The following is a 72089-nucleotide window of genomic DNA, read 5'->3' on the forward strand; positions in this document are numbered from 1 at the left end:
AAAAATTGCTGCACAAATACCGTTCGAAATAAAAAGTTGCAATGACCGCCATTTTATTCTCTAGGGCAGTGATGGCGAACCTTGGCACCCCAGATGTTTTGGAATTACATTTCCCATGATGCTCATGCACTGTGCAGTGTAGTTGAGCAATGAGCATCATGGGAAATGTAGTTCCAAAACATCTGGGGTGCCGAGGTTCACCATCACTGCTCTAGGGTCTCTGCTAAATAAACATATATAATGTATGGAGGTTCTGTGTAATTTTCTAGCAAAAAAATGATGATTTTTTACATGTAGGAGAAAAGTGTCAGAACTGGCCTGGTAGGCAAGTACCTTTCTTCAGGAGTATTGACAGGGAGATCTATATTCATTCAGTAATTCAATCAAGGCAGTGTACAGTAAAAACATGGATGAGATCTGTTTGCCTTTGCCTGGGTGGAACGGACATAAGGGGCTCGGCCGGCCACCGGGCCCCAAAAGCAACCACGGAGGTCCCCCCAATATAGAATGGGACACCAAAGACATGAAAATTCTGTATATTCCAGAGAGTGTGGAGAAATTGTCCCGGTGTCCTATAAAGGTAAGATGGTCATATAGATCAGTGTTTCTCAACTCCAGTCCTCAAGTACCCCCAACAGGTCATGTTTTCAGGACTTCCATTATTTTGCACAGGTGATTTGATCAGTTCCACTGCTTTAGTAATTACCACAGCCGTTTCACCTGAGGGAAATCCTGAAAACATGACCTGTTGGGGATACTTGAGGAACTCTAGTTGAGAAACATTAAGGCTAGGTTCACACTATTGCGATGCGGGAACGCCGCGAATCCGCGGCGTTTTCCCGCATCGCTCACCTCCCGCCGGCAGTTCACACTGCCCTATGCGGACGGCTGGGAGTGTCAATGTTATGTTAATGACACCCCCAGATCCGTCGGCATATCGCAGTGCGATCTGCCGACTCGCACAGGAATCGGATCGCATGGTGTGAACCCCCATGCGATCCGATTCCGTTGCGGACCCAAAAAAGGGTCCTGTGCGAGTTTGCTGCGGGACAGCTGCGAGTTCAGCCATACTATCTGTATGGCTGAACTCGCAGTGCTACGGAGATCGGATGTGATTTGCTGTGCGAATCACATCCGGATCTCCCCCCGCAGCAGTGTGAACCCAGCCTAAAATAGATTGGCAAAAATCCCCCAAAGGACAAATCAGTCCCAAGACAGGGGAGAAGTCGCGATTGCCTGGCTGGGACGAGGGGAAATGTTCGTCCGTGTGCTCTCCTCCCGGCTGCAGCACTTCTTTAGATCAAGAACAGGAGGACATGACCTCAAACTAGCAGGAGGAACATTCAAAGCTAACCTTAGTAAGTTCTATTTTACCGAAAGGGTAGTTGATACTTGGAACTGACTTCCAGCAGGGGTAGTGAGCCAGTCGGCAGTAAGTAGATTCAAACAGGCTTGGGACAAACATAGATCAATACTCAGACAAAAAAAGTAAATAAAAAAAGTAACAAAAAAAAAGTAACAAAAAAAAGAAAAAAAAGTCAAACTCGAAGGTCCACTTGGTCTTTCTTCTGATGCCACTTTTCTTTGCTTCTACTATACATTGGGGCCATGGCGAGGCCCTGTGGTTGCCATATACTATTTTTCTGCAGATGTCGTGCAACTAAAATCAAAATAGTTAAAATTGAACTAAACGGTATCTGAGTACCATAAACGCTTTTAATTAATTTTTTACCATTGAAAGCAAACTCACCCACCCAGCCATGTCCCCATGTTTTACTTTGCTAATCACTTTAACCTCCCCTGCATTTCTAGCATCAGCCATCTTGAGTAAGGGCAGATGATTCATGTAGTATTTTGTTCCTGGAGTCCATCTGTCCTTAGCTCAGGCATGCAGAAAGGAGGGTGTGTGCATAGCTGAGAAAACTCCCTCCTCCAGATAAAAGGAAAAAAAAAATGCTCAATAAGGACTCATGGGATGTATGGCATCATTTTGGCCTAATCCAGAAACCGGGAGGTAATGGAAGAAATGTAAAAAGAAGTTTTAAACCAGTATATAACTATAATATACCTTCCTATCTATTTACTAATGATAGCAGCATAGAGGATTAAAAATAGTTCATGTTGATTGAGAGAGTTTAGTTAGACTTTAAAAAAGGATTTTGGGGTGATTCTGGGAATAATTCATTCACTCGAATAAATTCAGCTATGCTTTGCTTGGATGGAGGTCTGAAGAAGGGGAAAATAATACTGGGAGTATTCTATAGGCCCCCTAACCTGAGGGAGGAGGGGGAGACGGATCTCCTATCACAATTTGGATTAGCAGCAAGGATGTGAAGTGTTATCATAATGGGGGATTTTAATTATCCAGACATAGACTGGGTGGAGGGAACCACACATTCATCTAAGGCTCGCCAGTTCCTAAATGTCCTGCAGGACAATTTCATGGGTCAGATGGTAAACGCAGCAACTAGAAATAAAGCATTACTAGATCTACTGATTACCAACAAAACAGACCTGATCATGGATGTGGAAATACGGAGCAGTTTAGGAAACAGCGATCACAGGCCAATTGGCTTCAGTATAAATCACACAAATAGGAAACATAAGGGGAATACAAAGACACCGAATTTCAAAAGAGCCAACTTCCCTAAACTACGAACCTTGTTAGAAGGCATAAATTGGGATAAAATCTTAGCAACAAAGAACACGGAAGGAGAGATGGGTTTGCTTTAAGTGCATATTAAATAAGGGCATTAGCCAGTGTATCCCATTGGGTAATACATTTAAAAGGGCGAACAAAAGTCCTGGATGGCTTAACTCCAATGTACAAATGTATATAAAAGCAAAGGAAAAGGCCTTCAAAAAATACAAGGTTGAGGGATCATCATCAGCATTCTGACTTTATAAAGAATGCAACAATAAATTAAAGGGTACAATAAAGACGGCTAAGATAGAACATGAAAGACACATAGCGGAGGAGAGCAAAAAAAAATCCCAATAAATTCTTTAAGTATATAAACAGTAGGGGTGCAACGGATCAAAAAACTCACGGATCAGATTGTTCCCCGGATCAGAGTAACGGGTCAGATCATTTTTTGGATCAGCAAATAATAATTGAATTTTCAAAAACCTGTGAAAATTCCACCACCATACAGTCCCTACTGTAATATCCACAATCCCCCTCACTGTAATATACATCTCCCCCACTGTAATATCCATGTCATCTCCCCCACTGTAATATTGGCTGAGTATGGCTGGGTATCGCCGAGTATGGCTGGGTATTACTGGGTATGGCAGAATATGGCTGGGTATGGCAGAGTATGGCTGAGTATAGCAGAGTATGGCTGGGTATTGGCAGGATATTGGCAGAGTATTGGCAGGGTATTAGCAGTGTATTGCAGAGTATTGGCAGGGTATGGCCGAGTATTGGCAGGGTATTGCAGAGTATTTCAGAGTATTGGCAGGGTATTGGCAGGGTATTGGCAGAGTATTGTAGTGTATTGCAGGGTATTGTAGAGTATTGGCAGGGTATTGCAGTGTATTGCAGAGTATTGGCAGAGTATTGGCAGGGTATGGCCGAGTGTTGGCAGAGTATTGGTAGGGTATGGCCGAGTATTGGCAGGGTATTGCAGAGTATTGGCAGAGTATTGGCAGGGTATTGCAGAGTATTGCAGAATATTGGCAGAGTATTGGCAGGGTATGGCCGAGTATTGGCAGGGTATTGCAGAGTATTTCAGAGTATTGGCAGGGTATTGGCAGGGTATTGGCAGAGTATTGCAGTGTATTGCAGGGTATTGTAGAGTATTGGCAGGGTATTGCAGTGTATTGCAGAGTATTGGCAGAGTATTGGCAGGGTATGGCCGAGTATTGGCAGAGTATTGGCAGGGTATTGGCAGAGTATTGCAGTGTATTGCAGGGTATTGCAGAGTATTGGCAGGGTATTGCAGAGTATTGGCAGGGTATTGGCAGGGTATTGGCAGAGTATTGCAGTGTATTGCAGGGTATTGCAGAGTATTGACAGGGTATGGCAGAGTATTGACAGGGTATGGCAGAGTATTGGCAGGGTATGGCAGAGTATTGGCAGGGTATGGCAGAGTATTGGCAGGGTAATGCAGATTATTGGCAGGGTATGGCAGAGTATTGGAAGGGTATTGCAGTGTATTGGCAGGGTATTGAGTGGTGGCTGTGACTGCACAGAGCAGCGCTGTGGGCACTACAGATGCAGCCCACAGCGCTGCTGCCATCCGATCTCTCCCCTCCACTGTACAGATCTGTACACAGAGGGTAGAGAGGAACCGGCGTCATCATGACGCCGGCTTGTTTACAAATGATCGCTCCGTCATTTGACAGAGTGATTACATTGTAAACAGTCGAAGGGTACACCAAGATGGCCGCCGCTCTGGAGCTAGGCCGAAGCCGCAGAGCGCTCTGCGGATCACGGCGTGAGCCGATCCGAATGGGGTGACCCGTTCGGATCACGGATCGGTGACGATCCATTGCACCCTTAATAAACAGTAAAAAAGGGAGGACAGACCATATTGGCCCCATAAAGATTGAGGAAGGACATCTGGTTACAAAGGATGGAGAGATGGCGAAGGTATTGAATTTATTCCTCTCAGTCTTCACAAGGGAATCAATGGAGCAATTCAGACATTTAATAATTTAAAATCATAATGGAAACGCTCACAAACTAAAGGTATTAAACCCGGGGGACTCAATGAAGGCATTGCAATCAATATTTTACTATGACCGTATCCATCTCTAGTGAGTCGTGTTGTATGTGTGTGTGTGTGTGTGTGTGTGCATACGTACGTATGGACATATGTATGTCATGTCTGTATGTATACAGTATCTCACAAAAGTGAGTGGACCCCTCACATTTTTGTATATTTTTTATTATATATTTTCATGTGACAACACTGAAGAAATTACACTTTGCTACAATGTAAAGTAGTGAGTGTACAGCTTGTATAACTCTTGTGTAAATTTGCGCTAAACCGCTGGTAACACCCCTAAGCAAATTGGGCCCAAAGTATCAATATTTTGTGTGGTCGCCATTATTTTCCAGCACTGCCTTAACCCTCTTGGGCATGGAGTTCACCAGAGCTTCACAGGTTGCCACTGGGAGTTCTCTTCCCCTCCTCCATGATGACATCACAGAGCTGGTGGATGTTGGAGACCTTGCGCTCCTCCACTTTCCATTTGAAAATGCCCCACAGAAGCTCAATAGGGTTTAGGTCTGGAGACATACTTGGCCAGTCCATCCCCTTTACCCTCAGCTTCTTTAGCAAGGCAGTGGTCATCTTGGAGGTGTGTTTGGGGTGGTTATCATGTTGGAATACTGCCCTGTGGCCCAGTCTCTGAAGGGAGGGGATGATGCTCTGCTTCAGTATGTCACAGTACATGTTGGCATTCATGGTTCCCCCAATGAACTGTAGCTCCCCAGTGCCGGAAGCCCCAGACCATGACACTCCCACCACCATGCATGACTGTGGGCAAGACACACTTGTCTTTGTACTCCTCACCTGGTTGCCGCCACACACGCTTGTCACCATCTGAACCAAATAAGTTTATCTTGGTCTCATCAGACCACAGGATATAGTTCCAGTAATCCATGTCCTTAGTCTTTTTATATTCAGCAAACTGTTTGCAGGCTTTCTTGTACATCATCTTTAGAAGAGGCTTCCTTCTGGGACGACAGCCATGCAAACCAATTTAATGCAGTGTGCGGCGTATGGTCTGAGCACTGACAGGCTTACTCCCCCACCCCTTCAACTTCTGCAGAAATGCTGGCAGCACTCATACGTCTATTTCCCAAAGACAACCTCTGGATATGACGTTGAGCACGTGACCTCAACTTCTTTGGTCGACCATGGCGAGGCCTTTTCTGAGTGGAACCTGTCCTGGTAAACCGCTGTATAGTCTCGGCCACCGTGCTGCAGCTCAGTTTCAGGGTCTTGACAATCTTCTTATAGCCTAGGTCAGTGATGGCGAACCTTGGCACCCCAGATGTTTTGGAACTACATTTCCCATGATGCTCAACTACACTGCAAAGTGCATGAGCATCATGGGAAATGTAGTTCCAAAACATCTGGGGTGCCAAGGTTCGCCATCACTGACCTAGGTCATCTTTATATAGAGCAGGGGTGTCCAAACTTTTTTCAAAGAGGGCCAGATTTGATGAAGTGAACATGCACGAGGGCCGACCATTGAACCATTAAAATTCTGTCTGCGTGTTCGTTCAAGCACTAATACACTGCCCAGCAAGAATTCTCTTGCCTCTGCTCTTTAGGGGTACCATTAATTCTTAACCACTTTCAGACCGGACCATTTTGCTGGTAAATGACCAGAGGTCTTTTTACAATTTGGCACTGCGCTGCTTTAACTGGTAATTGCGCGGTCATGCAATGTTGTACCCAAACAAAATTTGCGTCCTTTTCTTCCCACAAATAGAGCTTTCTTTTGATGGTATTTCATTGCCTCTGCGATTTTTATTTTTTGCGATATAAATGGAAAAAGACCGCAAATTTTGAAAAAAAATGATATTTTCTACTTTTTGTTATTAGAAAAATCCAATAAATTCAATTTTATTCATACATTTAGGCCAAAATTTATTCAGCCACATGTCTTTGGTTAAAAAAAAGTCAATAACAGTATATTTATTGGGTTGCGCAAAAGTTGTTACATCTACAAACTAAGGTACGTTTTCTGGAATTTACGCAGCTTTTAGTTTATGATTGCCTATCTCATTTCTTGAGGTGCTAAAATGGCAGGGCAGTACAAAACCCCCCCCAAATGACCCTATTTTGGAAAGTAGACCCCCTAAGGAAATTGATAAGTGGCATGTTGAGCCGATCGAATATTTAATTTTTTTGCCTCAAGCGATTGAATAATGACAAAAAAATATATATTTTTTTTTTTTACACAAAGTTGTCACTAAATGATATATTGCTCACACATGCTATGGGCATATGTGAAATGACACCCCAAAATAAATTCTGCTGCTTCTCCTGAGTACGGGGATACCACATGTGTGGGATTTTTTGGGAGCCTAGCCGCGTACGGGGCCCCGAAAGCCAAGAACCGCCTTCAGGTTTTCTAAGGGCGTAAATATTTGACTTCACTCCTCACTACCTATTACAGTTTTGAAGGCCATAAAATGCCAAGATGGCACAAAACCCCCACAAATGACCCCATTTTAGAAAGTAGACACCCCAAGCTATTTGCTGAGAGGCATGTTGAGTCCATGGAATATTTTATATTTTGCCACAAGTTGCGTGAAAATTACAAACTTTTTTTTTTTTTTTTTTTCACAAAGTTGTCACTAAATGATATATTGCTCACACATGCTATGGGCATATGTGAAATGACACCCCAATAAATTCTGCTGCTTCTCCTGAGTACGGGGATACCACATGTGTGGGACTTTTTGGGAGCCTAGCCGCGTACGGGGCCCCGAAAACCAAGCACCGCCTTCAGGCTTTCTAAGGGCGTTACAGTTTTGAAGGCCATAAAATGCCAAGATGGCACAAACCCCCCCCAAATGACCCCATTTTGGAAAGTAGACACCCCTAAATTTAGGGGTACACTAGTGAGACTAGGTAATAAATGGCGGGTGCCCTGAAACTATAAAAAAATAACTAACCAACCAGCGTCACCTGTAACAGTTATATGGTGATCACTGGTGAAAGGGTTAACTAGGAGGCAATCAGGGGGCTTTATGCGGTAGTATATGGGGGTCCCTGGTGCTATAAAAAGTTGCGGCGAACCTAAATACCTACCTGCCTAACTAGCGTCACCTGTGACACTAATACAGCGATCAGAAAAATGATCGCTTATTAGGCTGGGTTCACACTGGAGCGATGCGGGAACGCCACGAATCCGCGGCGGGTTCCCGCATCGCATGCCTCCCGGCGGCAGTTCACACTGCCCTATGCGAACTGCTGGGAGTGTCAGTGAAATGTTAATGACACCCCCAGATCAGTTCGCATATCGCAGTGCGATCTGCAAACTCGGATCGCATGGTGTGAACACCCATGCGATCCGATTCTGCTGCGGACCAAAAAAAGGGTCCCGTGCGAGTTTGCGGCGGGTGCGGCGGGAATTCAGCCATACTATCTGTATGGCTGAACTCGAATCGCACAGAGATCGGATGTGATTTGCACTGCAGTGCGGTGCGAATCACATCCGTTCTCAAACCGCTGCAATGTGAACCCAGCCTTAGTGACACTGGCGACGGGGGGTGATCACGGGGTTAAACCTTTATTGGGGGGGTTAGGGGGGTACCTTAGAACTAAAGGGGGCTAACCCTAACTGCCCTAACAGTTATTACAGTCACAAATGACACCAATGCAAAAAAAAAAAAAAAGCAATTGGTGTCACTGTGACTGGGGGGGCAGGGGTAAGTGGGGGGGTGATCGGGGGGTAAAGGGGGGGTGTGAGTGTGCCTGGCATGTTCTACTGTATGTGTGGTGTGTTGGTGCAACTCACCGAACCTCTCTCCTCGGTGCCGGAACGAAAAATACCGACACGGAGGAGAGAATACATCACTTCTTCTGCCTGTGTTTACATTACAGGAGAGGAAGTGATGTCACGAAGGATTTCCATTCGTCGAGAGCGATCGCGAGGGGGTGGCCATGAATGAATGGCCGCCCCTTCATCCCGGATCGCTCTCGAAGGAATGCTGACCGCCGCAGGCACCGGGGAGGGGCCCGATCGGGCCCCCCACCCGCGGGCAGGCAGGGACTTATATATACGCCCATATGCCTGCCCGTGCCATTCTGCCGACGTATATCGTCGTGCGGCGGTCGGCAAGTGGTTAATGGTACCCCACACATTGGAAAACGTGGGGTGCTTTTGGTGCAGTTCAATAAAAAATAAAAAAAGATGGGGACTTCTTTCCCTGCATTTTTGTGGGTAGGGAAGCCCATTGAAATGAATGGGCTTCCCTACAGGCAGCACGCAGCCACACAGATGTGAACTAAGGGCTTGTTCACATGTCAGGTTAGAGGGGCAGTAAAACATGGTTAAGCTGTTTTTACCACCCCCAACTTCTCCCCTTTAGCTGCAGAGGGAACAGCTGGGGGTGTACACATGATATGGCTGCAGCTGGAGGTATACGCAGGGTGAATGGGCCTGCACTGCAACTACCCTGTGTGCATTGCACAGTTGGGGTATAGTGATTCTGCACTTTTACGGGCTGGTGAGGAGGCAACATAATGCCTCTTTACCGCCTTTCAAATGCCTCTGAAAGGCAAACTGTGCATGGATTGCTTTGCAGAGGAGCAGCAGTCCTGGCTGCTATCACACACAAGCCCTACAAAAGCAGTTCTGATAGTACAGGGATGGGGGGGGGGGTCTGGATTAAAAGTAACATACACACAGACACATGCAGACAAATGCACGCACACACATACAGACACACAGACATACAGACACACAGACATACAGACATACATACATAAAGACATACATACATACACACATACAGACACACAGACACACATACATACAGACATATACAGACATACATACAGACATATACAGACATACATACAGACATACATACATGAATAAAGCACTTTTAAAACGAATGTAGCTTCTAGCATAATACCGTACCTTTCCAGCTTCCTCATTCAGCCGGGTACTGCACTATAGGGGGAAGCAGAGAGCACAGCACACGTCCCTGCTTTTTACTTTCACTTTTGGGGCTGAGGAGCTTCTCACAGTGCTGATGTACAGCTCGGCAGGGGATCGCTCATCTGACAGCCCTGATAGCCAGGTGGGCCGTTCAAAACTGGACCGCGGGCCGGACTTTGGACATGCCTGATGTAGAGCAACAATTCTTTTTTTCAGATCCTCAGAGAGTTCTTTGCCATGAGGTGCCATGTTGAACTTCCAGTGACCAGTAGGGAGAGTGAGAGCGATAACACCAAATTTAACATACCTGCTCCCCAATGGGCTCAATTTGGACATTTTCACTTAGGGGTGTACTCACTTTTATACAAGCTGTACACTCACTACTTTACATTGTAGCAAAGTGTCATTTCTGCAGTGTGGTCACATGAAAAGATATAATAAAATATTTACATAAATGTGAGGGGTGTACTCACTTATGTGAGATACTGTGTATATATATATATATATATATATATATATATATATATATACCAATTGCATAATTGTTATTGGTTGCCATTGGATTTTTGAGGCTAGTATGGAACTGTTTTGAATGGTTTTATAAATTAGGATTTTTTTTTTAAACTGAAGGCCAATGCCGCGTACACACAATCGGAATTCCGGCCAGAAAAAGACAGATGAGAGCTTTTCATTGGAAAATGGGACCGTGTGTACGCTCCATTGGAATTTAGCTGTCCAAATTACCGCCAGCCAAAAATTGATAGCATGTTCTCAATTTTCCCGACGGAAAAACTTTCTATCGGTAATTCCGATCGTGTGTATGCAATTCCGACACGCCAAAAATCACGCATGCTCAGATTCAACTAGGAGACAGAAGCTATTGGCTACTGGCTATTGAACTTCCTTTTTCTAGTCACATCGTACGTGTTATACGTCACCGCGTTATAAATGATCAGAATTTGGTGTGACCGTGTGTAGGCAAGACAGCTTGAGCCGAATTCCGTCGGAATTCCGTCGGGAAAACCATCAGAGCTTTTTCCGACGAGAATTCTGATCATGTCTCGCCAAAGAGGGAACATGGAACCTTAGTACAGTTTCTGGTAATGCCTCCCCTCAGTTGGGCCTTGTGTAGTGCAAGTGGGACCCCCAATTGAGATTAGCCTTGGCCTCGGGTATAGTACTACTTACTGTGCTGTATTTCTTGTAGTATTGACAGTCTAGTCCATGGATGCCCTTTAAACACTTAAGGACCAGAAGATTTTTCCCCTTAATGACCAGGCCATTTTTTTAAATATGGCACTGCAACACTTTAACTGACAAATGCACGGTTGTGCATTGTTGTACCCAAACAAAATAGACAGTCAATTTTGAAAAACAAAACAAAAAACAATATTCTTTACTTTTTGCTATATAATAAATATCCAAAACGAGAAAGGTAAACAAAAATGTCTTCATCACTTTAGGCCAATATGTATTCTTCTACATATTTTTGGTAAAAAAAAAAAATGCAATAAGCCTATATTGATTTATTTGCTCAAAAGTTATAGCGTTTACAATACAGGGGATAGATTTATGGCATTTTTATTATTATCTTTTTTTTGTACTAGTAATGGCAGTGATCAGCGATTTTTAGCGGGACTGCGACATTGCGGTGGACAGATTGAACACTTTTGACACTTTTTTGGGACCAGTGACATTTATACAGCGATCGGTGCTATAAAAATGCACTGATTACTGTATAACAGGGACGAGTAGTCAGGGGAGGCAGGTGAGGCAGAGCCATGAACATTACAAAGTAAAAATAAATCAAGCTTTGAGGGTCGTAGCCTAAGTCACACCCCACCACTGGTAAAAATGTGGGGCTCCTACGACCTATGGTTCTGGAGATACGGGGCTCCTTGCACAGCCTGTCAGAAGCTATATACAGAGCGGCCAGTTTAAATACAAGATGGCACACTCTATTTGCAGCAGACTATGCCCTTGTACACACGGTCGGAGAATCCGTCGGAATGTGTCCTATCGGACCGTGTTGTCGGATAATCTGACTGTGTGTGGTATGCATCGGACTGATTCCGTCGGAATATCCGTTGGACCCAATTTTCCAACATGTTGGAAATATTTCCCGACCAACTGGTTCGATTGGACATACTCCGATCAAGTGCCACGCATGCTCAGATCAAATTCCTACATCAAAGCTATTGGCTACTAGCCTGAACGCAGTCCCGTCGTAACGAAATTACGTCATCACGTTCTGAATGATCGGATTTTTCGACAACTTAGTCCGACCGTGCGTATGCAACAGTTTCGGACAAGATCCGACGGACAAAATCTGACGGCAAAATCCGACGGATTTGGTTGTGGAAATCTCCGACCGTGTGTACAGGGGCTAAGAGGGTGAGCTCACAGAGCCTCTCCTCACTTCAGGAGCACTGAGCTCAATGGACAGCTTGGAGTCTTGGACCAATGGTAAAGTACCATTAGCCCCCTCTATCCAATAAAAATGCTGCAGTGGAGGCAGGCCTCTCGCTGCAGTGTCATAGAAGGGGCATGTGTCTAAAAGACAAATGCTCCCTTCCAGCCCATCCCTCTTAAATACAAGGAAATACATGGGTTTATGGGTATAAGATTTACCCTCACACAGTTAAGAGGGAGAATGAGAATCTGCTGCTGTTGAAAAGGTACTGTTATAATCAAGCTAAATCATATATTTATATGCCATATGTTATAACATAATAATTTATTATTTATCTATTTACTGTGAAATTAATGGTTTGAGTTATAACTTCAAACCTCAGTAATTTCTTCGTTCAGCCACCCTGTTTGAGTACAGGTTTTTGAAAATATAGTAAATTACCTTAAAAACAATATATAATAATTATTTGTATATTACGTATGGTAATTAACCCCTTGCCACCCAGGCCAATTCTGACACTTTCTCTCCTACATGTAATAAACCCTGCGATCAGGATCGGCCAAGCGACCAGGGGTCATGTCCCCCCGATAAGCCTTGACTTTTAAGCAGGGTATGGAGAGTATGAGCAGAGTAGTGCAGAAGACCTAGAAGCCTGGTCACTGACTGGCAAGCGTGCATGGGCCGTATTGCCTATCTGTCAGCAGGCGGCCATTATCTGCCACAAAAGTCCAGTGTGTGTGTGTGTGGGTGGTCCACTCGGCCCAGGCGATTACACAGTGGAGTGGTGAGCTAATACAACACTTTCCATGGCAACAGTGTTTGTTTTTATATTTGGTAATTTCTGTGCTCCTGTTTTACCTTTGTTTTTTCCCTGGTGTCGTTTTCTTTGAGCATGGCGACTGGTTCCTCCTGCTGCTCTCTCTCCCCCTTCCATGCCCTGGTATACGCTCTGTGCATGCACGGAAAACTGGAATGAAAATGAGGCCTAGTTTTGCGCATGCTCATGAGCATCTCATACCTGGTGCTGATGGTGACGTCATGTGGCGCCACTTTTACATCTCCAGGGAAGCCTGCAGAGCATCGGGAATGATTGGGGGTATATACGGCGACTTCCCCAGGTCTCTGGCACGGCTTTCCCAGGTAAGGGGTCTGTTCTGTGGGAACCTATGGTCCTCTGTCTCCAGCTGACCTGTTCTCTCCTTACAGTGTCCTGCATTAGACATTATGAAGCCTTTACTGCACCCCGCTGGCCAGCCCTCTCGCAGCAGGTATGCTTCTGGGGACCTCCCTGTGTTTGCCTGCTGGGGGGGAGGAGAGTGGGTTCAGGGCACCAGGCTTAATTAATTTTTTCTTTGTTTCTCTCTTCCGTCTTCTCTATTATTTCTCTCCACAGCCCTTCTAGGTCTAATGAACAGCACTGTTCCCGCATGAAGAAGTAGTTCTTCAAAATCACACCACCGGCACTCCTCCTCAAGGTCCAGGCACCAAGGATCTCCCTCTGGTTGCAGACATCGTAGTAAAGATTCTCACCCATCCTCATCCCGCCCCAGCAGGGAGATGGAGAAATCGTGTTGGGGGTGTAGGGCCCGGGTTCCTGCTGGCAAGTCTCTCTGTGACCACTGTTTTTCAAAAACAGCAGATGAGAAAGTGGGTGCAGACCAGCACCATTAATCCTTAGTTAAGCAGGTCGTGAGAGAATCCCTGCAGGAGAGGGAGACTGCTACGGGAAGTGGAGCCAATCTTGAGCTGGGCTCAGAAGAATTTGTCCAACATTTCAGTGGTCTGCATACCCAGGATCCAAAATGTTCAGGCAGACTTCCTTTCTCGTGTTCAGATGAACAACATCAAGTGGTCTCTCCACAAAGAAGTGTTTGAGTGGCTCTTGTCCCTGGGAGTGTCACCGGAAGACAACCTATTTGCATCCCCATGCAATAAAAAGTTGGCCAAGTACTACTCTAGGTTCCGAGACCCTCAGGCTTATGGAATAGATGCCCTCCCAGACCAGTGGAAGTTCCGCAAGGCTTATGTCTTTCATCCAGTTCCTGTGATACTCCAGTTTCTCTGGAGACTCAGAACAGAGAAGGTGGAGGTGATACCGATAATTCCTTTCTGGCACAACAGGCCATGGTTTCCTCTTCTGACACTCCTCAGTTATCAGGACTCAGTTCCTACGCCCCTCAGGCTGGACCTTTTGTCTCAGGGCACAACCCTGCATCCCTGTCCTTCTCACCTGCACCTCAGGGTTTGGTTCTTGAGAGGGGAGGGTTCGAAGCTTTAGGCTGCCAAGAAGAGGTCATCCCTACCCTCCTGAACGCTAGAAAAAATAATACCAACGGGGTCTATGAACGTATATGGACCAGGTTCACAGATCATATGTCCTCCAGGTCCAACCTATGTAGCGCTCCGGCAGTTCGGGACATTCTTAGTTTCCTGCAATCAGGTCTAGACCTATCCCTATCGGTAAGTTCACTTCGGGAACAGGTATCGGCCATCTCAGTATTCAGATGAGTCTCAAGGGTGAAACACTCCCTTGTTGGCCAGTTCTTCAATGGTGCTATCAGGCTTAGGCCTCAGATAAAGCCAAGGTTCCCCAAGTGGAACCTCCCTCTTGTTATGGATTTCCTTTCTCAGCTCAGATCAGATCCCGACAAGCCGCTCTCACTGAACGATCTTACTCTCAATACCACCTACCTGGTGGCTGTTACTTCAGCAAAAATAGTGTCTGAAATCAGAAACCTGGGTTTGAAGGAGCCTTTTCTAACTTTCGTTCCAGACAGAGCAGTGTCCCCATGCTGGGATCAAATCCTAAAGTGACCACAATTTTCCATGAAAATCAAGAAATTGTGCTTCCCACCCTTAGAGAATTGAAAATCAAGATGTCCATCCCCTTGATGTGGTCACACTCTGAAACAATACCTGGAAGTCATGGCTCTCTCGACAATCGGATTTTCTTTTCATCCTTCTCCATGGGAAAAACAAAGGAATGCGTGCTTCGGTTAGATCCATTGCTGCATGGATTGTACAGACCATTCAAAGGGCTTATAAAGCAAAGGGCTTGGCTCCTCCAGAGGCAGTGACGGTGCATTCAACCTGGAGTATCTCGACCTCTTGGGCAGCTTCATGCCATGTTGCTCCCGAAATAATCTGTAGAGCGGCTTCCTGGTCTTCTATCAACACATTTGTGTCTCACTATTGTGTTGAACCAGTTGCCTTATCATCTGTTAAATTTGGTTTGCAAGTACTGTCGGTTGACGGTGTTAAATACATTTGGTTTCTTTGCTCAGCATTTACCCACCCGGGTGTGTACGGCATGTTATTTCACACACGTTGCTGCCATGGAGTTTGTCAGGAAAACTGAAAATTTCCTATCAAATACTTACCGTAATTTTCCTTTCCTGATAGACTCCATGGCAGCAGGAGTTTCCTCCCAAATGTCTGGAGTAGGCTAGCTATGGAACACGGCCTATAGTCCGGAGCAAAGATTTATGGGAGAGGTGTCCTATAGGGTAGTTATGGAGGCGAGGCTAACCCACGCGTTGCTGCCATTGAGTCTATCAGGAAAGGAAAATTACGGTAAGTATTTGATAGGAAACTTTCCATTATATATTGTTTTAGCAGTCACCCTGGGAATAAAATGGTGTTCTTTGCAATTTTGTATGTTACATGGTATTTGTACAACAATTTTTGAATCGTGTTTTCAAAAAAAAAAAGATAACCCGATTTTTTTTGTATAATGTGAAAGATGATGTTACCCCAATTAAATAGATACCTAACATGTCATGCTTTAAACACGTCACACTCGTGGAATGGCGCCAAACTTCATTGCTTAAAAATCTCCATAGGTGATGCTTTAAATTTTTTTACAGATTACATGTTTAGAGTTACAGAGGAGGTCTAGTGCTAGAATAATTTCTCTCGCTCTAATGATCGCGACGTATGTAACCTGTGTGTATCTGGCTCTGATACTAGCCAGTGCATCACCAATCATTGACCTCACTGTACATCCCTGCTGTATAAATGACACTGGCAGGGAAGGGGTTAACACTAGTGGCGATCAAGGAGTTAAATGTGTTCCCTGGGAGGTGTTTCTAACTGTGATGGGAGGGGACTGGTTGGGAGTACAGAGAGATTGCTGTTCCTAATCAGTTTTAGTTGGATGAGGACATTTTAGAAACCACAGAAATAGATGTGCAGTGAGATAGAGATTGTACCTGTAGCACTGACCCCCGAAGGAACGTCTGGTTTGTTTGGGCTTACCGTTACCTTCTCCACCTCGTTCTCGACTAGGGGTTTCCTGAGGTTGATGGCCCAATAAACTGAACACTTGAATACACTTTAGGGATTTTTATTTTCAAAACTTGAACAGAACACAGTCTCTCAGTAGGGAGTAGAGGGTATGGGTAGTAAAGCTCAGGTACTCTTGGAAACTGCTGACACTTGAAATGTCTCTCTCTAGGTAATCCAGGGAATAGCCATTCGCAACTGGATATCACAGCTATCGGATAAATCCCCTTTTTTTGTGGATTTAGCAACCGACAGTTGATTCAAGTAAAGCAAAGTCTCTGCCACAGACTTGGTTGTAGAACTTTAGAATGAAAAAGTCTCTGCCACAAACTTGGTTGTAACTGAAGGATAAGATTATGGAACTCTCATACGGTACCAGTATCTTGCAGCCGGTCCTGCGATACCGCAAGATTGTGGATTCACTTGTTGTCCTTTCCAGCTTAGCTTCCAGGCTTCTACCGAGCAGCCAGCCTTGTGTGTGGCCCTCTTCTGAAGAGTCCTCCCATGGTTGCGTTTTCAGTTGCTGGGCCTCCCCAAACCCGAGACAGCAACGGACCACCTTGGAACCCTCCTTCCAGTTACTGTGCCTTGGGCTAGCCAGCTCCGAAACTCAGAAACGGATGGATCTGCACCCCAGGCCATGCGGGCATCTGGGGGCTGGTCAGGAGCACTAGAACCAGGGAGTCAGAACATACTTTTGGACCGGAACTTCGAATCACATGACCTCAGCGCCTTACGTACCCTCTCCTGGAATACACAGCGAGACAATGCATCCACTGATTGGCTCAGAGAGAGAGATTGGTACCCAATGCGTCCAACCAGACTGCGTTCCAATACCTGCCAAAGGTGACACCCACACCTATGGCCAGGTAGAACACAATACAGTCCAGCCAAACTGATACTGAGACCATAATTTACTGCAATTAACCCTAAAACCCAACTATGGTCTTAGGAACATTTGTATTGACAAAAACACTTCTCAGGAGCCCGGCGCTACATACCCATGACCTCCAATAGTATCCCCCCTCCAAATCTCCATTATAGCAGTTGTGCAGAGTGATTGTGCAGTCCAGTAGACACCAAAATGTCCATTAAAATCATATTTTAAAGGACATACAGTATATCCAAGTTAATCAATTGCTTCAATCGGTAAACACATGCATTCTATTCTGTGCTAAAGCTACTTTTGGTACAGATGAAGCCAGTTTTCTTCTGAAAAGCAGATTTAATATCTTTGTTTCTCATGCTGTAAATTATGGGATTCATTAGGGGAGTTAATACTGTATATAACATGGACACCAAGGAGTCCACATCAGATGAGTAGGAGGCTGTAGGACGAATGTACATGAACATAATGGGCAAGAAAAATATACTGACAACTGTAAAGTGAGAGGCACAGGTAGAAAAAGTTTTCTTGCGGCCAACATGAGAACTGATTTTGAGGATCGCTAAAATAATCTTAATATAAGATATAACAATTACAGCAAAGCTTACCAAAATGACAACGGCACCAATGGTAGACCCAATGGCTACATTGAAGGATGTGTTGGCACAAGCCAATTGGAGCAATGGAGGAGTGTCACAGTAGTAATGGTAGATTATATTGGGACCACAGAAAGGTAATTTTAAAGCAAGAAGGGTGGATGTGAGCGGAGCCGCAAAGCCTCCAGACCAGGCCACCATTGACAGTATTATGTAAAGTTGTCTTGTCATGATGGTTTGGTAGTGTAAGGGTGAGCATACGGCTATGTAGCGATCAAAGGCCATTATGGCCAGGAGAAAACACTCCGTTGCTCCTAAAGACAGTAAAATATACATTTGTGTGAAACAGGCATTGTAGGAAATAATATCCAGCTTCATCAGGAACTTGGCCAACATCTTCGGGATGGTTACTGAGATATAAGTCATGTCTATAAATGACAAGTTGCTGACAAAGAAATACATTGGGGTATGGAGATGCCGGTCAAAGATGACCAAGAAGAAGATAATGCCATTGCCAGAGAGAGTGAAGAGGTAGATACAAAGTAATACACAAGTAAGCAAAATGTGGTAATTCTGGAGGCTGGGGAATCCAAAAATTATGAATTCCGTCACATGGGTAAAAGTTGCATTGGAAGAAACTACTGTTCGCAAATAATCTTCATTGACCTAGGTAATAAAAAATAAAGAAAATGACTTCATTGAAATATTTGATTGCTCAGCTAAAGCTACAGTATCATAATTATGGTTGTTCAAAACTGGAGGCTACAATTGCTGACCTCTGCTTCTGGAAATTCTAGTTCCCTGGTGGTCAAATTACCGAGTTAAACTTGAATATAAGTTGACCCGAATATAAGCCGAGGCACCTAATTTTACCACAATAAACTGGGAAAACTTATTGACTCAAGTATAAGCCTAGGGCAGGGATTCCCAACCTTTTTAAGAGTGAGGACCACTTAAGCAACTTGGTAACCAGTCGCGGGCTACAATGAGCGGAGCGCGCAGATGACAGGTCACAGCTACTCTATAGGCCCTTCCGATCTGATCCACCCAGATGGAAGGGGGCGAACTCCCTTCTATTTTTTTATGAGATTTTTAGGACCGGATTGGAGGCAGGCGAGAGTAAACGGACAAAAGTCTGTTTACATCTGCCGCTCTGTAGAGGGGAATTGAGGGTCCGATTGGGTAGGGCCGATCGTGTGAAAAGGTCCTAAACTATGTTCACACTGATGATTTCCCACACTGCGGGTGCAGAGTAGTGCTGTGGGTTAACTGAACTTTGCCATAGACTCTGCCTGCGGCAAAAGCAGGCGCTGTACAGGAAGCATTGGCTTATGGGCTCTGCAGCCGTTTCCATCCTCTACCACCAGCTTCATTCACAACACCGATGCTGTGGTATGACGGGTCAGCAACCTGCGATCTGGACTTGCTAACCCGCCATTTCAGAGGTCGCGGGCAAATTCAAAGGGCTCCGCGGGCCACATGTGGCCCCTGGGCCACTAGTTGGCTACCCCTGGCCTAGGGCAAGAAATGCAGAAGCTACTGTGTCTAAACCGTTGGCAACAAAAGTGAGTACACCCCTAAGGGAAAATGTCCAAAATGGGCCCAATTAGCAATTTTCCCTCCCCGGTGTCATGTGACCCGTTAGTGTTACAAGGTCTTAGGTGTGAATGGGAGCAGTTATGTTAAATTTGGTGTTATCGCTCTCACTCTCTCATACTGGTCACTGGAAGTTCAACATGGCACCTCACGGCAAAGAACTCTCTGAAGATCTGGAAAAAAAGAATTGTTGCTCTACATAAGGATGGCCTAGACTAAAAGAAGATAAGAAGATTGCCAAGACCCTGAAACTGAGCTGCAGCACGGTGGCCAAGACCATAGACCAGTTTAACAGGACAGGTTCCACTCAGAACAGGCCTCGCCATGGTCAAATAAAGATGTTCAGTGCACATGCTCAGCGTCATATCCAGAGGTTGTCTTTGGGAAATAGACTTATGAGTGCTGCCAGCATTGCTGCAGAGGTTGAAGGGGTGGGGGGGTCAGCCTGTCAGTGCTCAGACCATATGCCGTACACTGCATCAAATTGGTCTGCATGGCTGTCATCCCAGAAGGAACCCTCTTCTGAAGATGATGCACTAGAAAGCCTGCAAACAGTTTGCTGAAGGCAGGCAGACTAAGGACATTACTGGAACTGTCCTGTGGTCTGAGGAGTCTAAGATAAAATTATTTGGTCCAGATGGTGTCAAGCATGTGTGGTGGAACCCAGGTGAGGAGTACAAAGACAAGTGTGTGTTGCCTGCAGTCAAGCATGGTGGTGGGAGCGTCATGGTCTGGAGCTGCATTAGTGCTGCCGGCACTGGAGAGCTACAGATCATTGAGGCAACCATGAATGCCAACATGTACCGTGACATACTGAAGCAGAGCATGATCCCCTCCCTTCAGAGACTGGGCCACAGGGCAGTATTTCAACATGATAATGGCCCCAAACACACCTCCAAGATGACCACTGCCTTGCTAAAGAAGCTGAGGGTAAAGGTGATGGACTGACCAAGCATGTCTCCAGACCTAAACCCTATTGAGCATCTTTGGGGCATCCTCAAACGGAAGGTGGAGGAGCGCAAGGTCTCTAACATCCACCAGCTCCGTGATGTCGTCATGGAGGAGTGGACGAGGACTCCAGTGCCAGTGTGTTGAGTTATTTTGAGGGGACAGCAAATTTACACTGTTATACAAGCTGTACACTCACTACTTTACATTGTAGACAAGTGTCATTTCTTCAGTGTTGTCACGTGAAAAGATATATTAAAATATCTACAAACGTGCAGTCCCCTCACCATCAGTACACACTTAGCTCCCCACACATGTACACACAGCCCCCCCACACCTTTATACACACAGGTCCCCCGTACCTAAACACACTCAGCACCCCAACACCTGTTTACATGTGTAGCACCCTGATGTTTAGGCAGGGTCGCTATTACATTATTTTACCAAGTGAAAGTTGCCTTGGCCAATTGTTAGGAGGTCAATTGATCTCTCCCTAATTCTGGTATTGCTGCACTTCTCTCTTCTGTCACTAGATGGCTGGGTATCTGGTGACATTAGGTAAGACAAGGGCATTGCAAAGACAGATTAGGAATGAATGGGGTGTCTCAGCCAATGGACAGCGATTTTCTTGCATCCCTTTGTCTGCTGAGAGGACCTATTTGTCATGGTTATGCAGTGATCTTCCTGTGTTTGCTTACCTCCCCTCAAGAGAAGCACGGATTAGGAATGCAATGATAAGGAGTGCTGGACATGACAGTGTGGATGAGGGACACAGAGGGTTAAGCTTTGTGGGTGGAGCTGATAGGAAAGGTTTGCAGGAAGAAAGTTTAGTGTAGGGGAGGGGTCATATAAAGGGGAGGGGTGTGGCTTAGAGGATCATTCGGATCCCAGCGTGACGCAGAGGAGGCAGTTTTTTCGCTGCTCCTCTGCGATGGCCGTCCTGGAGGGAATCTTCGCGCGACTGCGATGGGCGGCGGAGGTGCACGGCGCGGACTGGCTGCGGGACCGTGTGGGGGACCTGGCAGATGGCGCGGAGGATGTCGGCGGGACGGGTGAGCTGCAGCTGCGCGCGCGGAGGTCTCGGCCTCCGGCGCGTTTTTCTCCTGGGCCTACACCTCGGCCACCTCGTGACTCCCGGAGCCCGGGGGACGACCGTTCGGTCCCCCCGGCAAAACGTCCGGTACTCGGCTCTCCCCGGTCCGGGCGGTCGTTACGCTTCGCGGCAGCATGGCGCTGGCTCCGGGCCTGGTCGGGGCCCGGTGGAGGGGGGGGCGGGTGGGAGGCTTGGGGTCTGGCCTTCATGGGGGGGAGCACATGGCGGGCGATCCACGGCCTGGGGGCTCTGGGGCTGGGACCAGCGCGGTGGGGGGGGCGGGGGGTGTCTCGGGGGGGCCGCATTTTTGCTGGGGGGGCGGGCGGGTCGCAGGGGGCCGCCAAGGTGCCTGGCAGGGCCGGTTTCAGACGCCGGCATGCTGGGGGCGGTGGGGGGATGCGGAACTTGCCGGCCGTTCCGGATCGCTTGGACCGGGAGGACCGCGCTGAGCACAGGGGGATGGCAGCGTCCCCGGTGCGCGCTGAGGAGGTCGGGTCCGGGAGTGAGCTGTCCCAGGAGGAGGAGCTGTCCTTTGCTGCGCCTGGACCGGTGCAGGTCGGCGGGGCCCCGGTGGGGCCAGGTAAGTTGCATGATTCTGCGTTGCTGGCGGAAGCCTTGCGTGGTCTGATGGGGGTGACACAGGGGGGTTCTGGGCCCACGGGGTCCCGGGACGGCATGGGGGGGGGGTTTCGGCTGGTCCGTCGGGGGGACGGGGCCAGTAGCCTCGGGGGGGCCCTCGGGTCCGCTGCAGGAGCTGTTGGAGGGGTTGCAGGCCCTGGTAGGTAAGTTTGCTGGGGGCTCGGGGTCGCCACAGGTGGGCCCCTGGCTGAGTCATGGGGTGGGGGCCGGGGGGTCCGGGGCTGCGCCTGTGGTGGACGCCCCGACTGCGGTGGCGTCCGGGAGTGTGGACGCGGGGGCTGGGGGCTCGGGGGTCCCCCCGGTGGCCGCGGACCCGGGGGCGCGGTCAGATATGGTTAGGCTCGCGGATGCTGCCCGGTGCGAAGTTTATGTTTGCTTCGAGGGCCCGTTGGGGGCACATTTGAAGCAGGAGGTGCGGGACAAGATCGGCAAGGGTGAGTATGTGGAGATTTTCTCTTTACTCCCCCTCGAGAAGTTTAACTTGGATAGGGTCAAGCCGGACAGTTCCAAGAAGGACGACGAGGAGAAGCGTAGGTATCGGCTGATCCCGCGCACATTTGCGAATTGGCTTCAGGCGTTCGCCATCTTGGCTAGCGTGATAGGGGAAAAGAACCCCGAGCATTGCTCGGCGTTGTTTTGTTACCTGGACGCGATTGGTGAGGCTTATCGGGTGTATGGGGGGTTGGCGTGGCTGCGCTATGATGAGCAGTTTCGTCAGCGTAAGGCGGAACTGCGCTGGGATCACAAGGACATAAGCCTCTGGATGAGGCTTATGTCTGCGGCGCGGATGTCCACTCCGTTTCTTCAGGGGGGGGCCGGGAGTGCGTCGTCCTCGGGGCTGCCGGCCGGAAAGAAGTGGATGGTGTGCTGGCCCTTTAATGAAGGGGCTTGTAAATTCGGGGGCGCGTGCCGATTCAAACATGAGTGCTCCGGCTGCGGCGGCAACCACCCCCTGTCCCGCTGTTTCAAAAAGGGTAAGCGCGCCGGCGATGCCGGTCACAAAAGGGATGACGCCGGTGAACCTGGGAAGGATGCTTCCTTTCCTAAATAGGTATCCGGATGGTGAGGCGGCGCAAGGGTTGATTTCGGGTTTTCGGGACGGTTTTACGATTCCCTGTTCTTTAGCGGGGGTGCCGCCGTTGGCCAGGAACTTGCGCTCTGCTTTGGATCATCCGGGGGTGGTTGATGACAAATTGGGTAAGGAGGTGGCGCTGGGCCGGATGGGCGGGCCTTTCGAAGTACAGCCGTGGGGGGACCTGGTGGTTTCCCCGTTGGGTGTAGTTCCTAAGAAGGAGCCGGGGAAGTTTTGCTTGATTCATCATCTGTCTTTTCCGAAAGGGGGGGTCGGTCAACGATTTAATTGACCCGGAAGCGTGTACGGTTTCCTACACGTCTTTTGATGCGGCGGTTCGGTGGGTCAGGTGGTATGGTCGCGGGGCTCTGATGGCCAAGGCGGATGTGGAATCGGCGTTTCGGCTTCTACCGGTCCACCCAGACAGCTTCCGGCTGTTGGGGTGCCATTGGCGGGGCAAGTTCTATGTGGATTTGTGCCTGCCCATGGGTTGTTCCATTTCCTGCGCCTATTTTGAAGCTTTTAGCTCATTTTTGGAATGGGTGGTGAGGGATGTTTCGGGCCTGGAGTCGGTCATCCACTATTTGGACGACTTTCTGTGCGTGGGCCCGCCTGCCTCCAATGTGTGTGCGATTCTTCTGTCCACGTTGCAGCACATTGCGGGCAGGTTCGGGGTGCCGTTGGCCGGGGACAAGACGGAAGGCCCGGTTACGGAATTGAGTTTTTTGGGGATAGTGATTGATTCGCTGGCAATGGAGTGTCGATTGCCAGAGAATAAATTACGGGATCTGCAGGCAGAGTTGGCGGGGATGCAGGGCCGGCAGAAGGTTCAGCTTAGGGCCCTGCAGTCACTATTAGGCAAGCTGAATTTCGCTTGCCGGATCATCCCTATGGGCCGTGTGTTCTGCCGACGGCTGTCGGGGGCCACCGCCGGGGTGACCGGACCTAACCATTTTGTGCGTTTACGGAAGGAACACAGGGAGGACCTGCGGGCGTGGCATGAATTTTTGGAGTCGTATAACGGGCGGGCCATGTGGATGTCGGGGCCAGTGAGCAACTTCGATGTGGAGTTGGTCACTGACGCGGCTGGGTCTACGGGTTATGGGGCATTTTTTCGGGGCCGGTGGAGTGCTGAACCTTGGCCGCGCTCCTGGGAGGTTGCAGGGTTGTTGGGCAATTTGGTTCTGCTAGAGTTATTCCCGGTGGTGTTGGCTTTGGAGCTGTGGGGGGAGGAGTTTCGTAATTTGAAGTTGCGCATCAATTGCGATAACATGGGGGTGGTGCAGGTCATTAATCGGATGACTGCTTCCTCGCCCCCGGTCATCCGGCTGCTACGGCAGCTGGTTTTTCGCTGTTTGCGGCTCAATGTTTACGTTTATGCAGTGCACATACCTGGGGTGGAGAATTCCTTAGCTGACTCGCTCGCTCGTTTTCAGTGGGACAAGTTCCGGCAGCTGGCGCCGGGAGCGGAGGAGTCGGGGGCGCCCTGCCCCGGGTGGATGTGGGATCTGCCCTTGGAATCGCCGCAGGTTGGTTAAAGAGGTCACTGAGTGAGGCTACATGGTCCGCTTATTCTAGGGCGTGGGCGGAATGGTGGGCGTTACTGCGGGAGGTTGGCGTAGCTGGTCGGGGCTCCGACCAGCGCTGGGTGCTCTTGTACTGGGTGGCCCGGAACATAGAGATGGGACTGTCGTCTGCGTCTATTGAGCGGAAGCTGGCGGGGTTGGCCTTTTTGTTTAAGATGTGGGGCGAGCCGGACGGGACGAAGGATTTTTGGGTGCGGCAAACGTTGAAGGGGTACAGGAAAGATCGGAAGGGTCGGGATGCGCGCCGGCCGGTGTCGTTTGACAATTTGGTGGCTATTTGTTCTCGGCTGGTGGACGTTTGCTCGTCTGCTTACGAGACCGTTCTGTTTACGGCAGCTTTTTCGTTGGCATTCTATGGGGCGTTTAGGGTAGGGGAGTTGGTGTGTCGCTCGAAACGGGTGGCTGGGGGTTTGTTGGATCAGGATGTGCAGGTGGTTGCTGATCAGGTGAGTATACGGTTGCGTAGGTCCAAGACGGACCAACGGGGCAAGGGAGTGGCGCTTACGCTGCTCGCCCTTCCGGGCTCGGCTGTGTGCCCGGTGGCGGCGGTACGGGCTTTCCGGGCGGTGCGGCCTGCGGGGTCGGGCCCCTTTCTGGTGCATGCGGAGGGCACTTTTCTATCCAGGTTTCAGTTTGTGTCGGTTTTTCGGCGATGCCTGCGGGCGGTGGGTCTGGATGAACGGGAATACGCGTCACATTCTTTCCGGATCGGGGCGGCTACGGAAGCTGCACGATGTGGGCTGGAGGAGGCGGTGGTTCGCCGGATTGGTAGGTGGGAGTCTAGGAGGTTCCGGTCCTATGTCCGGCCGCAGTTGATCCTGGGGTAATTCGGGGTGCGGCTGGATGTGTTGTTTGTTGTTGGGATTTCTGGGGGGAGTACTGTGATTGTAGCATTACGTTGGTTGTTGTGTTATTTCTTTTGTTTTTATTCCAGATGGAGGTTCTCCGCGCCTCGTTTGGATCCTGGGGCATTCGTACGTGTGCTGGGGGGCCAGGAGAGGTGATTCTCTACCAGCAGGCAGGCAATTGGGTATCCCCAGGCAGGTGGCTAGGGTGATGTGGTTGGGGTTCCCGGGTATGCGGTGGGAACGTGTTATGAGGGAGGTGGAGCGCTTCGCTTTGAGAGACAGGCCCCCGGATGTGCTGGTTATTCATGCGGGGGGCAACGACCTGGGCGTTCGAAAGGTGAAGGATATTTTAGCGGACATTAAGGTGGACGTGTTGCACCTGCGGGTCCTTTTCCCGGGCACCATATTGGTATGGTCGGACATTGTGGCCAGAACGGTGTGGCGGTGGGCTAGGTCTTTGGCCAGCATTGAAAAAACGAGGATAAGGGTGAATAAGGTGGTGGGGAGGTTTGTGGTGCAGAACGGGGGCATTGTGGTTCGACATCGGGAGTTGGAGGTGAATGTTGGTCTTTATATTCGAAAGGATGGCGTTCACCTATCGGATGTGGGTATTGACCTTTGGTCCTTGGGCTTGCAGGAGGGGATACAAAAAGCTCTTCGGGTGTGGGGTGGCCCTCAAGGTTGAGGGGGTCACCCTTTCGGGCTGTGGCGGTGTGTTTTCTGGTGGTTTCTGACAGTAGACAGGTACTCAGAAGGGATCTGAGGGTGTGGGGGGCTCATCAAACGATCGGCCCCTCTGGGTATTCCTGAACGTTGGAGGGAATACGGTTATGTTCACTGGCGGAAGTTGTCTCCGACCGGTCACAGGTGGAGGCCTTTGGGAAGTTGGTCAGGTGTACCGCAGTGATTTGGTATTGGCTTAAGTGGGGTCACCGTCAGAGATCACCAGAACGGGCAGTCAATGTTATTTAATGTGGTTTAATGTTAATAAAGTTATTTATATTTATATATTTATATATATTTATATATATTTTTATATTTGCAAGTTATTGGAGTGAATTTTGAGTTATGTTTAATAAAGGCTGTTGTGGCCAGTTTACTCCAACCTATGGTGTGGTCTCGTTTCTAATAGGGGAAGGTATGGGTAAGGTATAATATAAGGGGAACATTCAGACTACACTAGTCATGTCTTCAGACTAAGAGGCCAGCCACTTCCACCTGGTGGTTTTTATAACCCCCCCTTTAAGCATGACTCCACCCCAGGCCCTATCAGGGAGCCCTATATTAACCTGTGCACTGCAGGTCATCAGTGCTGATCAACCATTGTGTATTCCTTTGTGTGTTTTGCTTCCTGTTACTTGCCTTTTGATCTTCTACTGTTTTCCGTTACCGACTTTGGCGTGTCTTTGACTATCCCTGTTTGCCTGTGATCCTGACCTTTTGGCATGTACCCGACTATTCTTGTCTGCTTGTGGCCCCGACCTTGGCTTTGTCCCTCACCATCCCTATCCTCCTGTTGCCTACTGCGGGTGTGAGCTGGGGGACCCTGGGGGTCGCGACCTGGAGCCAGTTGCAGCCAAGTCCATCTTCACCACCAGAGGCGCTGGTGAACACCTGCTGGCTCTTAGACTCCGCGCCCCAGGGAATCTTACGCTCTAACCCCAGTGGGATCTGTTCCCCGTCTGCAGCAGTCAGCCGTAGGGTCCACAACCTTGCGGTACACTCCAGATCCCTACGGTGTGCACCTGTCACCCCGCCTCAAGGTGACCTGACACTATTTATTTGGGTGGAGTCAGGTGATCGGGGTTCTGTGCCACCTGGACGGCTGTCTGGGTGGACGTGTGTCTCATTGCTCTGGGCTGCTAGACCAGAAATCTAAGGCCTATCCCACGGACATCTGGCTGCTAGGCTGTCTGAGAGCCTATCCAGAAGTAGTGCAGGGTTGGGACTGTGGGCTCGTAGTCCAACCAGAATTAATGGTTCTGCCGGCCGGAGGAACCAGTTGTGGTCGGAGGGAGAGGGGAAGCTGTCGCCACAAATGGACCATCCTCAAATGCGCCTCTGGAAGAACGGTCAAACATTCTCATACACACACTCCTAAACCTTGTTGACAGCCTTCCCAGAAAGGTTATGACTAAGGCCTTATAGTCTGAAACACGTCAACTTATTTAATCAGCGTTTGTTCACTTTGGCTATTCAATAAAATGAAGAAATTTTAAGAGAAACAACCGGAGTACGGATCATTCTTTTTACAGCCTTCCCAGAAGAGTTGAAGCTGTTAGCCCTTGTACACACGGTCGGAAATTCCGACGGACTGAAGGCAGGTGTCCCAATACTTTTGGTAATATAGTGTATATCCACTGTTCTCTAAATGTAAAGGATATGACAAAAAAAAAAAATCTTCCTTGTATGAAGTTTTCCCTAAAATCTTTGCAATCTTTTTAACTGAGCAGAGGAAAATTGTTCTTTTTGCAGAAAATTGTCTCACACTTTATACTGTCTCCCTATTTGCACAGAATGCACTAGTTTAGTTTTATATATTTTCTAATATTAGCTTTTGCTTTATTATTTAGCTTTGCATGATTTGTTACAAAAAAATTATCTGTACACACATCTGGTGCAAATCTTATGAAATTGCTTGACGCAGATGCATTTTTATAACTTTTCAATAAAAGAAATGCATAAAAAAAAAAAAAAAAAAAAATATATATATATATATATATATATATATATATATATATATATATATATATACACATACATATATAATTTTATGAGAAGTTTAATATATGCTTTTTTTATCATAAACACAAACATTTTCACAAAATATTACATTTTAAAATCTTACCTTCCATAGATCAACTCCCATAGCAAATAATACAAGAAAGATTTTGCAAGAATCGACAATGCTAATAACTTTAATTTTCTTCAAAAATAAATAAAACAAACAGAATTTTACACTAATGGTTTAAATATTTTTTTAGTGATTGGCTACATATGTGTTCCTCCGATTTGGCCTACTAGGCAAACAAACTATGCTGCGATTAGCTCTCTATTTAAACCCCTGGTTCTAAAACAATCAGGGGGTCTAAAGCTAGTTATAATTCTCTGAGGAATGATTAACTAATGTTACCATCTGCGCTTCTTGTAAAGATCTGAAATTGTTGTTGTTGTTGTTGTTGTTTTGGTTATAATTAATTGAATTAAAAATAATTCTCCCATATGCCTTGGTCTGTAGAGACTAATCAAATGATTTAATGGTTAATTGGGGAAATTAACAGCCATAGACATAAGTGACCAAACAATATGTATATTTATTATTTTTGCTGATATCATTTATATTTCATTTTAAATATGTATTTTTATAAACCTTTACAGTTTTTTTTTTTTTTAAAGCAATGTATTCATTAATGATCACCATTCTATAGTATTTATATATCATTTTCTTTTTTTATTATTTTAATAGTGAATAAAAAGTCATAGACATAAGTGATGTATGTATTTATTATTGGTTGTTGATATTATTTATATTTCATTTTAAATATGTATTTTTATAAACCTTTACAGCATTGTTTTTTTTTTTTTTTTTTTTTTTTTTAAAGAATGTATTCATTAATGATCACCATTCTATCATATTTATATATAATTTTCTTTTTTTATTATTTTCATAGTGAATAAAAAGTCATAGACGTAAGTGATGTATTATGTATTTATTATTTTTTTGTTGCTATCATTTATATTAAATTTTAAATATGTATTTTTATAAAACTTTACAACATTTTTTTTTTTTTTGTTTTTTTTTTATGAATGTATTCATTAATGACCACCATTCTATTATATTTATATATAATTTTCTTTTTTTTTATTATTTTAATAGTGAATAAAAAGTCATAGACATAAGTGATGTATGTATTTATTATTGGTTGTTGATATCATTTATATTTCATTTTAAATATGTATTTTTATAAACCTTTACAGCATTGTTTTTTTCTTGTTTTTTTTAAAAGAATGTATTCATTAATGATCACCATTCTATCATATTTATATATAATTTTCTTTTTTTATTATTTTCATAGTGAATAAAAAGTCATAGACATAAGTGATGTATTATGTATTTATTATTTTTTTGTTGCTATCATTTATATTAAATTTTAAATATGTATTTTTATAAAACTTTACAACATTTTTTTATTTTTATGAATGTATTCATTAATGACCACCATTCTATTATATTTATATATAATTTTCTTTTTTTTATTATTTTAATAGTGAATAAAAAGTCATAGGCATAAGTAATGCATGTATTTATTATTTGTTGTTGATATCATTTACATTTTATTTTAAATATGTGTTTTTATAAACCTTTACAGCATTTTTTTTTTTTTATGAATGTATTCATTAATGACCACCATTCTATCATATTTATATATAATTTTCTTTTTTTATTATTTTCATAGTGAATAAAAAGTCATATACATAAGTAATGTATGTATTTTTTACAGCATTGTTTTTTTTTTTGTTTTTTTTTAAATGAATGTATTCATTAATGACCACCATTCTATCATATATAATTTTCTTTTTTTATTATTTTCATAGTGAATAAAAAGTCATATACATAAGTGATGTATGTATTTTTTATTTTTTTTTATATCATTTATATTTCATTTTAAATATGTATTTTTCTAAACCTTTACAGCATTGTTTTTTTTTTTTTTTAAAGGAATGTACTCATTAATGATCACCATTCTATCATATTTATATATAATTTTCTTTTTTTATTATTTTAATAGTGAATAAAAAGTCATAGACATAAGTGATATATGTATTTTTTTTTTTGCTATCATTTATATTTCATTTTAAATGTGTATTTTTTATAAAACTTTACAGCATTTTTTTTTTTTTATGAATGTATTCATTAACGACCACCATTCTATCATATTTATATATTATTTTCTTTTTTTTATTATTTTAATAGTGAATATAAAGTCATAGACATAAGTGATGTATGTATTTATTATTTGTTGTTGATATAATCTACATTTAATTTTAAATATATATTTTTGTAAAACTTTACAGCATTGTTTTTTTTTTTTTTTTTTTTTAAGGAATGTATTCATTGATGACCACCATTCTATCATATTTATATATAATTTTCTTTTTTTATTATTTTCATAGTGAATAAAAAGTCATATACTTAAGTGATGTATGTATTTTTTATTTTTTTTATATCATTTATATTTCATTTTAAATATGTATTTTTCTAAACCTTTACAGCATTGTTTTTTTTTTTTTTTTTAAAGGAATGTATTCACTAATGATCACCATTCTATCATATTTATATATAATTTTCTTTTTTTATCATTTTAATAGTGAATAAAAAGTCATAGACATAAGTGATGTATGTATTTTTTTTTTTTGCTATCATTTATATTTCATTTTAAATGTGTATTTTTTATAAAACTTTACAGCATTTTTTTTTTTTATGAATGTATTCATTAACGATCACCATTCTATCATATTTATATATTATTTTCTTTTTTTAATTATTTTAATAGTGAATATAAAGTCATAGACATAAGTGATGTATGTATTTATTATTTGTTGTTTATATAATCTACATTTAATTTTAAATAAATATATATTTTTATAAATTTTTACAGCATTGTTTTTTTTTAAGGAATGTATTCATTGATGATCACAATTCTATCATATTTATATATAATTTTCTTTTTTTATTATTTTAATAGTGAATAAAAAGTCAGACACATAAGTGATGTATGTATTTATTATTTGTTGTTGATATAATCTACATTTAATTTTAAATATATATTTTTATAAAACTTTACAGCATTGTTTTATTTTTTATTTTTAAGGAATGTATTCATTGATGACCACCATTCTATCATATTTATATATAATTTTATTTTTTTATTATTTTCATAGTGAATAAAAAGTCATATACATAAGTGATGTATGTATTTTTTTTATATCATTTATATTTCATTTTAAATATGTATTTTTCTAAACCTTTACAGCATTGTTTTTTTTTTTTTTTTTTTTTTTTTTAAAGGAATGTATTCACTAATGATCACCATTCTATCATATTTATATATAATTTTCTTTTTTTATCATTTTAATAGTGAATAAAAAGTCATAGACATAAGTGATGTATGTATTTTTTTTGCTATCATTTATATTTAATTTTAAATGTGTATTTTTTTTATAAAACTTTACAGCATTTTTTTTTTTTTTTAATGAATGTATTCATTAATGACCACCATTCTATCATATTTATATATTATTTTCTTTTTTTATTATTTTAATAGTGAATATAAAGTCATAGACATAAGTGATGTATGTATTTATTATTTGTTGTTGATATAATCTACATTTAATTTTAAATATATCTTTTTATAAAACTTTACAGCATTGTTTTTTTTTATTTTTAAGGAATGTATTCATTGATGACCACCATTCTATCATATTTATATATAATTTTCTTTTTTTATTATTTTCATAGTGAATAAAAAGTATTTTCCTGACAGGCTCCATGGCAGCATACGTGTGGGTTAGCCCCGCCTCCATAATTACCCAATAGGACCTCTACTCCCATAAATCTTTGCTCCAAGCTGCTATCCGTGTTCCTTTCTTGTCCTCCTCCATAGGACAGGTGTTTCCTATCTGAAGAGATCTTCACTACGATCAAGTCGGCCGACTATCAAGCTTTTGTTCCTCCGATAGGCCCTGTCTGTTAAGCATGGGTATGGAGTGTATGGCAGAGTAGCGCTGAAGGCTTGGTTTGTCCGAAGATAAGTGCGCACGGCTTATTGCCTGCTATGTAAGGTGGCCATTATCTGCCCGGTGGATCGGTGGTGTGTGCTTGAACCTGTTCGGCCAGACGATCGTTGGTGGAGTGGTGAGCTGTAAAAATTCAGTTTTTCATGGCAGCAGTGTTTATGTGTTTTTCTTTTTTCTACCTGTGTCTTTCATATGCCAGCTGGTTCTTGTGCATAGGCGCTGACGCTTCCGCGTTCCAGCAGCCTTTCTCCCCCTGTTTCCGGGTCCAGCGCTGCGTTCTGCGCATGCGCGGACCCAAATCCAAAGCGAGGCTTGGTTCCCGCGCATGCGCGCGGGCATCTCGCGTCTGACGCCGCTGATGACGTCATGGGCGCCATATTTAAAACACAGTGAGAGATGTCAGAATTTGGGAATGATTGCAGGAAATTCAGCGACTTCCCGGGGCCATTCTCTGGTTGGTGTAAGGTAGGTTATGATCTGCTCTGATGTATTATTGCTCCTGTGTTTTGTATGGCTGCTTATGAGGGTCTATTGTTGTTACAGTCAGCGATCTTTAGTTATGGATGCCTCACTGCCTACTAGTGACCTGCCCGCTTGTAACAGGTATGTGCATGGCTGGATTGCTGTGTATTTGTGGAGTATTCCTTAGCATTTGATACCAGCCTGGTCTGTATCTCTCTCTCTCTTTCTTGTGTATTTCCTTATAGCCCTTCTAGGTCTGAACCGCATTACAGTGCGCATAGTCGCAGTGGATCGTCAAAATCGCACCATCGCAAATCATCGTCAAAGTCTGGTTACCGCAGGTCTTCCAGATCTGGACAACGCAGTGGTCACTCGCACTCAAGCAGAGGACCAGATAATTCATGTTGGGGCTGTAAGATGCCCATTTCATCAGACAAATCGCTCTGTGATCATTGCTTCTCTAAAGTCGCAGATGAAAGAGATGGTGCGGATCAACGCTTGGAATCTATGGTGAGAAGAGTGGTAAAGGAATCCCTGCAGCAGAGGGAAGCTCATCACGCTATGGAATCCCCCTCAGACCCATTATGTCCTTCAGGTGGTGAAGGGCTCTTAGGCCGCGTACACACGGGCGGACTGTTCGCCCAACCTTGTTCGGCAAACAGTTTCATCAAACAGTCCGCTCAAAATTTGCATGAGCGGACTTGCCCACACACGAGCGGACTGTTTGACGAACAAGGTTGGGCAAACAGTTCGCTCAACTTTTGAAATGAACGGACTCGCCCACGTAAGGCGGAGGCAAATCTGCCCATTTCGAGCGCGTGTACAGGTAGGCGGGGCCCGCGAAGGAGACGTCGCGGGCTCCGCCGCCTGGAATGGGCTTAAAGGGGAACCCCAACGCCGAAAAAAATCGGCGTGGGGGTTCCCCCCAAGTCCACACCAGACCCTTGTCCGAGCACGCTACCCGGCCGGCCAGGAAAGGGGGGCGAGCGAGCGCGCCCCCCCTCCTGAGCCGTACCAGGCCGCGTGCCCTCAACATGGGGGGTGCCTTGGGGAAGGGGGGGCCCCGCGGCCCCCCCACCCCAAAGCACCTTGTCCCCATGTTGATGAGGACAAGGGCCTCTTCCCGACAACCCTGGCCGTTGGTTGTCGGGGTCTGCGGGCGGGGGGCTTATCGGAATCCGGGAGCGCCCTTTAAGAAGGGGGCCCCCGGATACCGGCCCCCCACCCTATGTGAATGAGTATGGGGTACAATGTACCCCTACCCATTCACCTGTGAACTAAAGTACAATAAAAAACACAACACAGAGAAAAAATATTTTATTGCACAGCTCCGGGGGGTCTTCCGTCTTCGGGGGTCTTCTCGCCGGACTCCTCCGCTATGTGTGTGTAGCTCTTTTGCTAGCGGAGGAGTCCGGCTTTCTTCCTCCCCGCCGCCGGCCTCTTCTCCCGACTTCGGGGGTCTTGTCCCCCTCTTCGGTTCTTCTGCCGGGCCACCGCGCCTGGTCCGGTGGCCCGGTCTTCTGTCGCCGTCTTCCGTTCTTCTGTCGCCGCCTTCGGTTCTTCTGCCGGGCCACCGCGCCTTCTTGTAGCTCTTTTACAGGCGGTGGCCCGGTCTTCTGTCGCCGCCGCCGCCTTCCGTTCTTGTTCTTCTTCTTGTTCTTCTTCTTCTCCTGGAGATGTTGACTCGACGATCTCTCCGGCCGGAATGCCAGAGCCGCGCTGTGCGGTCACTTATATAGTGACAATGGGGCGGTGTCACATGGTATATGTCACATGGGTTGGTCACATGGTGACCCCGCCCCCTTACGATGTCATAGTCCCCATGTGACATCAACCCATGTGACCAACCCATGTGACATATACCATGTGACACCGCCCCATTGTCACTATATAAGTGGCAGCGGAGCGTGTCCCTGGCATTCCGGCCGGAGAGCTCGTCGAGTCAACATCTCCAGGAGAAGAAGAAGAACAAGAAGAAGAACAAGAACGGAAGGCGGCGGCGGCGACAGAAGACCGGGCCACCGCCTGTAAAAGAGCTACAAGAAGGCGCGGTGGCCCGGCAGAAGAACCGAAGGCGGCGACAGAAGAACGGAAGACGGCGACAGAAGACCGGGCCACCGGACCAGGCGCGGTGGCCCGGCAGAAGAACCGAAGAGGGGGACAAGACCCCCGAAGTCGGGAGAAGAGGCCGGTGGCGGGGAGGAAGAAAGCCGGACTCCTCCGCTAGCAAAAGAGCTACACACACATAGCGGAGGAGTCCGGCGAGAAGACCCCCGAAGACGGAAGACCCCCGGAGCTGTGCAATAAAATATTTTTTCTCTGTGTTGTGTTTTTTATTGTACTTTAGTTCACAGGTGAATGGGTAGGGGTACATTGTACCCCATACTCATTCACATAGGGTGGGGGGCCGGTATCCGGGTGCCCCCTTCTTAAAGGGCGCTCCCGGATTCCGATAAGCCCCCCGCCCGCAGACCCCGACAACCAACGGCCAGGGTTGTCGGGAAGAGGCCCTTGTCCTCATCAACATGGGGACAAGGTGCTTTGGGGTGGGGGGGCCGCGCGGCCCCCCCTTCCCCAAGGCACCCCCCATGTTGAGGGCACGCGGCCTGGTACGGCTCAGGAGGGGGGGCGCGCTCGCTCGCCCCCCTTTCCTGGCCGGCCGGGTAGCGTGCTCGGACAAGGGTCTGGTGTGGACTTGGGGGGAACCCCCACGCCGATTTTTTTCGGCGTTGGGGTTCCCCTTTAAGCCCATTCCAGGCGGCGGAGCCCGCGACGTCTCCTTCGCGGGCCCCGCCTACCTGTACACGCGCTCGAAATGGGCGGACTTTCCGAGCGGGAACAGTCCGCTCATTTCGAAAGTACAGCGGACAAGCCCACACACGGGCGGACTGTTCGCTCAAACACAGTTTCAGCGGACAGTTTTTCGGAATTTCCGAAAGACTTTGTCCGTCCAACTGTCCGCTGAAACTGTCCGCTGAAAGCCCACACACGAGCGGACTGTCCGCCCAAACACTGTTCAGCGGACAAGGTTGGGCGAACAGTCCGCCCGTGTGTACGCGGCCTAACAAGAGACTGGGGAATCTTCTCAACCAATCCACCACTCTGTGCTCTTGTCTGACAGCGAATCGGATCCAGAGGATCCAGGAGTAGGATTTGATTATGCTTTAGTACCTGCTCTTGTCAAGGCAGTGAAAGAAGCTTTAAAATGGGAAGAACCCACTACTTCTCCCCTCCCCAAACAAAGAAAGTTTTTCAAACAACTCAAAGAGGAACGGCAACATTTTCCTTTCCTATCTGAATTGGGAGAAATCATTACTGAAGAGTGGAGCAAGATTGATAGGAAGAGCTCCATGCAATCAAAGGTGTCTAAATTGTACCCCTTTAAGGAGGATGATGTGAAGCACCTTGAATCAGCTCCTCTGGTAGACGCAGCACTTATGCGTTTAGTTAAATACGTGACTCTCCCTTTGGAAGACACGGTATCGTTCAAAGATCCGTTAGAGAGAAGAATTGACTCAGATCTGAAAAGAATTTATCTAACTTCAGGGATGGCTTGTAAACCAACTTTGGCTTTAGCCGCAGTCTCAAAGGCTATTGAAACATGGGCCGACAATGTTGAAGAGTTCTTGAGAGGTATCTCAGTGAATACGGCTAAAGACTCTCCTATTCAGGAGATCAGAATGGCATCAGCTTTTTTGGGGGAGGCATCTATTGACATTACCCGCCTTCTGTCTCGGGCTATGTTGGCAGCAGTCTCGGCACGCCGTGCTTTGTGGCTCCGTCCCTGGTTGGCGGATCCAACATCTAAGCAGGCATGGTGTCGTATACCATTTGAGGGTACCTCCTTGTTTGGTAATAAACTAGATAGCGCCATATCCCGGGCCACGGGTGGGAGGTCTGGGTTCCTCCCTCAAGACAGACGTCTTCAAAACCAAAAACTTATTTTCTCAAGAAGGCAGACCTCGGATCGCGCTAGAGAAGCGCGCAGTTATAGGCCCGGCAGGGAGTTCTCTAGATCTTGGAGGTCCAGACAATCCTCCCTTAAGAAAACCTCAAAGGGGGCTTCCGCAGGTAATCAAGATTCTACCAAATCTTTTTGAAATTGGGCCCGCTCAAACATGTCAGGTGGGGGCTCGCCTTCTTCACTACCGACATGTTTGGGCGGCCTCAATTCAAGATTATTGGACCGTCAAGACGGTTTCCTCGGGTCACAAGTGGACTTTCATCAACACTCCGAGGTTAAGGTTCATTCCCACAACAATTCCAGGCTCAGAGGAAAAGAAACAGGTCCTATTGACCTACGTAAGTTGTTTGCTGGATCAAGGTGCAGCCGTGCCCGTGCCAGAAGACGAACGTGGCGAAGGCATGTATTCTCCTCTGTTTATGGTTCAGAAAAGAAATGGCGCATGGAGGCCGGTGATAGATTTGACCCACCTCAATTCCTTCATTCGCAAGGAAAAGTTCAAGATGGAGTCTCTTCTTACAATCCAACAGTCAGTGCAGCTAGGGGATTGGTTAATCTCAATCGATTTGAAGGACGCATACTTTCATGTGCCAGTAGCAAGGGATTTCCAGCAATTTCTTCGTTTCGCAGTTGGCGATCAACACCTCCAGTTTACCTGTCTCCCATTCGGGTTGACGACATCTCCTCGGGTCTTCTCCAAGGTACTCCTAGCGATAGTAGCTCTTTTACGAGTCAAAGGAGTTCGTCTCCATCATTATCTGGACGATTTGCTCCTATTATCTCAGGACAGAGATCAAATTCTGGAACACAAGAGTTTAGTCATCTCCACTCTGCAGACGTTTGGTTGGCTCCTGAACCTAGAGAAGAGCCATCTGGTTCCAACTCAAGTGATCGTGTTTCTAGGGGCTCAGTTCGACACATTAAAAGGCACTATCTCCCTGCCGGAGGAAAAAAATCAGTGTGATCTGGGACAGGATTCACAAGGCTTGGGAATCATCTCATCTTTCGGCTCTACAATGCTTGAAAGTGATCGGCACAATGACGGCCACCATCCCTATGGTGAAGTGGGCCCAGTGGCACACTCGTCCCTTCCAGAAAGGGTTTCTGCAACAGTGGGACTCGTCCAATCAAACACAGCGCATACGCCTTACACCAGCGATGAGGATGTCTCTCCTCTGGTGGCTTCAAGGAAAGAATCTACGCAACCATCATTCGATAGTCCCCATTTCCTGAATAATAGTAACCTCAGATGCCAGCAACAAAGGTTGGGGCGCCCGTTGCCTTACGGAAGTAGCTCAAGGAAGGTGGTCGTTCCCGTCGCGGTATGTGGTCTCCAACATCCTGGAGTTGAGAGCAGCCTTTCGAGCACTCATAGCATTTCGCCATTTGGTGGCAGGGTCGTCAGTAATGTTAAGACTGGACAACACAACTGCAGTGGCCTATATAAAGAAACAAGGAGGGACTCGCAGTTGGTCTCTATTACGAGAAGTAGAACCGATAATGAACTGGGCTCAGAAGAATGTGGTCAACATTTCTGCTGTATACATCCCAGGAGTCCAGAATGTTCAAGCAGATTTTCTGTCAAGGGTCAAAATAGACAACAACGAGTGGTCCCTTCACAGGGATGTCTTCGAGTGGCTTCTGACTCTGGGAGTATCTCCAGAGGTCGATCTGTTCGCTTCGCCGTACAATCGCAAGATGCACAGATACTACTCGAGGTTCAGGGATCCTCAGGCGTTCGGGATAGATGCTCTCACGGATTGTTGGAAGTTCCAGAGAGCCTATGCCTTCCCTCCAGTTCCTGTAATCCTACAGTTCCTTCGGAGGCTCAGAGGGGAGAAGGTGGAAATCATTGCGATAATACCATTCTGGCCCAACAGGCCTTGGTTTCCTCTGCTGTTGCTCCTCAGCTATCAGGACCCAGTTCCCCTGCCTCTCAGGCCAGATCTACTGTCTCAAGGCACGCTGTTACACCCGTGCCCATCCTGTCTACACCTCAGGTCATGGTTCTTGAGAGGGGAAGGCTAGAAGCTCTAGGTTGCCCAGAAGAAGCGATTCCAACCCTTCTTAGTGCCAGACGGAAGAGTACCAATAAAGTGTACGAACGTATATGGGCCAGGTTTATGGGCCACATGTCTTCTAGGTCAAATTCATATAATTCTCCAGCAGTTCAAGATATCTTGTCTTTCCTTCAGTCAGGGTTAGACTTGTCTCTGGCAGTTAGTTCTCTTAGGCCGCGTACACACGCGCGGACTGTTCGCCCAACCTTGTTCGACAAACAGTTTGTCAAACAGTCCGCTCAAAATTTGCATGAGCGGACTTGCCCACACACGAGCGGACTGTTTGACGAACAAGGTTGGGCAAACAGTTCGCTCAACTTTTGAAATGAACGGACTCGCCCACGTAAGGAGGAGGCAAATCCGCCCATTTCGAGCGCGTGTACAGGTAGGCGGGGCCCGCGAAGGAGACGTCGCGGGCTCCGCCGCCTGGAATGGGCTTAAAGGGGAACCCCAACGCCGAAAAAAATCGGCGTGGGGGTTCCCCCCAAGTCCACACCAGACCCTTGTCCGAGCACGCTACCCGGCCGGCCAGGAAAGGGGGGCGAGCGAGCGCGCCCCCCCTCCTGAGCCGTACCAGGCCGCGTGCCCTCAACATGGGGGGTGCCTTGGGGAAGGGGGGGGCCGCGCGGCCCCCCCACCCCAAAGCACCTTGTCCCCATGTTGATGAGGACAAGGGCCTCTTCCCGACAACCCTGGCCGTTGGTTGTCGGGGTCTGCGGGCGGGGGGCTTATCGGAATCCGGGAGCCCCCTTTAAGAAGGGGGCCCCCGGATACCGGCCCCCCACCCTATGTGAATGAGTATGGGGTACAATGTACCCCTACCCATTCACCTGTGAAATAAAGTACAAATAAAAACACAACACAGGGGGAAAAAATATTTTATTGCACAGCCGGGGGTCTTCCGTCTTCGGGGGTCTTCTCGCCGGACTCCTCCGCTATGTGTGTGTAGCTCTTTTGCCAGCGGAGGAGTCCGGCTTTCTTCCTCCCCGCCGCCGGCCTCTTCTCCCGACTTCGGGGGTCTTGTCCCCCTCTTCGGTTCTTCTGCCGGGCCACCGCGCCTGGTCCGGTGGCCCGGTCTTCTGTCGCCGTCTTCCGTTCTTCTGTCGCCGCCTTCGGTTCTTCTGCCGGGCCACCGCGCCTTCTTGTAGCTCTTTTACAGGCGGTGGCCCGGTCTTCTGTCGCCGTCGCCGCCTTCCGTTCGTGTTCTTCTTCTTGTTCTTCTTGTTCTTCTCCAGGCGATGTTGACACGTCGCTCCCTCCGGCCAGAATGCCAGAGCCGCCCTGCGCTGTGACTTATATAGTGACAATGGGGCGGGGTCACATGGTATATGTCACATGGGTTGATGTCACATGGTGACCCCGCCCCCTTACGATGTCATAGTCCCCATGTGACATCAACCCATGTGACCAACCCATGTGACATCTACCATGTGACCCCGCCCCATTGTCACTATATAAGTCACAGCGCAGGGCGGCTCTGGCATTCCGGCCGGAGGGAGCGACGTGTCAACATCTCCTGGAGAAGAACAAGAAGAACAAGAAGAAGAACGGAAGGCGACAGCGGCGACAGAAGACCGGGCCACCGCCTGTAAAAGAGCTACAAGAAGGCGCGGTGGCCCGGCAGAAGAACCGAAGGCGGCGACAGAAGAACGGAAGACGGCGACAGAAGACCGGGCCACCGGACCAGGCGCGGTGGCCCGGCAGAAGAACCGAAGAGGGGGACAAGACCCCCGAAGTCGGGAGAAGAGGCCGGCGGCGGGGAGGAAGAAAGCCGGACTCCTCCGCTAGCAAAAGAGCTACACACACATAGCGGAGGAGTCCGGCGAGAAGACCCCCGAAGACGGAAGACCCCCGGCTGTGCAATAAAATATTTTTTTCCCCTGTGTTGTGTTTTTATTTGTACTTTATTTCACAGGTGAATGGGTAGGGGTACATTGTACCCCATACTCATTCACATAGGGTGGGGGGCCGGTATCCGGGGGCCCCCTTCTTAAAGGGGGCTCCCGGATTCCGATAAGCCCCCCGCCCGCAGACCCCGACAACCAACGGCCAGGGTTGTCGGGAAGAGGCCCTTGTCCTCATCAACATGGGGACAAGGTGCTTTGGGGTGGGGGGGCCGCGCGGCCCCCCCCTTCCCCAAGGCACCCCCCATGTTGAGGGCACGCGGCCTGGTACGGCTCAGGAGGGGGGGCGCGCTCGCTCGCCCCCCTTTCCTGGCCGGCCGGGTAGCGTGCTCGGACAAGGGTCTGGTGTGGACTTGGGGGGAACCCCCACGCCGATTTTTTTCGGCGTTGGGGTTCCCCTTTAAGCCCATTCCAGGCGGCGGAGCCCGCGACGTCTCCTTCGCGGGCCCCGCCTACCTGTACACGCGCTCGAAGTGGGCGGACTTTCCGAGCGGGAACAGTCCGCTCATTTCGAAAGTACAGCGGACAAGCCCACACACGGGCGGACTGTTCGCTCAAACACAGTTTCAGCGGACAGTTTTTCGGAATTTCCGAAAGACTTTGTCCGTCCAACTGTCCGCTGAAACTGTCCGCTGAAAGCCCACACACGAGCGGACTGTCCGCCCAAACACTGTTCAGCGGACAAGGTTGGGCGAACAGTCCGCCCGTGTGTACGCGGCCTTAGAGTACAAGTTTCAGCCATTTCAGCCTTTACAGGAGTTTCGTGGGCGAATCACACCTTAATTCAACAATTCTTTAAAGGAGCCATCAGGCTTAGGCCTCAAAAGAGGCCCAGGTTTCCCAAATGGGACCTTCCGTTAGTATTGGACTTTCTTTCTGATCTTGGGAAAGGTTTGGATGCTCCCCTGTCTTTAGGAGATCTCACTATCAAGACGGTGTTTCTGGTGGCAATAACTTCAGCCAAAAGAATGTCGGAAATTAGGAATCTTGGGTCAGTTGAACCATTTCTAACTTTCTTTCCGGACAGAGTGGTCCTGATCCCTATGCTTGGATCAAATCCAAAAGTCACATCAGTATTTCACAAAAATCAGGAGATCGTGCTACCTACGTTTAGAATGTCAGACAACCAAGAGATTCATCCCCTGGATGTTGGTCGCACCTTGAAACAATATCTGGACGCTACAGCCTCGTTCAGACGAACAGACTTTCTTTTTGTCCTTCTTCATGGCAAAAATAAAGGGATGCGAGCATCAGTAAGATCAATCTCATCTTGGGTGGTCCAAACGATTCAAAGGGCATACAAGGCAAAGGGCATGGTTCCTCCTGAGGCAGTGACGGCTCATTCAACTCGGGGCATCTTGACCTCTTGGGCAGCAGTTCGACATGTCGCACCAGAAGTTATCTGTAGAGCAGCTTCCTGGTCTTCAATTAATACCTTTGTTTCCCATTATTGTGTAGAGCCAGCTGCGCTTTCTTCTGTTAATTTTGGTTTACAAGTATTGTCAGTGGACAATGAAAAATAAAATTCTAGTTTCTTTGCTCAACATTTTTAGCCCACCCGGGTGTGTTTGGCGAGTTATTTCCCACACGTATGCTGCCATGGAGCCTGTCAGGAAAATGGAAAATTTATATCAAATACTTACCGTAATTTTCCTTTCCTGATGGGCTCCATGGCAGCAGGAGTTCCCTCCCAAATGTTGGAGTAGGCTAGTTACGGAACACGGATAGCAGCTTGGAGCAAAGATTTATGGGAGTAGAGGTCCTATTGGGTAATTATGGAGGCGGGGCTAACCCACACGTATGCTGCCATGGAGCCCATCAGGAAAGGAAAATTACGGTAAGTATTTGATATAAATTTTCCATTTTATTGTATGTATTCTTTTGGTAATTTTATATACACAGTATATGAGATGCTGCAAATGAATTTTGTACTTTTTAATAACTTTATTTACCTAGACACAGCAATTATAATAATACACACAGTTCAGCCACTAATAAAAAAAGTAATATGTGGTTTTCATATAATAGTCGTAGATTGTAAGCTCTACTGAGCAGGGCCCTCCGATCCCTCCTGTATTGAATTGTATTGTAACTGGACTGTCTGCCTTCACGTTGTAAAGCGCTGCACAAACTGTTGGCCCTATATACTCTAAATCCTGTATAATAATAGTAGTAGACAGAAGACTCGGTATCCTGAGATGCATATAAAGGAACCACGGACCAATTCATGCAACAAGTCTTGAACATTGTGAAATTTTTCCTAGCAAAATATATAAAAAAGGATTTCAGGTGATCTCTCAGAGATTAATCCTGGATAAACCTGTAGGGGGTAGCCAGAAATCTCTACCGATCACCAGATTACACGGCTGTTGGGATTAATCAAGTAGAAAAAAGTTGGCAGTTGTAATGTAAATACAGTATCTCACAAAAGTAAGTACACCCCTCACATTTTTGTAAATATTTTCTTCTCTCTTTTCATGTGACAACACTGAAGAAATGACACTTGTCTACAATGTAAAGTAGTGAGTGTACAGCTTGTATAACAGTGTCAATTTGCTGTCCCCTCAAAATAACTCAACACAGCCATTAATGTCTAAACCACTGGCAGCAAGAGTGATTACACCCCTAAGTGAAAATGTCCAAATTGGGCCCAATTAGCCATTTTCCCTCCCCGGTGTCATGTGATTCGTTAGTGTTAAGCCTTGTACACACAGTCGGAGAATCCGTCGGAATGTGTCCTATCGGACCGTGTTGTCGGATAATCTGACTGTGTGTGGTATGCATCGGACTGATTCCGTTGGAATATCCGTCGGACCCAATTTTCCAACTTGTTGGAAATATTTCCCGACTAACTGGTTCGATCGGACATACTCCGATCATGTGTAGAGAGTTTTGATCGGACAAAGTGCCACGCATGCTTAGATCAAATTCCTACATCAAAGCTATTGGCTACTAGCCTGAATGTAGTCCCATCGTAACGAAATTACGTCTTCATGTTCTGAAAGATCAGATTTTTTGACAACTTAGTCCCACCGTGTGTATGCCGTCCGACGGATTTGGTTGTCGAAATCTCCGACCGTGTGTACAGGGACTTACAAGGTCTCAGGTGTGAATGGGGGAGCAGGTGTGTTACATTTGTTGTTACTGTTCTCACTCTCTCATACTGGTCACTGGAAGTTCAGCATGGCACCTCATGGCAAAGAACTCCCAGAGGATCTGAAAAAAATAATGGTTGCTCTACATAAAGATGGCCTAGGCTATAAGAAGATTGCCAAGACCCTGAAACTGAGCTGCAGCACTGTGGCCAAGACCATACAGTGGTTTAACAGGACAGGTTCCACTCAGAACAGGCCTTTGCATGGTCCACCAAAGAAGTTGAGCGCATGTGATCAGCGTCATATCCAGAGGTTGTCTTTGGGAAATAGACGTATGAGTGCTGCCAGCATTGCTACAGAGGTTGAAGGGGTGGGGGGGTCAGCCTGTCAGTGCTCAGACCATTCGCCGCACACTGCATCAAATTGGTCTGCATGGCTGTCATCCCAGAAGGAAGCCTCTTCTAAAGATGATGCACAAGAAAGCCCCCAAACAGTTTGCTGAAGACAAGCAGACTAAGGGCATGGATTACTGGAACCATGTCCTGTGGTCTGATGAGACCAAGATAAACTTATTTGGTTCAGATGGTGTCAAGCGTGTGTGGCGGCAACCAGGTGAGGAGTACAAAGACAAGTGTGTCTTGTCTACAGGCAAGCATGGTGGTGGGGGTCAGGAATTTCAACCGCGCTCACAGTTACAAAAATCAAAAAAAAATATATCTAAAACCTATAACAGAATAATATGTATACACTATAACTAGTCAAAAATTATAATACAAAAACCCAACTAAGTGAATAATAAAAATATACTCTATAACTCATACAATAATCAAGTGTACAAAAAAAAAAATATATAAAGTGCTCAAAAATTATATATAAGCAACAGTTCCTCATAAAGACGTAGTAATGAGCATACAGTGGTAAAGTGCACAGAATTTTTGTGAACAATCAGAAATATTATGAATAGAGTGCTCAAAAATTATATATAAGAAAACAGTTCTTCATCAAGATGTAATCGTGGGCATAACAGTCCAATAATCATAAGTGTTTCTTCTCAAGAAATCCTATGCGGGTGCAAGAGAGAGAATTTCCTTCACCAACACCGTGCTGATAAATGGTAAAAATGCGCGCTTACCAAATCCCAGAATCAGAAAGGCATTTGATATCAGAAATCTTAGGGGTCATCACACAGGGACATCACCTCGTTTTCACGTGGTTGGACCATTCATAAAAGGCAAGCAAAGACTCCCATAGCGTAAAACCGTAAACCAAAATCTTTTATTCCATAATAAAAAACATACTCACAAACATAAAGGTCAAATCAGCGTTAAGAAAAGCCGGCCGGCAAAGCGAACGCCCAAATGTCACGTGATTTGCGTCAAGCACGTCAAAACCACCCTACGTACGTTTCGCCATATGTGGCATCGTCTGGGGCATGGCCAATTTGGACATTTTCACTTAGGGGTGTACTCACTTTTGTTGCCAGCGGTTTAGACATTAATGGCTGTGTGTTGAGTTATTTTGAGGGGACGGCAAATTTACACTGTTATACAAGCTGTACACTCACTACTTTACATTGTAGACAAGTGTCATTTCTTCAGTGTTGTCACATGAAAAGATAGAAGAAAATATTCACAAAAAATGTGAGGGGGGTACTCACTTTTGTGAGATACTGTAAATCTTGGCAATTGGAAAATAAAGAAGAGGGGTAAACAGATCAAGTAGAGAGAAAGAAAAAGGATGATTTTTATGAAAGTAGAGAGGCAAGGGTCTCTGGGAAAGGGGGGAAAAGAAAAAAAATGAAGATGTTTGGGAAAAAAAACAAGAGAGGAAGGGAGGGGTGAGCAGAGAAGGGTGGGGTATGAAAGGAATGAGGTGGAAAGTACCCATGAGTTGTGTTATCCAGACGGGATCTGTTGTCAGAGTGGTTGTATCAAATCAACATCCCCACCAAATATAGAGAATAGCGCCTCTCTCTGAAAAACAGCACCAGCGTATGTCAGTATATCAGAGACTCTTGTGAAAATTTTCTGCAATTTCAAGGGCAGGGGGCGTCAAAACTCAATTTCATTGCGGGCCGCATCAGCATTATGGTTGCCCGCAAAGGACATCTGTAAGCCCTTGTACACACGGTCGGACATTCCAACAACCAAATCCATCGGATTTTGTCCGAAACTGGTGTTGCATACACACGGATCGGACAAAGTTGTCGGAAAATCCGATCGTTCGTAACATGATGACGTTATTTCGTTACGACGGGACTACGTTCAGGCTAGTAGCCAATAGCTTTGGTGTAGGAATTTGATCTGAGCATGCGTGGCACATTGTCTGATCGGAATTCTCTACAAACGATCGGAAAAAGTCCGATCGGATCATGTTGTCGGAAAATTTTATAGCCCAGCTCTAAAACGTTGTCGGTCGGATATTCCGACGGAAACAGTCCGATGGAGCCCACACACAGTCGGATTATCCGACAAAACGGTCCAATCGGACATTTTCCGTCAGAATGTCCGACCGTGTGTACAAGGGCTAAAACTAAATCTTCAGAGCACCCCCCTTCCTTAAATCAGATGTCAAGAGCCCTCCCCCCTCCCCCACCCTTTATATCAGAAGTCAAGAACAATATATCAAATTGGTATTGGAGCTTGGAGATATTCGCTATGCGCACCACCTCCTTTAACCACTTCAGCCCCGGACCAATTTGCAGCCAAAGGACCAGAGCCCTTTCTGCGATTCGGCACTGCATCGCTTTAACTGACAATTGCGCGGTCGTTAGACGTGGCTCCCAAACAAAATTGGCGTCCTATCTTTCCCACAAATAGAGCTTTCTTTTGGTGGTATTTGATCACCTCTGCGGTTTTGATTTTTTGCGCTATAAACAAAAATAGATCGACAATTCTGAAAAAAATTCAATATTTTTTACTTTTTGTTATAATAAATATCCCCAAAAAATATATATAAAAAAACATTTTTTTCCCTCAGTTTAGGCCGATACGTATTCTTCTACATATTTTTGGTAAAAAATAAACACAATTAGCGATTATTGATTGGTTTGCGCAGAAGTTGTAGCGTTTACAAAATTGGGGATAGTTTTATAGCATTTTTATTAATATTTTTTTTTTTTACTAGTAATGGCGGCGATCAGCGATTTTTATTGTGACTGCGATATTATGGCGGACACATCGGACATTTTTGACACATTTTTGGGACCATTGTCATTTATACAGCAATCAGTGCTATTTAAATGCACTGATTCCTGTGTAAATGACAATGGCAGTGAAGGAGTTAACTACTAGGGGGCGGGGAGGGGTTATGTGTGATGTGTTTTTTTTTTTTTTTACTGTAGGGGGGCGTGGCTTGGCATGTGACGTCACTGATCATCTTTCTCTATAACAGGGAACAGACGATCAGTGACAGCCTCAGTAGGAAGCATGAGGAGAGGTTTGTTTACACTTACCTCTCCTCGTTCTTCAACTCTGTGACCCGGTCGCGGGACACCGGCGGCGATCGGGTCCGTGGGTCCTGCGGCCACGGTCAAGGAGCTCAGGACCGGGGCACGAGTGCGCCGCCACCGGCGCGCTTGCGACCCACGGCTGGGCACTTAAAGAGCAACGTACAGGTACGTGATTGTGCCCAGCCCTGCCATTCTGCCGACGTATATGTGCAGGAGGCGGTCCTTAAGCGGTTAAATATAACAAGAGAATATATGCCCAAAGAGCAAAGAGTGGAGTTTTTAGGTGACAAAAAAAAATCAGAAATCAAATACAAAAAAATAGAAAAAGTATTATTACATAAACAGTGTAAAAATACTTATACAGTTGGGCAAAAAAACAGCTCAGTGGTCACAATACAAAAGAATGGTTGCCTCTACATGTTTCACCACAAATGTGGCTTCTTCTGGAGCTTTTGTAGGACCTTTATTTTAAAACATTACCACTTACATAAACAGCAATACATCCATATAGAGATCCCAAGAAAGCCAATATGGACCTTTTGGGATCCCTATATGGATGTATTGCTATTTATGTAAATTTAATATTGATTTCATCCCTTTTTGTTTTAGTTGTAATGTTTTAAAATAAAGGGCCTACAAAAGTTCCAGAAGAAGCCACTTTGTGGTGAAACATGTAGAGGCAACCATTCTTTTGTATTGTGACCACTGGGCTGTTTTTTTAAGAGGAAAAATGTTTGATTTCGCTCTATGGAGACTTTAGGTACCAGCAGGAAACAAAGTTTGTAAAAAAAAATATATGAAAATTAAATTAAATGAATAAAAAACTGCTGCCCCCTACTGGTTACTGCCACTTAAAGCGGGAGTCTACAAATACAGCAGCTGCTGACTTTTAAAATAAGGACACTTACCCGCCCAGCGCGCCCGCGATGTCGGCCCCCGAAGCCGATCTCTCGATCGTCTCTCGGGTGCTGCCGCCGCCATCTTGGGTATGGGAATCAGGAAGTGGAGCCTTTCGGCTTCATTTCCTGGTTCCCTATTGCGCATGTGCGAGTCACGCTGCGCAATAAGGACGGTCCCCGCTGCCTCTGGGATCTGTGTGTTTCCCAGCAGGCAGCAGGGGACTTTCGGAAAGGGGCGTAGATCTACGCCCCTTTCCGCAGAGAGCTATCCCGGAAGTGGGTGCAGATACCTGTACTGTACAGGTACCTGCACCCCCCTCCCCCCTGAAAGGTGCCAATTGTGGCGCCGGAGGGGGGGAGGATTCCAATGAGCGGAAGGTCCACTTTAGGGTGGACCTCCGCTTTAAGTGGGGTAAACGGATGAGAAAAAAAGATGAAAGTAGGTGTGGCGCTGTTTTTCGTTTTAAATTAACCGAATGTGTTAAAAATGATTGGTGTATTTAGTGCATTTGATACAAACATACCTAATAAAATTGATTAGCGTATAAAATGTAATTGATACAAATATTACCTTATGAAATCGGTGTTTTAGAGTTTATAAATGTAGAAAATTATATAAAATATATTATATTATATTAAAATATATAATTATATAAAATAAATATAGAAAAATCCATAAAAATACACAAAATTGATTTATAGAAAAAAAATCCATAAAAAAAATATATGTGCAAAAGTGCAGAAATAATGATATATCTCCAACGTGAATAACCATAGTCAAACTATAAAAATCCAATGATAAAGTTCATAGTCCCAATGATAAAAGTTTTTAAAAATGAGTGAAAGTGCTTTTTGCTGGTGAAGGAAAACCCCCCGCTGATCTATTTCCTCTGCGTGATCACAGCATACGTGGCTTATTCGTGCTCCCATTGTGACTGCACTCACCAGAAATTACTCCCCCTTCAGGGGTATGAGACATTCACAGTTTTTGCCACTGTGTAGCACTCTGGAAGTTGCCCACTCCTAGGTATCCTGGCAATATTTTGCTTGTGCGTCATACAAAAGAGAGAAGGATCCCAATAGTGTACGGTAATATTGTAAAAGACCTTATTTATTTATAAAAAACGTGTGGAAATGTACTCACATTTACCGTGACAGATTAAGGCATATACTGCCGACACTGTCGCCGACAACCGGAAATGAAGCAGGAACGTCTGTTGGCTCCGCTCTACTAGTTTCGTCGTGCTGACGTCATCCGGAGCGTACATTCGTGCCTGCTTCACTTCCTTATCACAGAGTCTGGATGACCCTCAACCGATACAAAAAGGTCGCCAACCACCAAAACCCCATCAGCACACCACCTATTTTTTTTCTCACCGCCCTGTGTTAGGTATCCATTTACTTGGCGTAACATCAACTTTCACATTATACAAAAAAATCCAGCTAATTTTAGTGTTTTATTCATGAAAAAGTTAAAGAAAAAAAAACGTGTTTGAAAAATTTCTGCGCAAATACCAGGTAACATAAAAAGTTGAAACGACCACCATTTTATTCCATAGGATGTCTGCTAAAACAATATATATAATGTTGGGGGTTCTATGTTACATAGTTACATAGTACGAGAGGTTGAAAAAAGACACAAGTCCAACCTACAGTATGTGTGTGCTTATATGTCAGTATTACATTGTATGTCCCTGTATGTTGTGGTCGTTCAGGTGCTTATCTAATAGTTTCTTGAAAGTATCAATGTCCCCCGCTGAGGCCACCGCCTGTGGAAGGGAATTCCACATCCTTGCCGCTCTTACAGTAAAGAACCCTCTACGTAGTTTAACCACTTCAGCCTCGGACCAATAAACACCTTAAGGACCAGAGGTCTTTTTGCAATTTCACACTGCGCTGCTTTAACTGGTAATTGCGCGGTCATGCAATATTGCACCCAAACGAAATTTGCGTCCTTTTCTTCCCACAAATAGAGCTTTCTTTTGATGGTATTTGATTGCCTCTGCGATTTTTTTTTTTTGCGATATAAATGGAAAAAGAGCGAAAATTTTGAAAAAAAAAGATATTTTCTTCTTTTTGTTATAAGAAAAATCGAATAAACTAAATTTTAGTCATACATTGAGGGCAAAATTTATTCAGCCACATGTCTTTAGTAAAAAAAATGTCAATATGTGTATATTTTTTGGTTTGCGCAAAAGTTATAGCGTCTACAAACTAGAGTACATTTTCTGGAATTTACACAGCTTTTAATTTATGACTGCCGATCTCATTTCTTGAGGTGCTAAAATGGCAGGGCAGTACAAATCCCCCCCAAATGACCCCATTTTGGAAAGTAGACACCCCAAGGAAATTGCTGATGGGTATGTTGAGCCCATTGAATATTTATTTTTTTTGTCCTAAGGGACTGAATAATGACAAAAAAAAAAAAAAAAAAAAATTTTTTTACAAAAAGTTGTCACTAAATGATATATTGCTCACACATGCCATGGTTATATGTGGAATTGCACCCCAAAATATATTCCGCTACTTCTCCCGAGTATGGGGATACCACATGTGTGGGACTTTTTGGGAGTCTAGTCGCGTACGGCACCCCGAAAACCAATCACCACCTTCAGGATTTCTAAGGGTGCAAATTTTTGATTTAACTCCTCACTACCTATCACAGTTTCGAAGGCCATAAAATGCCAAAATAGCACAAAACCCCCCAAAATGCCCCCATTTTGGAAAGTAGACACCCCAAGCTATTTACTGAGAGGCATGTTGAGTCCATGGAATATTTTATATTTTGCCACAAGTTGCGGGAATATTACAAACTTTTTTTTTTTTGCACCAAGTTGTCACTAAATGATATATTGCTCACACATGCTATGGGTGAAAGGGTTAACTAGTGGCAATCAGGGGGTTAAAACCATTATTGGGTAGTATATCGGGGTACCTAGCGCTATAAAAACCTGGCGGTGAACCTAAAAAAATAACTAGCTACCTAGCGACTGTAGCGACACTAATGCAGCGATCAGAAAAACGATCGCTTAGTGACACTGGCAAAAGGGGGTGAAAGGGTTAACTAGCGGCAATCAGGGGGTTAAAACCATTATTGGGTAGTATATCGGGGTACCTAGCGATATAAAAACCTGGTGGTGAACCTAAAAAAATAACTAGCTACCTAGCGACACATGCAGCGATCAGAAAAATGATCGCTTAGTGACACTGGCAAAAGGGGGTGAAAGGGTTAACTCTAGGGGCAATCAGGGGGTTAAATCTTTATTGGGGGGTGATAGGGGGCTACCCTGGACCTAACACTAACTGTCCTGACAGTTTTTACTGTCACAACTGACACTGAATGCATTGATCAGTAAAGAAATGATCAATGCAATCAGTGACACTGTGACTGGGGGGGGGAGGGGGGGGCGGGGGGGGATCGGGGGGCGATCGGGGGGGGGATCGGGGGGGGGTTTGTGTGCCTGTGTGTACCTACATGTCAGTGTAGTGTTGGTGCACACTTACTATTAGTCTTCTCCTCGTAGTCCGGTCAAAAAGACCGCCCCGAGGAGAATGACATCACTTCCTCCTTCCTGTGTAAACAATACACAGTGGGAGGAAGCTTCTCATTGGCCAGGAGCGATCCAGAGGGGGTGGCCGAAAACCAACGGCCATCCCCTCATCACGGAGCGCTCCTGGAGTGAACCGGACCGCCATATCCAGCGGGAGGGGGTCCGATCGGACCCCCCACCCGCTGGAAGGCAGGCACGTACATCTACGTGATTGTGCCTGCCTGTGCCATTGTGTTGACGTACATTGGCAATACGGCGGTCCTGAAGTGGTTAAGGTTAAACTTATTTTCTTATAATTTTAATGAGTGGCCAAAAGTCTTGTTAAACTCCCTTTTGCGAAAAAGTTTTATCCCTATTGTGGGGTCACCAGTACGGTATTTGTATATTGAAATCATATCCCTTCTCAAGCGTCTCTTCTCCAGAGAGAATAAGTTCAGTGCTCACAACCTTTCTTCATAACTAATATCCTCCAGACCCTTTATCAGCTTTGTTGCCCTTCTTTGTACTCGCTCCATTTCCAGTACATCCTTCCTGAGGACTGGTGCCCTGAGAACTGGACAGCATACTCCAGGTGTGGCCGGACCAGAGTCTTGTAGAGCAGGAGAATTATCGTTTTATCTCTGGAGTTGATCCCCTTTTTAATGCCAATATTCTGTTTGCTTTGTTAGCAGCAGCTTGGCATTGCATCAGCCTATAGACCTGGGGGTCTCCTAGGACCCCCAGGTCCTTTTCCATCCTAGATTCCCCCAGAAGTTCTCTCCCCAGTGTATAGATTGCATTCATATTTTTGCCACCCAAATGCATTATTTTACATTTTCTACATTGAACCTCATTTGCCATGTAGTTGCCCACCCCATTAATTTGTTCAGATCTTCTTGCAAGGTTTCCACATCCTGCGGAGAAGTTATTGCCCTGCTTAGCTTGATATCTTACGCAAATACAGAGATTGAACTGTTTACCCCATCCTCCAGGTCGTTTATGAACAAATTTAATAGGATTGGTCCCAGGACAGAACCCTGGGGGACCCCACTACCCACCCCTGACCATTCCGAGTACTCCGCATTTATCACCACCCTCTGAACTCGCCCTTGTAGCCAGTTTTCAATCCATGTACTCACCCTATGGTCCATGCCAATGGACCTTATGTTGTACAGTAAACGTTTATGGGGAACTGTGTCAAATGTTTGTGCAAAATCCAGATACACCATATCTACGGGCCTCTAAGGGACAGACTGTAGTGACACAAATCGCTAGCTATTAGGTCCACAAAAGTCCTTTTAAGGACTGGTATAGGTGTAGTACAGTATATAGGGTTCGGTGCACTGCTGCTGACTGCTGTGCTGGTGATTGCTGAGTGCACTGCTGACCGATTCTGCAGCTGTCTTTTGTCAGTGTAGGGACAGGACGCTGTGTGGAGCAGGGACAGTCAGTTTAATCACTAGCTATTACTATTAGGTCCACAAAGGTCCTTTTAAGGACTGGTATAGATGTACAGTATATAGGGTTGTACACGTATAATGTACTTTCTTTCAAATATACAAAGTATATTATACTTGACTGCTGACCAATTCTGCAGCTGTCTTTTATCAGTGTAGAGACTGAGGGACAGTTTGGTGTTCTGAGCAGGGACAGTCTGCAAATCTCTAGCTACTAGGTCCACAAAGGTCCTTTTAAGGACTGGTATAGGTGTACAGTATATAGGGCTGTACACGTATAATATACTTTCTTTCAAATATACAAAGTATATTATACTTGACTGCTGACCGATTCTGCAGCTGTCTTTTATCAGTGTAGGGACTGAGGGACAGTTTGGTGTTCTGAGCAGGGACAGTCTGCATATCACTTGCTACTAGTTCCACAAAGGTCCTTTTATAGGTGTACAGTATATAGGGTTGTACACGTATAATATACTTTCTTTCAAATATCCAAAGTATATTATGGTGCACTGCTGTGCTGCTGAGTGCTGCCCGATTCTGCAGCTTTTATCAGTGTAGGGACTGAGGGATAGTTTGGTGTTCTGAGCAGGGACAGTCTGCAAATCACTAGCTACTAGGTCCACAAAAGTCCTTTTAAGGAATGGTATAGGTGTACAGTATATAGGGTTCTGGTGCACTGCTGTGCTGCTGATTGCTGCCCGATTTTGCAGCTGTCTTTTATCAGTGTAGGGACTGAGGGACAGTCTGCAAATCACTAGCTACTAGGTCCACAAAGATGCTTTTAAGGACTGGTATAGGTGTACAGTATATAGGGTTGTAGACGTATAATATACTTTCTTTCAAAGATACAAAGTATATTCTGTATACTCTATCACGGTGCTGGTGTCAGTGCTCTCTATCTCAGTGCTGGTGTCAATGCTCTCTATCACGGTGCTGGTGTCAGTGCTCTCTCTATCACGGTGCTGGTGTCAGTGTTCTCTATCTCGCTGCTGGTGTCAGTGCTCTCTATCACAGTGCTGGTGTCAGTGCTCTCTCTATCACGGTGCTGGTGTCAGTGCTCTCTATCTCGCTGCTGGTGTCAGTGCTCTCTATCTCGCTGCTGGTGTCAGTGCTCTCTATCTCGGTGCTGGTGTCAGTGCTCAGTCTCTATCGCGGTGCTGGTTTCAGACAGTGAGGGAGATAGTAGCGGAGAAGCCAATCAGCAGGCAGTGCCAGCACCATGGCTGAGGATCATCACTGGACTGGCACCTCCGGACCACCGCAGTGGAGCCCTGCATAGGTGGGGGTAAGGGCCGGGCAGAGAGAGGGGTCAGAGGCTCAAGCACAGGTTGAAACACTGGGACACTGGCACAGGACTGCGCTGCCCTGACTGTGGCACTGATCATCTCCTGCACCCCCTTCATAGCCTGCCCTGACCTTGCCTCTCCTCCATGGCCTTCATTCGCTCCTGAATTGTCAAAATTTCACAGATAAAAAAAAGAATGCTTGTCGTTGTCAATCCCAGATTCACTTAATACTTTTGTTATGTCAGTGTCCATGTGGTGGGACTATGTGTGCACAGCTAGTAAGTATTTTGTGGCTGAAAATATGACCTGTAGGTTTTTAAGATTCGCCTGCCATTAAAGTCAATAGTGTCCGCCGCGAACTTTGCGGATAGTGGATTTTGGCCGCGTTCGTGGTTCGCGTTCGCAAACATCCCGTCGGAAGTTCGTCCATCACTAACTGTCAGTAAAAATTAGGAACAATGGTCTGGCAATTACTTGACCAAGTACCCTCGGATGCAAGCCATCTGGTCCCGGTGATTTATTAATGTTAAGTTTCCCAAGTCTAATTTTAATTCTGTCCTCTGTTAACCATGGAGGTGCTTCCTGTGATGTGTCATGAGGAGAAACACTGCAGTTTTGATTACTGAAGCCGCGCCGATTCCCTTGTGAAGACTGATGAGAAGAATAAATTCAATACCTTCACCATCTCTCCATCCTTTGTAAGCAGATGTCCTTCCTCATTCTTTATGGGGCCAATATGGTCTGTCCTCCCTTTTTTCTGTTTACATACTTAAAGAATTTTAGACACATGCCCCCTCCTATGACACTGCAGTGAGAGGCATGCCTCCACTGCAGCATTTTTATTGGATAGGCTCCAAGCTGTCCATTGAGCTCAGTGCCTCTGACAAGAAGTGAGAGGCATGTGAGCTCAACGTCTCAGTTTGCTGCAAACAGAGTGTTCCAGCTTGTATTTAAACTGGCCGCTCTGTATGTAGCTTCTTACAGGCTGCGCAAGAAGCCCAGTATCTCCGGAACCATAGGTGGCCAGTGATAGGAGTAGGACTTAAGCTACCTACCCCACAAAGGTGGGGTCTCTGTGACCCCAGGTCGCTGCGCTATGACCCTTGAAGCACGATCATTTTTTTTTTATATATTTTTTTCTGCCTCACCTACCTCCCCTTACTGCACGTCACTGATCTGCACGCATAGTGAAGTGAAGACTTTTGGAGAATGACCTGGTGTCAATTAATATTTGTGTCATTCTCAAAGCTTGGCCACAGCTGTAGTGCATTGATACTGCCCCCAGACCCATAAACAGAGGTTCATACATAACTATGGACCTGCAGCTGGAAGAATAGTTGACGGGAACCTGTACAATGCACCCACCATCCACTGATCATAGTTGCAATGCTTTTGAGGCTACAGATCATCAAAATTAATAAATACTAATTTTGTTTTTTTGATCAGAATAGCTGTATTTAGTCATTCCTATTAATTAATTATATTATTAATTAGTTAGCTATTAGCATGGACAACTGTGTGCAATACAGCGCAGCCCCGACTGATTCATAATTTCATAATTCTGATTCAAGATTGGCAAGACCCTAAAACTGAGCTGCAGCACAGTGGCCAAGACCATACAGCGGTTTAACAGGACAGGTTCCACTCAGAACAGGCCTCACCATGGTCGCTCGCCATGGTCATCCAAAGAAGTGGAGTGCACGCGCTCAGCGTCATATCCAGAGGTTATCTTTGGGAAATAGACGTATGAGTGCTGCCAGCATTGCTGCAGAGGTTGAAGGGGTGGAGGGGTCAGCCTGTCAGTGCTCAGACCATATGCCGCACACTGCATCAAATTGGTATGCATGGCTGTTGTCCCAGAAGGAAGACTTTTCTAAAGATGAGGCACAAGAAAGCCGCAAACAGTGTGCTAAAGACAAGCAGACTAAAGATATGGATTTCTGGAACCATGTTCTGTGGTCTGATGAGACCAAGATAAACTTATTTGGATCAGATGGTGTCAAGCGTGTGTGGGGGCAACCAGATGAGGAGTACAAAGACAAGTGTGTCTTGATTACAGTCAAGCATGGAGGTGGGAGTGTCATGGTCTGGGGCTCCATGAGTGCTGCCGGCACAGGGGAGCTACAGTTCATTGAGGGAACCATGAATGCCAACATGTACTGTGACATACTGAAGCAGAGCATGATCCCCTCCCTTCGGAGACTGGGCCGCAGGGCAGTATTCCAACATGGTAACGACCCCAAACACACCTCCAAGACGACCACTGCCTTGCTAAAGAAGCTGAGGGAAAAGGTGATGGACTGGCCAAGCATGTCTCCAGACCTAAACCCTATTGAGCATCTGTGGGACATCCTCAAACGGAAGGTGGAGGAGCGCAAGGTCTCCAACATCCACCAGCTCTGTGATGTCATCATGGAGGAGGGGAAGAGGACTCCAGTGGCAACCTGTGAAGCTCTGGTGACCTCCAAGAGGGTTAAGGCAGTGCTGGAAAATAATGGTGGTCACACAAAATATTGACACTTTGGGCCCAATTTGGACATTTTCACTTAGGGGTGTGTTACCGGCCTCAAAATGTGAATTAAGAGAGCCGATGATTGTAGACGCGATGAGATAAGGTGATCAGCTTGGCGTGGACTGCAAAGAATCACACAAACAGCATGAGATATGACCACTGACTTTATGGCTGGAAGTAGTTTAATTTTTACATAACAATACATCTTTTAAATTTTTATAGTCACATGTTTATAACCATTAACAATATATATAATACAGATTTTAACTAAAGTATTTTAAAACGTAGTTACAACAATGAACATTACTAAATTTTAATAACATATATATCCCTGTTATTCAGTGTTATAGATAATTATCTTTATCTCTCTGGTACACTTTAAGTGTGCAATAATCATACTAGCAATGCATTGCTTTAATACAAATATTTTCATGGTAGTACTCTTTTTTAACCACTAGATGGTGCACATTGCATGTCTGTATGATGCAATACATAAGCTTTACATACAATAGGTTTTTTTCTATATTAAATAAGAGAAAACATGTGCTTCTATAAATCTATGCAATTTTCAATAAATCAGGTTTAAATATACCTATTTAGAACGGTTTAGGCCTTATAATAGACATTTGTTCTGACTAATGCAGTATTTTCATGTTCTTATGCACTTTTCACTTGTTTCTGACACATGCTGTTCTAAACTTCTAATTACAGCAAAACTATAGCATAAAATCTGCTGAGACTTTTTCTGCATCTGCTCAAGATGTTTAGGAATCTTTCTATCACAGGTTAATACAGATTAGGAACAATTTAGAGTACATACCTGCAAAGAATCACACAAACAGCATGAGATATGACCACTGGCTTTATGGCTGGAAGTAGTTTAATTTCCAGTCACATGGTGTGTGGCCTTATATAGACTCTGTTTGTGTACCTTCTCTGCCATCTACTGGTTATTAATAGAATAGAAGGGAGATGTTTAGAAATATTTTAAAAAAATGAATATGTACTTTGCTTTGGGGTGTCTGTTTTGTGACCATATAAACCCCAGTCCGTCACACTCTCCCCTCCTTCAGTTAATGGCTCCCGACATTAAACTCAATTGGTATCTGAACACTATTTAGTGATTTAAGTAACCCAAATAGGTACTTGTTGCCACCAAGGAGCTACGTTAACTACCTGGCATGTCCTGGGAGTAGCTAGCATTGTAGGAGTTTGTATGGTGTAAATCTGACTTGGTATGTATCTTGGCTGACCTAGTGTGTCATATGTAAAGATCTCTTTAGGCTTAGCTTGTCTGGTAGATCTTCTGACAGGAGTTGAGTCTTCTCCATCAACATCATTTTCCATTTGCATATCTTGGTTCACAGGTAAGTCTTGATTTAATGAGGGTAATTCTGCAGTGTCTAGTCCCACCATATCTGTAGCCCAGATTTGGTCGCCAACTACTGTTCCATCATTTTGTTCTTGTTCAAGATTGGGTGCGGTAGTTGTAGGATAGAACTCTTCAGCAGAAACTGTTAATGGGATTTTCTGTACGTTTTGAGAGTTTGGTTGAGACACAATACAATCATGACTTTCTGTAGTCTCTGGTATATAAGGATAATACCATCTTTCTTCATCTGAACATTCCTCCTCCTGGTCTACATCCATTCTGGTATCCTTTCTGTTACTTGATTGTCTTTGTTTCATCGGTACTCTTGGAATGTGTCCTTCAATTGGTAGGTCATTTACTGGTAGTAAAAGATTTCTGTGCAGTACTCGAATAGTCTTTTTACCACTTTCAGGCTGAATTTTGTACACAGGCCCATCTTTGATTCTTTCTACCACTTTGTGTACTGATTCTTCCCAGTATGAACAAAGTTTACCAGGTCCTCCTCTTTCAGAGAGATTTCGTACTAAGACCCGATCACCCGGTTGAAGAGGTGCTCCTTTTATCTGTTTGTCATAGTACTTCTTCCCTTTAGCAGATGATTTTTTGCTATTCTCGGATGCGATTTTGTAAGCTTCTTGCATTCTAGATGCCCATTTCTGAGTAAATATTGGTTGACTTTCTGATTCCTTTTCCAAATTTAGGTTGAGCATTAGGTCAATTGGCAAACGAGGAGATCTTCCATACAATAGAAAGAATGGCGAGTATCCTGTGGCTTCATGCCTGGTGCAATTATATGCATGAACCATATGTGGAAGATGTTCTTTCCAATCTGACTTTTTCTCTTCCTCTAAGGTGCGAAGCATCTGTAACAAAGTACGGTTCAGTCTCTCCACTGGGTTACCCTGTGGATGGTATGGAGTAGTTCTTGAATGAGAAATCCCTGCCAATCATTGCAATGTCTGAAATAAGTTGTTTTCAAATTCTCTTCCTTGGTCATGGTGGAGTTTCTCTGGATAGCCAAAACGTGGTATGAAATCTTGAAAGATCTTTTCTGCCGCCGTTTTTCCAGATTTGTTCTTAGTTGGATACGCTTGTGCAAAGCGTGTGAAATGGTCAACTATTACAAGTATATACTCATATCCTCCTTTGCTTTTCTCCAAGTGAAGATAATCAATGGATACTAACTCTAAAGGTGAACTGGTAGTAATCGAACCCATAGGTGCTCTTTCGGTGATATTTGGACGCTTTTGTTTGATGCAGCTGCACTTCTTCAGCACATATTCATCAATGTCTTTTTGCATAAATGGCCAGTAAAATCGTTCACGTGCTAGGTGGGTTACCTTGTCAGTACCAATGTGACCCATGTCATCATGAAGATTTCTTAAGACCAATGGTTTTAACTTTTCTGGTAGAACTAGCTGTTTTCGGGTTCCAGAGTGTCGGTAGAGGATTCCTTCATCGACTCTGAGTTTATTCCATTCATGTATCAAACGTCTTGTTTTGCTGGTCATACTCTCCTTTTCTTTGTGGTTTGGAATCCAGTCATTCTCCTTAAGCCAGACCACTTCTCTAATGTTGGTATCGACTTGTTGTAATGCTCTGATAGTCTCCTCAGTCATTGGGCAGATTGTCTGTCCTTTCAGCAATTCTTCGGCCACATCACTTTCTGAGTGAAGAGTCAATGAAGCCACCCATAATGCCTCTTCTTCGTCAACAGCTTTGCTCCCTTGCCACATAGCTGACACAACCTCAGATGGTACAAGCTCTGTGTACTCACTCAGATTCTTCGTGAGTTCCACCGGAAATCGTGACAGTGTATCTGCGTCTGCATTCTGTTTACCTGGCCTGTACTTGATATCGAAGTGGAAATCAGCCAACTCGCCAACCCAGCGATGACCCACAGCATTCAGTCTGGCAGTACTCAATACATATGTCAATGGGTTGTTGTCTGTGTAAACGGTGAATGTTGGAGCGTAGTACAAGTAATCTCTGAATTTGTCACAGACTGCCCACTTGAGAGCTAAAAACTCAAGTTTACCAGAGTGAAGATGGTAATTGCGCTCTGCTGGAGTCAATGTTCTGGAGCCAAACCCAATAACACGGAAGTTTTTCTCCTTGTCGTTGGTATAGTACAGCACCTAGGCCTTCATTGGAAGCATCAGTGTGTAAGACGAAGGGTAAATCAAAATCAGGGTATGCTAGAATTGGTGGATTGGTTAGCATGTCCACCAGTCTGGATACTACAGCTTGATGTTTGGGTGTCCATTGAATCAGTGTTTTAGATGGCACTTGTGCTTTGTTCCCGTTTTTCTTTGTAGATTCCCTCCGATTGTTTTTGGGGATGGATGTAGCAGATTCTTTCTCAGTGTTCTGCAAAAGTTCATACAGTGGTTTAGCAAGTCGAGAGAAATCTTGAATGAAGGACGTGTAGTAGCTCAGGAATCCTAACAACGATCTGACTCCTCCCACTGTTTTTGGTTCGTTCTTTTTCAAATGTAATACCGCTTCAAGATCTTTTGGGTCAATTTTTATGCCTTCTTCTGACACCATTCGTCCAAGGTATCGAATCTGTCGTTTAAAGAGTTCACACTTCTTCGGTCTAAGTTTGATACCATGCTCACGCATTCGACTAAGCACTTGCCTAATATCATTGACATGCTCCTGAAAAGTTTTGGAGTAGCAAAGTATGTCATCCAAGTATGGAGAACAACATTTGTCTCTGATGCCCTCTAATACATTCTCCATGCATCTCTGAAAAGCTGCTGGGGCATTCGTTAATCCAAATGGAATACGGTTCCACTCCAGGAGTCCCCAGGGGGTGCTGAAAGCCGTCAGATGTCTGGAGTCTTCATGCACAAAGCCTTGATGATACGCACTACCCTGGTCCAGGATTGAGAACCACGTAAATCCTCCTAAGCTATCCAGCAGATCTTGTATTCTGGGTAGTGGATGTCTATCTGGGATAGTCTTTCGGTTTAACTCCCTAAAGTCAACACATAGTCGTAGGCTACTGTCCTTCTTTCGAACACAAACAACTGGTGATGAGTACGCGGAAGAAGATTTTGTTACCCAACCTCGGTCAAGAAGGTTTTGGATATATTCTTTCACTTCTTTGTATAGGGGTTTCGGTATCGAATTGTAGCAAGAGTTTCATCTTTCAGATTTATCCTCAGTTTCAGGTTAGGGATGCATCCTATGTCTCCCTCATCTCGAGCAAAGACATCTGATTCATCATATAACATTTGTCTCGCTATCTCCTGTTCTTCTTCTGAGAGATCTTCCAAATTGACAGGTGGGTGCCACTTAACAGATTTGTTAGTGGGTAGCTGATTTCCAGTGTCCACTTGATTCAACTGGTTTACATGAAACACCCTTTTCTTCTGGTCAATTCCCTTTCCATCGTCTTTGTTTGGAGACAATGGTAGAATCTCAGCTGCTGGAGAAATGGTACCCAATACTGTTCTGGGTGGAAGATAGATGTCATGTTGAGCACGGTTCAGTATAGGTATCTTCACCAGTTTAGAGAACCCATTTGGCACATCTACCACTGAAGGAAATAGTTCAAGTCCTTCCTCGACTGGATATTCGGGAAGTGGTTCAAATGGCATGATTCCTCCTTTTGGCCACGCTCTAATTCTACATTTGACTTCACAGAGCTCGCCTCCTTTAATCTGGAGTCCCTTCTTCCCCACTTTGACCATACGACTATCGAATATTTCTCCTGGGTCAGTTGCTTGACTGACAGCATTGACAATGTTATTCGCTACACTCTGTCTTACTTTCATAGCTTCACTCAGCAAGATAGTCAGGTTTTGGGTGCTGTTTGGTCGGTCACGGTTTTCTCTGATCAATTCTTCGATAACATTAAACCCAAGAATTGGATTGTCATTAGAGCAGTCACTCACCAGCATTGGCACATAAATGGCTAAGTTTCCATGTCCACTACTTTCGAATTCCAGGCAGACTTCAATCCATCCGATGAATGGAATGATAGAACCATTTGCAGCTGTAATGGATAAGTTGTCATCACAAAGTAAATCTTGTATGTGCCTAATGGAGACGCTGGGTAGAAACTTTTCTAACCATGCCTTCCCGACAATGCTGACCTGAGCTCCTGTATCCATCAACATGTCAACCGGTACACCATTCATCCGACATGACAGTAGGCATTTTCCTCCAATTAATTGTGCTACCTGTTGTTTGGAGAATCCATTCTCTTTTGGGAGTGTTCTAGTTGACCGGTGGGTGAATACCCTGTTTACCTTAGCATGGGACAGATCATTTGAGGTGGTAACTGGTTGTCCCTTTCCCAGTGACCGTCTGTCGTTTCCCGACTGCCTTCTTTTCTTCAAGCAATCAACCGCTCTGTGTCCTGTCCAACCACAGTAGAAACAATGGTAGCAGTTCTTACTCTCTCGTTTAATGCAATCATCACACCTGGGCTTGCAGTGAGTTGTATCTGGAACTTGAACATTGGTTAGTGGCTTAGTCATTTGGTTTCCAACAATAGGAGTTAGCTTCATCATCTTTTCCAGGTTCTTTGTGAGAGCAGAGACCTGTGTTGTTAGTTCCATTAATGCAGTGTGATTTGCTTTAACATCTCCCTCAACTCTCTGTTGCAAGGTGTCTTTTTCACTATTCCCTGGTGTCTGTGATGAATGAACAGTAATAGGTTTATGTTTAGGAGCACTGTTTAAGCGTCTCTGCCTTTCTGTTTCCTCATCAACTGATCTGGTGACTTGCTCTATGATAAAGTCATCCGTTACTGTCAAATCAGACACGTAAGGCTTGATATCTCGTCTAACATTAGAATTTTTCTCATTTAGTCCCTGATACAGTGTATGAAGGAATATGCCTTGCACCAGTTTTTTGTCATAGTTAAACTCTTGCCTATCATGTTGTGATGTAGACAGAACTTTTTGTTTTAACCCCACTAGCCTGTAAACAAATTGTTGTGCTGTTTCTCTTTCTTGCTGGGTAGCATTGCTAAGGTCCTGAAATAACTCATTACCACTTCGTTCTCTCATATGTGACTTCAAAAACCTTTTCAATTCAGCAACAGTAAGATCATCTTTGTCAGTCAACATATCTTTAAAATTACCAGGTTTGATTATTCTCAACACTGTGCGTATAATTTCAGATTCAGGGAATTTTTCTGATAGACCCTCGTCAATTTGTCTGCACACGCTACTGTAACTCATGTCCGAACCATGATCTGAAATTACACCACCATGTATTTTAAATTCTCTACGTGGCAATAAAGCAACAACATCAGTTAATCTCACCACCTCCGATACCTGTTCAGTCCTTGCAGTCCCACTACTTATTTTTTTTGCAGCGGTTGCAATGTCCACAGTTGGTGTACTTTCCTTGTTAAGTTTTAGTTCATTGATCTTGTCTTGGATGATGAGTAGGTAAGACATACCTTGATCTTCCAACTTTTCCAGCTGATCACTTCTCAAGTAGTCTTCAATAAATTCAACAAGTTCCATTTCGTTGGTACCAGTCACTGATGGAACGTCCACGTCTCTTTCATCTTCCAGCATAATAGCGAGGCTATGCAGCTGTTCTTCATTAAGCAGATGAATTTGTTTCTGGATATCCCACATCAGCGCACGACGAGGAGACGCCATCCCTGTTGCAATCTGAAGACTTGCACTCACGAGGCAGACGACATTCACGACTCTCCTTGTAGCTCTGTAGCAGGCTCGCGCTTGTCTTGCGCTTCCTTCTCACTGGTAACACAACGAATCCCGGCAGACGAGCCCCCAAAATGTTACCGGCCTCAAAATGTGAATTAAGAGAGCCGATGATTGTAGACGCGATGAGATAAGGTGATCAGCTTGGCGTGGACTGCAAAGAATCACACAAACAGCATGAGATATGACCACTGACTTTATGGCTGGAAGTAGTTTAATTTTTACATAACAATACATCTTTTACATTTTTATAGTCACATGTTTATAACCATTAACAATATATATAATACAGATTTTAACTAAAGTATTTTAAAACGTAGTTACAACAATGAACATTACTAAATTTTAATAACATATATATCCCTGTTATTCAGTGTTATAGATAATTATCTTTATCTCTCTGGTACACTTTAAGTGTGCAATAATCATACTAGCAATGCATTGCTTTAATACAAATATTTTCATGGTAGTACTCTTTTTTTAACCACTAGATGGTGCACATTGCATGTCTGTATGATGCAATACATAAGCTTTACATACAATAGGTTTTTTTCTATATTAAATAAGAGAAAACATGTGCTTCTATAAATCTATGCAATTTTCAATAAATCAGGTTTAAATATACCTATTTAGAACGGTTTAGGCCTTATAATAGACATTTGTTCTGACTAATGCAGTATTTTCATGTTCTTATGCACTTTTCACTTGTTTCTGACACATGCTGTTCTAAACTTCTAATTACAGCAAAACTATAGCATAAAATCTGCTGAGACTTTTTCTGCATCTGCTCAAGATGTTTAGGAATCTTTCTATCACAGGTTAATACAGATTAGGAACAATTTAGAGTACATACCTGCAAAGAATCACACAAACAGCATGAGATATGACCACTGGCTTTATGGCTGGAAGTAGTTTAATTTCCAGTCACATGGTGTGTGGCCTTATATAGACTCTGTTTGTGTACCTTCTCTGCCATCTACTGGTTATTAATAGAATAGAAGGGAGATGTTTAGAAATATTTAAAAAAAATGAATATGTACTTTGCTTTGGGGTGTCTGTTTTGTGACCATATAAACCCCAGTCCGTCACAGGTGCACTCACTTTTGTTACCAGAGGTTTTGACATTAATGGCTGTGTGTTGAGTTATTTTGAGGGGACAATGAATGTACACTGTTATAAAAGCTGTACACTCACTACTTTAGATTGTAGCCAAGTGTAATTTCTTCAGTGTTGTCACATGAAAAGATATAATAAAATATTTACACAAATGTGAGGAGGGTACTCACTTTTGTGAGATACTGTAAATACTATATATATATAGTAAGGGATTAGCTCAGTAGCAGGGTCTGCAGGACCCCCTGGATGGGTCACAGCACAGTGAAGTAGGCACAGACAGACAGCTGGATGTTTATGAAGTCTGTGGTTACATGTGCAGGTATCAAAAACAGTAAAAATAAATTAAAAATAAAACAAAACAGAAAATAAACCCTTGGCACTTTCGAGGTCTAACTGCAAAACACAGGAACCTATCTACCTGGTCTGGAACAGTCTACCACTGCCCAAAAACCTATCTGACACACAGAAGTCTTTTCGTCATACAGACTTATGCCACGTACACACGATCGGACTGTCCGCCGGACAATTCGCCCGTGTGTGGGCTCTGGCTGACTTTTTTTCCCCAAAAGTCCTGCGGACTTAGAAAGAAGTTTTGACTCAAAATTGTCCGCCGCACTCGGCAGTCCGGCGGACAATCCGCCCATCTGTTTGCTAGTCCGCCGGACTTTTGAAATTAACGGACTTGCCCACACACGGAGAAAAGTCCGTTCATTTTGAACGTGGCTCCAGGTAGATGGGACTAGCAAAGGAAGTGAATGTCGCCGCCTTTGTTGGCGAGATTGACACCTCGCTGGCCCCATGGTATGGACTTAAAGGGGAGGCCCTACGCTGAAAAAACTGTGTGGGGGTCCCCCCAAAGTCCATATCAGACCCTTATCCGAGCACGTAGCCTGGCCGGTCAGGAAAGGAAGTGGAAGAGACCCCTCCAACCTCTGCAGCAATGCTGACATCACTCAAAATCTCAAGACCTTCCTCTTTTAGCAGATGATCAAAGCTCACCACAGTGCCTAGAGGCGATTCAGTTCGCATTGTGCGCTATACAAGTATTTCATTCATTCATTCATATGTCTATTTCCCAAAGACAACCTCTGGATATGACGCTGAGCACGTGACCTCAACTTCTTTGGTCGACCATGGTGAGGACTTTTCTGAGTGGATCCTGTCCGGTTAAACTGCTGTATGGTCTTGACCACTGTGCTGCAGCTCAATTTCAGGGTCTTGACAATCTTCTTATAGCCTAGGCCATCTTTATGTAGAGCAACAATTCTTTTTTTCAGATCCTCAGAGAGTTTTTTGCCATGAGGTGCCATGTTAAACTTCCAGTAACCAGTATGAGAGAGTGAGAGTGATAACAACAAATTTTACACACCTGCTCCCCATTCACACCTGAGACCTTGTAACACTAACGAGTCACATGACACCCGGGAGGGAAAATGGCTAATTGGGCCCAATTTGGACATTTTCACTTAGGGGGTGTACTCACTTTTGTTGGCAGCGGTTTAGACATGAATGGCTCTGTGTTGAGTTATTTTGAGGGGACAGCAAATTTAGACTGTAATGCCGCGTACACACGACTGGACTTTTCAACGGACTTGGTCCGGCGGACTGGAATCCGTCGAACAATTCGATCGTGCGGGGGCTCCAGTTGACTTTTTCTTCCCAAAAGTCCGGCGGACCCAGAAATAAAACTTGCTTCCAATCTTTCTGATGAACTTGAGTTCGGTCAAAATTTCCTGTGTGCTAGTCCGACGGACTAAAACCGACGCTAGGGCAGCTATTGGCTACTGGCTATGAACTTCCTTATTCTACGTCATCACGTTCAAATCCGTCTGACTTTTGGAGTGATTGTGTGTGGCCAAGACCGTTCGTTTGAAAGTCTGGCAGACCTCAGCTGCAAAGTCCGTCGGATTGTCCGCCGGACCGAGTCCGTCAAAAAGTCCGGTCGTGTAGCAATCCTGTAATCCTGTATGCAGCATTATACAAGCTGTACACTCACTACTGTACATTGTAGCAAAGTGTCATTTCTTCAGTGTTGTCACATGAAAAGATAGAAGAAAATATTTACACAAATGTGAGGGGTGTACTCACTTTTGTGAGATACTGTATATATATATATATATATATGAATGAATGAATGAAATACTTATATAGCGCACAATGCGAACTGAATCGCCTCTAGGCTATTATATATATAATATTGTATAATAATAATATAACATTGGTCAACAAAAAATGTACCCAAAACCGTTACCGAGTGGCCCTTTAATTCATTTTTAAGGGACATACATCCAGGTTAATAAATTGCTTTAATAATTAATCCCATGCATTCTATTCTGTGATCAAGCTACTTCTGGTACAGAGGAAGCCTATTTTCTTCTGAAAAGCAATTTTAATATCTTTGTTTCTCATGCTGTATATTATGGGATTCATTAGGGGAGTTAATACTGTATATAACATGGACACCAAGGAGTCCACGTCAGATGAGTAGGAGGCTGTAGGACGAATGTACATGAACATAATGGGCAAGAAAAATATACTGACAACTGTAAAGTGAGAGGCACAGGTAGAAAAAGTTTTCTTACGACCACCTTTGGAACTGATTCTAAAGATCGCTAAAACAATCTTTGTGTAAGATATAACAATTACAGCAAAGCTTACCAAAATGACAACGGCACCAACGAAAGACCCAATGGCTACATTGAAGGATGTGTTGGCGCAAGCCAATTGGAGCAATGGAGGAGTGTCACAGTAGTAATGGTAGATTATATTGGGACCACAGAAAGGTAACTTTAAGGCGAGAAGGGTGGCAGTGAGTGGAGCTGCAAACCCTCCAGACCAGGCCACCATTGACAGTATTATGAGAAGTTGTCTTGTCATGATGGTTTGGTAGTGTAAGGGTGAGCATATGGCTATGTAGCGATCGTAGGCCATTATGGCAAGGAGAAAACACTCCGTTGCTGCCAAGGACAGAAAAACATACATCTGTGCAAAGCAGGCGGTGTAAGAAATAGTATCCAGGTTCATCAGGAACTTAGCCAACATCTTCGGGATGGTTACCGAAGTGTAAGTCATGTCTATAAAAGACAAGTTGCTGACAAAGAAATACATTGGGGTATGGAGATGTTGGTCAAAGATGACCAAGAAGAAGATGAAGCCATTACCAGAAAGGGTAAAGAGGTAGATACAAAGTAAAACACAAGAAAGCAAAATGTGGTAGTTCTGGAGGCTCGGGAATCCAAAAATAATGAATTCTCTCACATGGGTAAAAGTTGCATTGGAAGAAACTACTGATCGCAAGTAATCTTCGTTGACCTAGATCATATAAAATAAAGAAAATTACTTATTTATTTATTTTATTATTTTATTGTTCAAATAGTATCAGCACTATAAACAACTGTAAACAATGAGTTTTGGGGGAAAAGGTATCCCCCTTGTTTAGGGCTTGGGCACTGGTTGTTCAGACTTACAGTATCGAGAGCGATAAAACCCTTCTGGATGGATATCGTAAACTAAAATACAGACAAATCTGGCTAGCTTTGCTCCTCATAAATCCCTGGATTTAGACGGCTATCCAGTAGCGTGGTATCAGACATATAAAGACCTTTTTGCTTGCAGGTCTTTAAATCTTCTCAAAAGGAAGGTAAATTACCAGTATCTATGAGGGAAGCCCTTATTGTATTACTCCCTAAACCCGAGAAAGACCCCATAGACTGTGAATCATATCAACTTATTTCACTTATTAATAGGATGTTAAAATATTAGCAAAAGTGTTGGCCAGAAGGCTGCAGATGGTGATTGCGTAACTAGTGGGATTTGATAAAACTGGTTTTATGCCAAATCAGTCTTCGAAGGCTGTTTTTTAATTTGCAACTTACCCATGATATGTCCGGGAGTAGAGTGATTGCATCATTGGATACAAAAAAAGCCTTTGATTCAGTTGAATGGACATACCTTTTTCCATTATTGGCCAAATTCAGTCCTACATTTATTTCATGGGTATAGCTTCTTTATGGTAATCCTATGGCTAGACATAGGGTTAATGGACTTCTGAACCTTTTCCAATATATATATATATATATATATATAGGGGAACTAGGCAGTGTTGCCCTTTATCCCCTCTCCTGTCTACACTGGCCATTGGCTGCAAAACTGAGAATTGTTGTGGTCCAGGGCCTTCACATTGGGGAGTTTGAAAAAAATGTGTATCACTGAATGCAGATGATATGCTGTTATACCTGAATGATCCAGGTTCCTCCCTGTCTGCGGCTTTCTCTCTAAGCCCTTGTACACACGGTCGGAGCTTCCGACGGAATGTGTCCAATCGGACCGTTTTGTCGGATATTTCGACTGTGTGTGGTCTCCATCGGACTGTTTCCGTCGGAGTATCCGATGGACCAAATTTTCCAACTTGTTGGTAAAATTTTCCAACAAAATGCTCCGATCGGACATACTCCGGTCATGTGTAGAGAATTCCGATCTGACAAAGTGCCACGCATGCTCAGATCAAATTCCTACATCAAAGCTATTGGCTACTAGCCTGAACGTAGTCCCATCGTAACGAAATAACGTCATCACGTTCTGAACGATCGGACTTTCCATCAACTTTGTCCGACCGTGTGTATGCAACAGTTTCGGACAAAATCCGACGGATTTGGTTGTCGGAATGTCCGACCATGTGTACAAGGGCTTATACTCGAATTTGGGGACTTCTTGAGTTACCGTATAAATGGGGTGAAATCAACATTATTCCCCTTAGACAGGCGGGCAACTTTGAGAACACCTCCTATGTGGCCAATCTCGATATCAGAAGCATTTAAATGTCTGGGAATAAACAGCTTCCTTTGTAGTCTTTTTAGGACAGTTATAAAGGCTTTTAAAGAAAAAGCACAGAAATGGAAAGACCTGACATTGTTAGGTAGAATAAACTTGTTCAAGATGATTTTCTTGCTGAAGTTCCTCTATATTCTTTCAAATGCTCCAATATATAATCCTAAAAAAATCTTCCGGTATATAAACTCTTTGCTTAGTTCCTTTTTATGGGGGGGGGGGGGGCAAAGTACCTAGAATCTCTTTGGAAATTTTACAACTTCCAGTTTGTAGAGGTGGTTTAGCACTGCCCAATCTCCGTGCGTATTACTTTGCCTCACAGTTGGTACATGTGCACTGGCGAATGTTTCCTCCTTTGAATAAGGCGGCCACAGAGCTAGAAGCGGTAGCCACCACCTCCTATGAAACACTTTTACATTTTCCTTATAGAAGAGAGGTTCCCACTCCTGAGGGTATGACTATATTGCAGTTATCGAAGAGGATTGTTACAATATGCTCCAAACAGATTTCAGATACGCCTATATGCCTTTTAACGAATGCTCCTCTGTGGCACACTTCTAATTTGGGTGAATTTCTCAGATTGGAGGAGGGCTGTAGATGGACATATTATGGTATAAATTATGTGCATCATTTATATGAAGGTGGAGAATTCAAATCCTTTGAGCGATTGCAGGCTGAGTGAGGTGTACCCAGGGTCGTCTTTAAGGCAGCGCAAAAGGGGCAGCTGCCCTGGGCCCTGTCATTGTTGTGGGGCCCAAAGCAGCTGCCTCATACTTGCCAACTATCCCAGTTTACATTCCCTTGTCCTTTGAAGTTTAAGTCCCATGCTGTGTCCCGATATCTTAGTGTGAAGTGCTGGTACTAATGCTGCCCAGCTCTGCCCTATTGTTGTGTACAAACGACTCACCTGCAGACCCTGTGTTTACATGTAAATAACCAGCATTCATATTTAAATAGCGGCGGCATTACTAAGCAAATAACTGTGGCCGGCGACATTGATATGTAAATAAAGGTGCCATTCATATGTATATTATGCCCCCCTGCAATTAGGAGATGATGTGCTGTAGCCCCTAGCAACCAATCAGTGAGCAGTAGTACTGTACAGTAATCTCTATCAACCAATTAACAAGCATGAATGATTTGCTGTAACCTCTAGCAACGAATCAGTGAGCCATAATTTGTGCTGTAACCTCTAGCAACCAGTCAGTAAGCATTAATGATATGCTGTAAACCGCTGGCAACCAATCGCAATTGCTGCCTGATCTGATATAGTAAACTTATTTTAAGGAGCAGGTGGAGAGTGAAATTGAATGGGGGGGGGGGGGGGGGCAAGAATTTTTTTTCCCAGGGTCCAGTCAGTATTAAACATGAACAAAAATGTGTAGCGCTAAGGCTTGTAATAACCATTTTGAAATCAATAAAAATCAGAAAGTGAACAATACAGTGCAATGTGCAAATTAAAGTCCAATGACTAGTAAAAAACTAGAAAATTTAAGTCAATGTGAAGAATTAAATCCAAATGTAAATCAACCGTGGTGTCTCAGAGGTAATGACTGCACATGGGAGTGGTGCTTATGACACAGAGAACATCAAAAATATGGATACTTAATGAGGTACTCTTACCAGCAGCGGTGGACACACATACCATCTGGCAGTGGGTCAAATGCACATAAAGGGTGGTCTTTTGGGTGTGGTGCCAAGGTGCCGGGTGGTTGTCTTTGGATGAAATGACACGGTCCCGATCCCAGGGATATGTTCACGGCTGCAAGTGGTCTCTACACACGTCCAAAGCTTCAGAATCCACACCGTCAGTGCTCACCAGTACCGGAATTATCATGAAAAAGGAGGAAAAAAGGGCTCCATATAGTGCAGATCAGCCAATAATGTTTTATTGGAAAATTTCTCGCAGTCAAGGAGACAAAAATGTAATAAAAATACCATAAAATCGTTAAAAAAAAAAAGCAGTATGGGACTCTCAGATAGCCATGCCTACGCGTTTCGACTCAACGGTCATCAACAGGATGCCCCGTTGATGACCATATGAGTCGAAACGCGTA

The 72089-nt window shown here is 44.9% G+C and overlaps 2 protein-coding genes across 2 annotated transcripts; both read right to left on the reverse strand.

The window, feature by feature from the left end:
- Positions 1–17323: 17323 nt before the first annotated feature.
- LOC143927081 (olfactory receptor 6N1-like) lies at positions 17324–28469 on the reverse strand. The gene is made up of 2 exons (XM_077451038.1): positions 28449–28469; positions 17324–18484 (listed from the first exon to the last, which is right to left on the reverse strand). Exons 1-2 carry the CDS (start codon positions 28467–28469, stop codon positions 17501–17503), a joined length of 1005 nt encoding a protein of 334 aa, XP_077307164.1. The 3' UTR covers positions 17324–17500.
- A 39064-nt stretch (positions 28470–67533) lies between these two features.
- LOC143927082 (olfactory receptor 6N1-like) lies at positions 67534–68459 on the reverse strand. The gene has a single exon (XM_077451039.1). The coding sequence runs from the start codon at positions 68311–68313 to the stop codon at positions 67534–67536; it is 780 nt and encodes a 259-aa protein (XP_077307165.1). The 5' UTR covers positions 68314–68459.
- Between the last annotated feature and the right edge of the window lie 3630 nt (positions 68460–72089).

The sequence above is a fragment of the Lithobates pipiens genome, unplaced genomic scaffold (assembly GCF_037356315.1).
Source record: "Lithobates pipiens isolate NorthernLeopardFrog02 unplaced genomic scaffold, aLitPip1_a1.2 Scaffold_23, whole genome shotgun sequence".
NCBI classification, from domain to species: domain Eukaryota; kingdom Metazoa; phylum Chordata; class Amphibia; order Anura; family Ranidae; genus Lithobates; species Lithobates pipiens.

Coding starts and splice junctions, on each gene's coding strand:
- LOC143927081 (XM_077451038.1), bottom strand. CDS start 28,469: ATGGGAGTTGATCTATGGAAG. Junction 18,485..28,448: donor TGGGAGTTGATCTATGGAAG/GTAAGATTTTAA, acceptor TTTATTACCTAG/GTCAATGAAGATTATTTGCG.
- LOC143927082 (XM_077451039.1), bottom strand. CDS start 68,313: ATGTATTTCTTTGTCAGCAACTTGTCTTTTATAGACATGACTTACACT.